Below are 72,089 nucleotides of genomic sequence, written 5' to 3'. Positions count from 1 at the left end.
AAACATAAAAATCAGCCAGGCGTGGTGGTGTGCTCTTGTAGTCCCAGCTACTTAGGAGGCTGAGGCAGGAGACTTGCTTGAGCCCAGGGGGCAGAGGTTGCAGTGAGTCAAGATGGTGCCACTGCACTGCAGCCTGGGCAACAGAGTGAGACTCTGTCTCAAAAAAAAAAGTCAAAAAGATCAGATAATGTTGCAACACTACGGGTGGGAGATAATGGCAACTCTTAGTTTTGCTAGGGTTGCCATAATAAAGTAGCACAGACCAGGTTGTATAAACAATAGACGTTTATGGTCTCACAGTTTTGAGGCTAGAAGTTTCTTCTGGGGCCTTTCTCTTTGGCTCGTAGATGATGCGTTCTTGCTGGCTTCCCACATGGTCTTTCCTCTGCGCCCCAACATCCCTGATATCTCCATGTCCTCATCTCTTCTTATAATGACACCAGTCGTATTTAAACAGGGTCCACCTTCATGGTATCATTTTATCCTAATCGAAGTTTAAATTCAAGGTCCTGTCACTGACTAGAGTCACATTTTGAAGGATGGGGATTAGGGCCTCAACATAGGCATCTGAGGGGAATACAGTTCAGCCCATCACAGTGTCTTAGCCTTCGGTGGTGGTAGTGGCAATCATGAGGGAGAGAATATAGGTTTTCTGATAGATTAGGTATGCAATGTCAAATACATATCTGGTTGTCTTGATCTAACAATGGAAAATATAGTTGCTGGCAACTAGGATACAGAAGAATAAGGTTGGAGTAAGTATGCAAAAATATTATTTTGGGGACGTAAAATTTGAAATAACTTTTAGGTTCCAAATAAAGGTACTAAATAGACAACGAAACATCTAAGAAGACTCACACGAGTCCCTGCCATAGGCTTCGAAATACCATGAAATCAGCTGCGATAGGAGTTCAGACTCAGAGTGAGATTGAGATGTGAGCCAAGAAAAGAGTCAGTCCCACTGGCCAGGCCAATGAATTTGCAGTGATATGGACAGGTTTCTCTTTCTGCAGCCTAATAGAACAATCTATATCTTCATAGCCTTCTTTTTTTAATTTCCTGAAAAGATCTTAAATTGCCCTAATAAATTTAAAAATAATAGTTACACAAGCATCTTATGTTTCTGCCAAATGTTGCCTCATTTCTGCACTGTTTTTACCTTTAAATGGAACTTTTCTTGGTTTATTCAACTCCCCCACCCATGAAATAAGTAATTGATTAGGCACTTTCTACGTGCTAAACACTCTTCTTTACAAACTCTACCTATAGAGTTATAGGATTAGTGATATAAACACTGAAGAGAAGGCTGATTTTTCTGAAATTAAGAGAATGACTGCACTAATAAACCAGGAAAGAACACGAGGCACCTTACTCTCTAGCAAGCCATGCAAAACACAGAAACAAATACATACACATTTAAAAAAAAAAAAACACTGACGATTTTGTTTAAAAATTATTTCAGATGTTTGGAATTGTGACAGTTAAAGAATAAGTTGTTTTAAAAGCTTTGGAAAAGTAGCATTTTAAATTGTGCTTGAATAATAAAAAATATTTTAAAAGGTAGAAAGGGCTCGTGCTGTAAAAGGTAAACAAAAGGTATAAGGTACTGGGTTAAAAATTATCTTTGTGAATACTTTTTCTTCCTGTGGTCATTTTTTTGAATTATAATTTCAATTAAATATTTTTCAACCCAAGGCTTCAATCAGTTTTTTTTTCCCAAGTAATTTGCGAAGAGATCTAGAAAGAAAACTTATTGTTTAGAGAGGCTAATTGTTCACAAAGGTTCCTAAGCAATTAATCTTACAATGTCAATTCTTTAAAATAAATTGAATGCTTTAAAAGCTTCTTTTCACTTACTGTATAATTTCAAATTAAATTGAGACAACTACACTGAATAAAGCATGATAAAACCCTGAAGATCATTCAGCTGGTAAATTTGAATGTTTTTGAATTTGTGTCATAGAATAAATCTGCCCTAAATCTTTCATGTGGCTTAAGTGAATAAGAAGTGTAGCAAACGTCAACCTCAATTAAATATTACACTGTAGGTAGTTTCAGAATATCAAAAATACCCAAGTAATTCAAATGCTGATAATCATTTTATTACTGAATTCTGTTTTTTGTTTTTTTTTGTTTTTTGTTTTTTTTTTTGTAATAGAGAGGAGATACAAAATACATTTTGAAAAATACATGTTAGGAGCAAGATGGCAGAATAGGAACAGCTCCAGCCTCCAACTCCCAGCGCGAGTGACACAGAAGACCGGTGATTTCTGCATTTTCAACTGAGGTACTGGGTTCATCTCACTAGGGAGTGCCGGACAATCGGTGCTGGTCAGCTGCTGCAGCCTGACCAGCGAGAGCTGAAGCAGGGGGAGGCATCGCCTCACCTCGGAAGCGCAAGGGGGAAGGGAATCCTGTTCCTAGCCAGGGGAACTGAGACACACAACACCTGGAAAATCGGGTAACTCCCACCCCAATACTGCGCTTTAAGCAAACGGGCACAACAGGAGAGTATATCCCACACCTGGCCAGGAGGGTCCCACACCCACGGAGCCTCCCTCATTGCTAGCACAGCAGTCTGTGATCTAACCACAAGGTAGCAGCGAGGCTGGGGGAGGGGCGCCCGCCATTGCTGAGGCTTAAGTAGGAAAACAAAGCTGCTGGGAAGCTCGAACTGGGTGGAGCTCACAGCAGCTCAAGGAAACCTGCCTGTCTCTGTAGACTCCACCTCTGGGGACAGGGCACAGATAACAACAAAACCAGCAGAAACCTCTGCAGACGCAAACGACTCGGTCTGACAGCTTTGAAGAGAGCAGTGGATCTCCCAACACGGAGGTTGAGATCTGAGAAGGGACAGACTGCCTGCTCAAGTGGGTCCCTGACCCCTGAGTAGCCTATCTGGGAGACATCCCACACTAGGGGCCGTCTGACACCCCACACCTCACAGGGTGGAGTACACCCCTGAGAGGAAGCTTCCAAAGCAAGAATCAGACAGGTACACTCGCTGTTCAGCAATATTCTATCTTCTGCAGGCTCTGCTGCTGATACCCAGGCAAACAGGGTCTGGAGTGGACCTCAAGCAATCTCCAACAGACCTACATGTGAGGGTCCTGACTATTAGAAGGAAAACTATCAAACAGGAAGGACACCTACACCAAAACCCCATCAGTACGTCACCATCATCAAAGACCAGAGGCAGATAAAACCACAAAGATGGGGAAAAAGCAGGGCAGAAAAGCTGGAAATTCAAAAAATAAGAGCGCATCTCCCCCTGCAAAGGAGCACAGCTCATCGCCAGCAATGGATCAAAGCTGGACGGAGAATGACTTTGACAAAATGAGAGAAGAAGGCTTCAGTCCATCAAACTTCTCAGAGCTAAAGGAGGAATTACGTAACCAGCGCAAGGAAACTTAAATCTTGAAAAAAAAGTGGAAGAATTGATAGCTAGAGTAATTAATGCAGAGAAGGTCATAAACGAAATGAAAGAGATGAAAACCATGACACGAGAAATAGGTGACAAATGCACAAGCTTCAGTAACCGACTCGATCAACTGGAAGAAAGAGTATCAGCGATTGAGGATCAAATGAATGAAATGAAGTGAGAAGAGAGACCAAAAGAAAAAAGAAGAAAAAGAAATGAACAAAGACTGCAAGAAGTATGGGATTATGTAAAAAGACCAAATCTACGTCTGATTGGGGTGCCTGAAAGTGAGGGGGAAAATGGAACCAAGTTGGAAAACACTCTTCAGGATATCATCCAGGAGAACTTCCCCAACCTAGTAGGGCAGGCCAACATTCAAATCCAGGAAATACAGAGAACGCCACAAAGATACTCCTCGAGAAGAGCAACTCCAAGACACATAATTGCCAGATTCACCAAAGTTGAAATGAAGGAAAAAATGTTAAGGGCAGCCAGAGAGAAAGGTCAGGTTACCCACAAAGGGAAGCCCATCAGACTAACAGCGGATCTCTCGGCAGAAACTCTCCAAGCCAGAAGAGAGTGGGGGCCAATATTCAACATTCTTAAAGAAAAGAATTTTCAACCCAGAATTTCATATCCAGCCAAACTAAGTTTCATAAGTGAAGGAGAAATAAAATCCTTTACAGAGAAGCAAATGCTTAGAGATTTTGTCACCACTAGGCCTGCCTTACAAGAGACCCTGAAGGAAGCACTAAACATGGAAAGGAACAATCGGTACCAGCCATTGCAAAAATATGCCAAAATGTAAAGACCATCGAGGCTAGGAGGAAACTGCATCAACTAACGAGCAAAATAACCAGTTAATATCATAATGGCAGGATCAAGTTCACACATAACAATATTAACCTTAAAGTAAATGGACTATGCTCCAATTAAAAGACACAGACTGGCAAACTGGATAAAGAGTCAAGACCCATCAGTCTGCTGTATTCAGGAGACCCATCTCACATGCAGAGACATATATAGGCTCAAAATAAAGGGATGCAGGAAGATTTACCAAGCAAATGGAGAACAAAAAAAAGCAGGGGTTGCAATACTAGTCTCTGATAAAACAGACTTTGAACCATCAAAGATCAAAAGAGACAAAGAAGGCCATTACATAATGGTAAAGGGATCAATTCAACAGGAGGAGCTAACTATCCTAAATATATATGCACCCAATACAGGAGCACCCAGATTCATAAAGCAAGTCCTTAGAGACTTACAAAGAGACTTAGACTCCCATACAATAATAATGGGAGACTTCAACACTCCACCGTCAACATTAGACAGATCAACGAGACAGAAAGTTAACAAGCATATCCAGGAATTGAACTCATCTCTGCAGCAAGCAGACCTAATAGACATCTATAGAACTCTCCACCCCAAATCAACAGAATATACATTCTTCTCAGCACCACATCGTACTTACTCCAAAATTGACCACATAATTGGAAGTAAAGGACTCCTCAGCAAATGTATAAGAACAGAAATTATAACAAACTGTCTCTCAGACCACAGTGCAATCAAACTAGAACTCAGGACTAAGAAACTCAATCAAAACTACTCAACTACATGGAAACTGAACAACCTGCTCCTGAATGACTACTGGGTAACTAACGAAATGAAGGCAGAAATAAAGATGTTCTTTGAAACCAATGAGAACAAAGATACAACATACCAGAATCTCTGGGACACATTTAAAGCAGTGTGTAGAGGGAAATTTATAGCACTAAATGCTCACAAGAGAAAGCAGGAAAGGTCTAGAATTGACACTCTAACATCACAATTAAAAGAACTAGAGAAGCAAGAACAAACACATTCAAAAGCTAGCAGAAGGCAAGAAATAACTAAGATCAGAGCAGAACTGAAGGAGATAGAGACACAAAAAACCCTCCAAAAAATCAATGAATCCAGGAGCTGCTTTTTTGAAAAGATCAACAAAATTGACAGACTACTAGCAAAACTAATAAAGAAGAAAAGAGAAAAAAATCAAGTAGATACAATAAAAAATGATAAAGGGGATATCACCACCGACCCCACAGAAATACAAACTACCATCAGAGAATACTATAAACACCTCTACGCAAATAAACTAGAAAATCTAGAAGAAATGGATAATTTCCTGGTCACTTACACTCTTCCAAGACTAAACCAGGAAGAATTTGAATCCCTGAATAGACCAATAGCAGGCTCTGAAACTGAGGCAATAACTAATAGCCTACCAACCAAAAAAAGTCCAGGACCAGATGGATTCACAGCTGAATTCTACCAGAGGTACAAGGAGTAGCTGGTACCATTCCTTCTGAAACTATTCCAATCAATAGAAAAAGAGGGAATCCTCCCTAACTCATTTTATGAGGCCAACATCATCCTGATACAAAAGCCTGGCAGAGACACAAGAAAAAAAGAGAATTTTAGACCAATATCCCTGATGAACATCGATGCAAAAATCCTCAATAAAATACTGGCAAACCGGATTCAGCAGCACATCAAAAAGCTTATCCACCATGATCAAGTGGGCTTCATCCCTGGGATACAAGGCTGGTTCAACATATGCAAATCAATAAACATAATCCAGCATATAAACAGAACCAAAGACAAGAACCACATGATTATCTCAATAGATGCAGAAAAGGCTTTTGACAAAATTGAACAGCCCTTCATGCTAAAAACTCTCAATAAATTCGGTATTGATGGAACATACTCAAAATCATAAGAGCTATTTATGACAGATCCACAGCCAATATCATACTGAATGGGCAAAAACTGGAAAAATTCTCATTGAAAACTGGCACAAGACAGGGATGCCCTCTCTCACCACTCCTATTCAGCATAGTGTTGGAAGTTCTGGCTAGGGCAATCAGGCAAGAGAAAGAAATCAAGGGTATTCAGTTAGGAAAAGAAGAAGTCAAATTGTCCCTCTTTGCAGATGACATGATTGTATATTTAGAGAACCCCATTGTCTCAGCCCAAAATCTCCTTAAGCTGATAAGCAATCAGCAAAGTCTCAGGATACAAAATTAATGTGCAAAAATCACAGGCATTCTTATACACCAGTAACAGACAAACAGAGAGCCAAATCATGAATGAACTTCCATTCACAATTGCTTCAAAGAGAATAAAATACCTAGGAATCCAACTTACAAGGGATGTAAAGGACCTCTTCAAGGAGAACTACAAACCACTGCTGAGTGAAATAAAAGAGGACACAAACAAATGGAAGAACATACCATCCTCATAGATAGGAAGAATCAATATCGTGAAAATGGCCATACTGCTCAAGGTAATTTATAGATTCAATGCCATCCCCATCAAGCTACCAATGAGTTTCTTCACAGAATTGGAAAAAACTGCTTTAAGGTTCATATGGAACCAAAAAAGAGCCCGCATCTCCAAGACAATCCTAAGTCAAAAGAACAAAGCTGGAGGCATCACACTACCTGACTTCAAACTATACCACAAGGCTACAGTAACCAAAACAGCATAGTACTGGTACCAAAACAGAGATATAGACCAATGGAACAGAACAGAGTCCTCGGAAATAATACCAAACATCTACAGCCATCTGATCTTTGACAAACCTGACAAAAACAAGAAATGGGGAAAAGATTCCCTATTTAATAAATGGTGCTGGGAAAATTCGCTAGCTATAAATAGAAAGCTGAAACCGGATCCTTTCCTTACTCCTTATACGAAAATTAATTCAAGATGGATTAGAGACTTAAATGTTAGACCTAATACCATAAAAACCCTAGAGGAAAACCTAGGTAGTACCAATCAGGACATAGGCATGGGCAAAGACTTCATGTCTAAAACACCAAAAGCAACGGCAGCAAAAGCCAAAATTGACAAATGGGATCTCATTAAACTAAAGAGCTTCTGCACAGCAAAAGAAACTACCATCAGAGTGAACAGGCAACCTACAGAATGGGAGAAAATTTTTGCAATCTACTCATCTGACAAAGGGCTAATATCCAGAACCTACAAAGAACTCAAACAAATTTACAAGAAAAAAACAAACAACCCCATCAAAAAGTGGGCAAAGGATATGAACAGACATTTCTCAAAAGAAGACATGCATACAGCCAACAGACACATGAAAAAGTGCTCGTCATCACTGGCCATCAGAGAAATGCAAATCAAAACCTCAATGGGATACCATCTCCCACCAGTTAGAATGGCGATCATTAAAAAGTCAGGAAACAACAGGTGCTGGAGAGGCTGTGGAGGAATAGGAACACTTTTACACTGTTGGTGGGATTGTAAACTAGTTCAACCATTATGGAAAACAGTATGGCGATTCCTCAAGGATCTAGAACTAGATGTACCATATGACCCCGCCATCCCATTACTGGGTATATACCCAAAGGATTATAAATCATGCTGCTATAAAGACACATGCACACGTATGTTTATTGCGGCACTATTCACAATAGCAAAGACTTGGAATCAACCCAAATGTCCATCAGTGACAGACTGGATTAAGAAAAGGTGGCACATATACACCATGGAATACTATGCCGCCATAAAAAAGGATGAGTTTGTGTCCTTTGTAGGGACATGGATGCAGCTGGAAACCATCATTCTTAGCAAACTATCACAAGAACAGAAAACCAAACACCACATGTTCTCACTCATAGGTGGGAACTGAACAGTGAGCTCACTTGGACTCGGGAAGGGGAACATCACACACCGGGGCCTATTATGGGGAGGGGGGAGGGGGGAGGGATTGCATTGGGAGTTATACCTGATGTAAATGACGAGTTGATGGGTGCTGACGAGTTGATGGGTGCAGCACAGCAACATGGCAGAGGTATACATATGTAACAAACCTGCACGTTATGCACATGTACCCTAGAACTTAAAGTATAATAATAATAATAATAATAATAAATAAATTTAAAAAAAGAAAAATACATGTTAAACTGATTATTGTGACATTTTCTTATGATATTTCTTAATAATGCCAAACCTTAAAATAGTGTTTACCTCAGCAACGATTTCTCTACTGCGGTCAATCAGAACAGAGTAGAGAAAACAATCAGACAACAATAAAGAAAAATCAATCAATGCTATAATATAGGAAGCACTGGTGCTAGTTAGAGAAAAAAAAAGGTTTCATCTCTAATGTCTAAATATTAATTTTATTTTTTCAGGTCTTCTATATGCAGAAAAATAACTTCAGCATGATACTACATATGGGTATGCTAAAATACCCATATGAATGGGTGGTGGGAGAGGAGAAAGAAAAGAAAAGGAAAGAGGATATTTAATATTAATGCTAAAAGAGTCTCTAAATGCTAATTTTCAAAATAAATTAGTAGTATAAACATGGAAAGCTAGTAATGCCAATGAAAAAAATACTGTAACAATGGATTCTGTGAATTAGAGTGTTTAGTCTAAGAAAAATTAGCTAAGAATGGTTTATCTACATATAAATGGCTGGAAAACAGAAATTTGTTTTCTCTCTTATATAAGTGAAAGTAACTTTATACACACACACTCACAATGTATATGTATAAACACATAGATTATATACAGGTAAAAAGTATATATACACATATATACATATATACCCATACATACATGTGTGTATATATGTATGTGCATATATATAAACATGTATATATGTATATGTGTATGTATACACATATATATGTATTTTAAATACGTATATATACATCTCTTTCATAAATTTTTATGTAATGGATACCACTTTTATTCATTTATATTTTCTGTCTCTAGGAAATTTAATGCCTTTGAAATGCAATTTTATGTTGTATGTCATTAAGCAGCAATTATCTTTTACCTCGTTCACCCAGTAGAAACTACTCACATAATAACTTCAGTTTTGCCTCTTGGTTTACAAAGTCTGAGGTGTTTACTCTCTGGTCCCTTACAGAAAAAGTTGCCACTGGTCTACACTTTTCAATATTTCTGTAAAACATGTACAATGTTATTCTGTTTTCTCTAAACATAATGTATTCACCATCCTCCTAGCCAAAAAAAGCATTTGAACTGTCTAGATATGCCAGTATTTGGTGATTTGGGAGTAAAACACCATTATATTAGCATACAGTTTTTCAACAGCAAAATATATACATATATATATATCAGTTAGTTTTACTTTAAGATCAAAATATAAACTGACTTGATGAATAGATTTTTCAAATAGAATCTAACATTTCCTGAATATTGACTTATGAGGTGGTGGGATTAAATCATTTAATTAGCTGAGTTACAGCTGTCACACGTTGCTGGATCTCTTCTTATTAAAGTTTGAAAGAAAAATCAAGCATGTCCTAGAACTGTCAACATAGAAAGTTTCCCCCCTACAGAGTTCTTTGATTTTTATTTTGTTCCATGTTGGAAAGTGGATACTTTGACTTTGTCTTTTAAGGCAAGGAATCGATGAATTGAAAATTGTTCTGAACACTGGTAGATTAGGTGATATCACTGTGACTCCTGGAGGTCCTTCAAACCGGTCACTGTTGTAAGGTGTGGCATAGTGGGGTTTTATTACTGTATAGGACATTCTTCACACACACACACACACACACACACACACAAACACACACTTCCTTATGTACCTGTGTTCTATTTATCTCAGTGTTCTATTTGTCTAAATAATAAAACAGCTATAGCATTTAGCAAATACAAACTATATACACTAAATTTTCTTAAGCACTCCCTATAGGGAGCCAATCCGCAAGCAATTGTGTTTTTCCTTAAAAAAAAATTAAAATATGCTTTTAGGTTTTGGTTCAAACACTTGCTTTTCCTTAAAAATAAAGTGTCCTTTTAACATTAATTTTAAATGGCCATCTTTTTAAATTTTAAAAGTGCATTTCAAAGTGAGCACATCATGTACCTCGAAGCAATTGTATGTAGAGCACTACTAATATGCCAAAGGCTGGCAAAGATTGTACCCATTCTGATTTATGTTACACTGAATAAGGCATGTAACTGAATAAGGCACTCAGTACATTTGTGGGTCTCGGTGGCAACTATTTCAAGGAAGGATGAACACTAAACCTGTGTTTCCTATATAGTAATATGTACAGATTGAGCACTTCTAATCTAAAAATTCGAAAGCCAAAGTGCTTCAAAATACAAAACGTTTTGAGTATAACTATGACAAAAGGGGAAAATTCCACACCTGAGCTCATGCAACAGGTTGCAGTCAAAATGCAAGTGCGCAACACACAGTTGATTCAGCACTCCCAAAGGAAAAATAAAAGTACCTTCGGGCTATGTGTATAAGCTGTGTGTGAAATATAAGCACATTTTCTTATTAGACTTGGGTTCCATTCCCAAAATACCTCATTATTTATAATGCAAGCTTTCTAAAATTGAAATATTCTGAAATCTGTAACACTTACGGTTCCAAGCATTTCAACCCGTATGTACACTTATATCCATTTATATTTTCTGTGTTTAGTATATTAAATACTTGTAATATCCACTTGTATGCCATTGTATGCCATCAAGCAGCCTTTATATTTTACCTAGTTCACCAATTAAAATCACATTTCTATTGATAATAGATCATAGTAGATTAAAGTTAAGACAGTTATGAATTGTGTATTATTACTGGAGAAATAGGAGAGAAAAACTGAAGTTTTCAGATAAATTTCATATATTTTATGAGGTTGTCATTTTTCCTATTGTAAAAGTCAAATATATACTAAAATGTTGGATGTCTCTGGTGCCAAATAAATATGGTGCATTGCTGCACTCATAATAAGAGAACTAAACCCACCCACACACAAACACACATGTGCATGCACACACATACGAATCTGAATTCTGTATATGTTTAAGTTTTGAAAACATTTTTTATTATTTGGGGTATTACAGAACTTATGATTATAACAAAAAGCATTCAAATTCATCAGATCTCATCTACAGCTTTATTTATTTTCCTACTGCAGCAGACCAAAGTCAAGTTTAGAATACACAATATGAATGAAGCCATATCTAATTTCTCTTTTGTTTATACTTAATAACCATATGATATAATAGGCCAGTGGTCCCCAACCCTTTTGGCACCAGGGAGCAGTTTAATAAAAGACAATTTTTCCGTGAACTGGGAAGGGTAGATGGTTTCAGGATGATTTCAAGTGCGTTACATCTATTGTGCACTTTACTTCTATTATTATTACATTGTAATAGGTAGTGAAATAATACAACTCACCACAATGTAGAATCAGTGGGAGCCCTGAGCTTGTTTTCCTGCAACTAGACAGTCCCATCTAGGGGTGATGGGAGACAGTAAGAGATTATCAGGCATTTGATTCCCATAAGGAGCATGCAACCTAGATCCCTCCATGTGCAGTTCACAATAAGGTTCGCACTGCTGTGAGAATCTAATGCCGCCACTGATCTGACAGGAGATGGAGCGCAAACAGTAATGAGTCATGGGGAGCAGTTGTACATACAGTTGAAGCTCCTTGCCCACTGTTCACTTCCTGCTGTGTGACCCAGTTCTTAGCAGACAGTGAGCCGGTACTGGTACTGGTCTGTGACCTGGGGATTGGGGAACCCTGTCATAGGCTACCTAGTCATAAGACCTTATTTAGATGATGCTATAACATTTGCTAAGTTGATTTACTGATTTTTGAAATACTGAGGTCTGGGAAACTGAATAATATTCTATATTTCCTAAACTTACTTGACTAGAAGGACATATGAAACTATGAATTTAAATGATAGTATCAAACAGCAAACAGACTCCCAAGGCAACATTTTAACTCATGTTATATGTATTTTAGCTCTTGCTATTTATGGTAACTCTGTGAAATTTCACACAACTGTTAAAGCTATTCGTATAAACCTTTATCATTTCCTTTATTTGGCTATCATTATTGTTTTTAGGTATGTGGATTGTCCTAAAATAGACATAATAAAGAAAACCAATATGTTTCAAAGTAGATGGTATTTTTGTTTTGGAAGATAGACATGCATTCTGCGTAAATGGGGTATTTTAAATTCCATCATAAAGGGATGGTCAATGCAAATGAGTACTCAATGGTTCTGGGAAACCTAAAAGCTTCGAACACTCACACGGGCAGGGAATTATTCAACCTATTGCTTGAGAAACTATTATATAGAGTGAAGGCTTTGGACACTTTTATCTAAACCAAAACCTGGGCTGAATGTTTCTGAAGGCATGTAACCTTAGTTTGACAAAAAGAAATGTCTATGACACATACCTCCTTAAATATCAGTGCAAAATTGTTAATTTGGATTTTAAATTTTATTTTTATAATGCAAACTAAGGATACTCAGTTTAAGAAATATTGATGCATAGAAGTGTACCTCACGTTATAAAATAGATGAGGTGAAATATAAAATCACTACTTACCAGAATGTTCAGTCTCATTTATAATTTGCCAATTACCTGTTTTTCTATATATGTCCTGTATCTTTATGAATCTCAAGAAATATGTGTCCTTTTAGAATGATAGCTTCAAATGGGGCTACTAGAGCTACTTAAAATTTTGGAATTTTATGAGGATGTTTTTGATTATACTAGGTGGAGGAGGAGATTGCTAAAAATCATGGTAGTCTACCTTAAGAAAGAACTCTCACATTTCGTATGTGGCCAATCATGTGTATGACAATCTTGCTTAATAAGACTCGCATATAACAATAATACATACAAAAACGTTAAGTATTTGCATAATTTTAATAGTTATTTTCCAATAAAACAGCTATCATCAAGTGTAGCTTATACTTGTTTTTTGTTCATATTGTCCTTTGAGTTCACTATTTTATAAAGTTATGCCATTAACAGCACCATGGTGGTGACACTGGAATCATCAGAACAGCACTTTGCCTGCATTGATAGCTGTAGAATTAGATGTAAGCATTTTAGTACTTCATAATGTTTTCTGTTATGGTTTGCTTGAACATTTGCGTGTTGGAATATATATTGTTATATTTTCAATGACCTTCCTTCTATATTTCCTTATGTGTTATATTGACGTAGATTTTCTTGAAATGACATCTACAGGTTGATTATGGAATCTGTTTTCTTTCCAGCACTGGAAAGGGATTCGAAAATATTTGTTACACAAAGTGGATGAAAATCTTACAGGGTTGAACACACTACTCGTAGACAGATCAAAGATTCTTACCTCTATCCAGGTACACAGGTATCACAGACTGATAGAGGAGTCAAAGGAATCACCTCTTGCCTCTATCCCTACCCACCTGCAACCCACTTACAAAGGACTCTTAAATCCCAGAGTGTGTAATTCCCTCCTGTGATGATCTAGTAAATTAGGACTGTGATAGTAATAGATCCTCTTGAATTTAGTAGTGTAATGATACTTAAAAATAATCCTCTTAAATTTCTAATGAATTTAGACAGAAATATAAGTCATGCAGATGAGAAACTTGTTCTATGATGAGGAACTGGGGCCCAGAGATACTAGCCTACGTGGAGTTATGCATAATTTACATCCCTGCCCCAGGTTCTACAGTCAGATCTTTCTCTCCAGCAGGCCTTTATGCATTTGTGTATTTTTTTCTGCTTGATATTATGTAGTGGTAATGCCAAAAATACCCTTGATTACTATGGTAAGTCAAAGGCATAATAATTGTTATTATGGTTATTAGCTTTAAAGACTTGGATTCACATTCACAAGTACATAATAAACTCCACCAGTCACACATAAAACAAGTTGGAAATGATTTTCAAACGCGTGATCAAGTTAAACACACATTTCTGCGTTCTGATCAAAGAACTAAAGTCTCAAATAAATAGCAAACAAAAGTGGAAATCATGTGTTCATACATAAAGGGTAATTCACTTCTCCATATATTATCATTTCATTTGGATTTGATTGCTAAAACTTCAGTTTATCTTTCCATGTTGTTATAGTTATTATGAATTGAACCAAATTAGACACACCTGCATATATATTCACATATATGTATATATATTTATGTAAATAAATAAATATATATATATATTCCTGAATTAAATAAATGGTAACAGTTTCGTTAAAGGGGAAGTGTTTTTCTTATTTCTTATCTTAAAGGGTGAAAGTCTTTACACTTTGAATAGTAGCAGTAGAAAGTAGGGAGATTTATGTGATCTCAAGCAGACCGAAACTATGAAAAAAAAATGGCTCAGTTCCATAACAGATTTCCAAATTTTTACTTGATCAGTTGTGAGATAATTCTAAGTGGAAGAAATGAGTGCTTCACTTTCTCAAATACAACAGAATATGCTGATGATATCTTTTATTCTCTTAACAATATCCATGCAAACAAGAAAAAGAAGTGTTTTATTTTCATATGAGTTACATAGAGCTAATAAAAGTTTAAAAAATATTTTATGAAGTTATATGAATCGGGTATAAAATGCTTTTGAAAATTCTTAGGTTTTGTCTTCATTTTGAAATAATACTAAAGACTTTAGAATATTTTAAATATGCATACAATCATGATATTGAGCCTTTCATTTCAAAATAAATGAATTATGAAATTATTATTATTATTATTTTTATTATACTTTAAGTTCTAGGGTACATGTGCACAATATGTGCAGGTTTGTTACATATGTATACTTGTGCCATGTTGGTGTGCTGCACCCATCAACTCATCAGCACCCATCAACTCGTCATTTACATCAGGTATAACTCCCAATGCCATCCCTCTCCCCGCCCCCCTCCCCATAATAGGCCCTGGTGTGTGATGTTCCCCTTCCTGAGTCCAGGTGATCTCATCGTTCAGTTCCCACCTATGAATGAGAACATGTGGTGTTTGGTTTTCTGTTCTTGTGATAGTTTGCTGAGAATGATGGTTTCCAGCTGCATCCATGTCCCTACAAAGGACACAAACTCATCCTTTTTTATGGCGGCATAGTATTCCATGGTGTATATGTGCCACATTTTCTTAATCCAGTCTGTCACTGATGGACACTTGGGTTGATTCCAAGTGTTTGCTATTGTGAATAGTGCTGCAATAAACATCTGTGTGCATGTGTCTTTATAGCAGCATGATTTATAATCCTTTGGGTACATACCCAGTAATGGGATGGCTGGGTCGTACGGTATTTCTAGTTCTAGATCCTTGAGGAATTGCCACACTGTTTTTCACAATGGTTGAACTAGTTTACAATCCCACCAACAGTGTAAAAGTGTTCCTATTTCTCCACATCCTCTCCAGCACCTGTTGTTTCCTGACTTTTTAATGATCGCCATTCTAACTGGTGGGAGATGGTATCCCATTGAGGTTTTGATTTGCATTTCTCTGATGGCCAGTGATGACGAGCATTTTTTCATGTGTCTGTTGGCTGTATGCATGTCTTCTTTTGAGAAATGTCTGTTCATATCGTTTTCCTACTTTTTGATGGGGTTGTTTGTTTTTTTCTTGTAAATTTGTTTGAGTTCTTTGTAGGTTCTGGATATTAGCCCTTTGTCAGATGAGTAGATTGCAAAAATTTTCTCCCATTCTGTAGGTTGCCTGTTCACTCTGATGGTAGTTTCTTTTGCTGTGCAGAAGCTCTTTAGTTTAATGAGATCCCATTTGTCAATTTTGGCTTTTGATGCCATTGCTTTTGGTGTTTTAGACATGAAGTCCTTGCCCATGCCTATGTCCTGAATGGTATTACCTAGGTTTTCTTCTAGGGTTTTTATGGTTTTCGGTCTAACATTTAAGTCTCTAATCCATCTTGAATTAGTTTTCATATAAGGAGTAAGGAAACGATCCAGTTTCAGCTTTCTACTTATGGCTAGCCAAATTTCCGAGCACCATTTATTAAATAGGAAATCCTTTCCCCATTTCTTGTTTTTGTCAGGTTTGTCAAAGATCAGATGGCTGTAGATGTGTGGTATTATTTCTGAGGACTCTGTTCTGTTCCATTAGTCTATATCTCTGTTTTGGTACCAGTACTATGCTATTTTGGTTACTGTAGCCTTGTAGTATAGTTTGAAGTCAGGTAGCATGATGCCTCCTGCTTTGTTCTTTTGACTTAGGATTGTCTTGGCAATGCTGGGTCTATTTTGGTTCCATGTGAACTTTAAAGCAGTTTTTTCCAATTCTGTGAAGAAAGTCATTGGTAGCTTGATGGGGATGGCATTGAATCTATAAATTACCTTGAGCAGTATGGCCATTTTCATGATATTGATTCTTTGTATCCATGAGCATGGTATGTTCTTCCATTTGTTTGTGTCCTCTTTTATTTCACTCAGCAGTGGTTTGTAGTTCTCCTTGAAGAGGTCCTTTACATCCCTTGTAAGTTGGAATCCTAGGTATTTTATTCTCTTTGAAGCAATTGTGAATGGAAGTTCATTCATGATTTGGCTCTGTGTTTGTCTTTTACTGCTGTATAAGAATGCTTGTGATTTTTGCACATTAATTTTGTATCCTGAGACTTTGCTGAAGTTTCTTATCAGCTTAAGGGATTTTAGGCTGAGACAATGGGGTTTTCTAAATATACAATCATGTCATCTGCAAACAGGGACAGTTTGACTTCTTCTTTTCCTAACTGAATACCCTTGATTTCTTTCTCTTGCCTGATTGCCCTAGCCAGAACTTCCAACACTACGTTGAATTAGAGTGGTGAGAGAGGGCATCCCTGTCTTGTGCCAGTTTTCAAAAGGAATGCTTCCAGTTTTTGCCCATTCAGTATGATATTGGCTGTGGGTTTGTCATAAATAGCTCTTATGATTTTGATATACGTTCCATCAATACCGAATTTATTGAGAGTTTGTAGCATGAAGGGCTGTTGAATTTTGTCAAAGGCCTTTTCTACATCTATTGAGATAATCATGTGGTTCTTGTCTTTGATTCTGTTTATATGCTGGATTATGTTTATTGATTTGCATATGTTGAACCAGCCTTGCATCCCAGGGATGAAGCCCACTTGATCATGGTGGATAAGCTTTTTGACGTGTTGCTGGATTTGGTTTTTCATTACTTGATTGAGGATTTTTGCATTGATGTTCATTGGGGATATTGGTCTAAAATTCTCTTTTTTTGTTTTGTCTCTGCCAGGCTTTGGTATCAGGATGATGTTGGCCTCATAAAATGAGTTAGGGAGGATTCCCTCTTTTTCTATTGATTGGAATAGTTTCAGAAGGAATGGTACCAGCTCCTCCTTGTACCTCTGGTAGAATTCAGTTGTGAATCTGTCTGGTCCTGGACTTTTTTTTGATTGGTAGGCTATTAATTATTGCCTCAATTTCAGAGCCTGCTATTGGTCTATTCAGGGATTCAACTTCTTCCTGGTTTAGTCTTGGGAGAGTGTAAGTGTTCAGGAAATTATCCATTTCTTCTCGGCTTTCTAGTTTATTTGTGTAGAGGTGTTTATAGTATTCTCTGATGGTAGTTTGTATTTCTGTGGGGTCAGTGGTGATATCCCCTTTATCATTTTTTGTTGTATCTATTTGATTTTTTTCTCTTTTCTTCTTTATTAGTTTTGCTAGTGGTCTATCAATTTTGTTGATCTTTTCAAAAAAGCAGCTCCTGGATTCATTGATTTTTTGGAGGGTTTTTTGTGTCTCTATCTCCTTCAGTTCTGCTCTGATCTTAGTTATTTCTTGCCTTCTGCTAGCTTTTGAATGTGTTTGTTCTTGCTTCTCTAGTTCTTTTAATTGTGATGTTAGAGTGTTAATTTTCGATCTTTCCTGCTTTCGCTTGTGGGCATTTAGTGCTAGAAATTTCCCTCTACACACTGCTTTAAATGTGTCCCAGAGATTCTGTTATGTTGTATCTTTGTTCTCATTGGTTTCAAAGAACATCTTTATTTCTGCCTTCATTTTGTTATGTACCCAGTAATCATTCAGGAGCAGGTTGTTCAGTTTCCATGTAGTTGAGCGGTTTTGATTGAGTTTCTTAGTCCTGAATTCTAGTTTGATAGCACTGTGGTCTGAGAGACAGTTTGTTATAATTTCTGTTCTTTTGCATTTGCTGAGGAGTTCTTTGCTTCCAATTATGTGGTCAATTTTGTAATAAGTGTGATGTGGTGCTGATAAGAATTTATATTCTGTTTATTTGGTGTGGAGAGTTCTGTAGATGTCTATTTGGTCCACTTGGTGCAGAGTTGAGTTCAATTCCTGGATATCCTTGTCTGTCTCATTGTTTTGTCTAATGTTGACAGTGGGGTACTGAAATCTCCCATTATTATTGTATGGGAGTCTAAGTCTCTTTGTAAGTCTCTAAGGACTTGCTTTATGAATCTGGGTGCTCCTGTATTGGGTGCATATATATTTAGGATAGTTAGCTCTTCCTGTTGAATTGATCCCTTTACCATTATGTAATGGCCTTCTTTGTCTCTTTTGATCTTTGATGGTTTAAAGTCTGTTTTATCAGAGACTAGGATTGCAACCCCTGCTTTTTTATGCTCTCCATTTGCTTGGAAGATCTTCCTCCATTCCTTTATTTTGAGCCTATGTCTCTGCATGTGATATGGGTCTCCTGAATACAGCAGACTGATGGGTCTTGACTCTTTATCCAATTTGCCAGTCTGTGTCTTTTAATTGGACCATTTAGTTCATTTTCATTTAAGGTTACTATTGTTCTGTGTGAACTTGATCCTGTCATTCTGATATTAGCTGGTTATTTTGCTCATTAGTTGATGCAGTTTCTTCCTAGCATTGATGGTCTTTACATTTTGGCATATTTTTGCAATGGCTGGTACCAGTTGTTCCTTTCCATGTTTAGTGCTTCCTTCAGGGTCTCTTGTAGGGCAAGCCTGGTGGTGACAAAATCTCTAAGCATTTGCTTATCTGTAAAGGATTTTATTTCTCCTTCACTTATGAAACTTAGTGTGGCTGGATATGAAATTCTGGGTTGAAAATTCTTTTCTTTAAGAATGTTGAATATTGGCCCCCACTGTCTTCTGGCTTGGAGAGTTTCCGCCGAGAGATCCGCTGTTAGTCTGATGGGCTTCCCTTTGTGGGTAACCCGACCTTTCTCTCTGGCTGCCCTTAACATTTTTTCCTTCATTTCAACTTTGGTGAATCTGACAATTATGTGTCTTGGAGTTGCTCTTCTCGAGGAGTATCTTTGTGGCGTTCTCTGTATTTCCTGAATTTGAATGTTGGCCTGCCCTACTAGGTTGGGGAAGTTCTCCTGGATGATATCCTGAAGAGTGTTTTCCAACTTGGTTCCATTTTCCCCCTCACTTTCAGGCACCCCAATTAGATGTAGATTTGGTCTTTTCACATAATCTCATACTTCTTGAAGGCTTTGTTCATTTATTTTTCCTCTTTTTTCTTTAGACTTCTCTTCTCGCTTCATTTCATTCATTTGATCCTCAATCGCTGATACTCTTTCTTCCAGTTGATCAAGTCGGTTACTGAAGCTTGTGCATTTTTCATGTATTTCTCGTGTCATGGTTTTTATCTCTGTCAGTTAGTTTATGACCTTCTCTGCATTGATTATTCTAGTTATCCATTCTTCCATTCCTTTTTCAATATTTTTAGTTTCTTTGCACTGGGTACACAATTCCTCCTTTAGTTCTGAGAAGTTTGATGGACTGAAGCCTTCTTCTCTCAACTTATCAAAATCGTTCTCCATCCAGCTTTGATCCATTGCTGGCGATGAGCTATGTTCCTTTGGAGGGGGAGATGTACTCTTGGTTTTTGAATTTCCAGCTTTTCTGCCCTGCTTTTTCCCCATCTTTGTGACTTTATCTGTCTTTGGTCTTTGATGATGGTGACATACTGATGGGGTTTTTGTGTGGGTGTCCTTTCTGTTTGTTAGTTTTCCTTCTAACTGTCAGGACCCTCAACTGTAGGTCTGGTGGACATTACTTGAAGCCCTGTTTGCCTGGGAATCAGCAGTGGAGGCTACAGAAGATAGAATATTGCTGAACAGCGAGTGTTGCTGTCTGATTTGCTCTGGAAGCTTCATCTCAGGGGTGTACCCTGCTGTGTGAGGTGTGGGGTGTCGGTCTGCACCTAGTGAGGGATGTCTCCCAGTTAGACTACTCAGGGGTCAGGAACCCACTTGAGCAGGCAGTCTGTCCGTTCTCAGATCTCAACCTCTGTGTTGGGGATCCACTGCTCTCTTCAAAGCTGTCAGACAGGGTCATTTGCATCTGCAGAGGTTTCTGCTGCTTTTGATTTAGCTCTGCCCCGTCCCCACAGGTGGAGTCTACAGAGACAGGCAGGCCTCCTTGAGTTGCTGTGGGCTCCACCCAGTTCGTGCTTCCAGGCGGCTTTGTTTACCTACTTAAGCCTCAGCAATGACAGGTGCCCCTCGCCCAGCCTCCCTGCTGCCTTGCAGTTAGATCACAGACTGCTATGCTAGCAATGAGGGAGGCTCCCTGGGTGTGGGACCCTCCCTGCCAGGTGTGAGATATGATCTCCTGATGTGCCATTTGCTAAGACCCTTGGTAAAGCGCAGTATTGGGGTGGGAGTTACCCGATTTTCCAGGTGTTGGGTGTCTCAGTTCCCCTGGCTAGGAAAAGGGATTCCCTTCCCCCTTGCACTTCCCAGGTGAGGCAATGACTCACCCTGCTTCAGCTCTGGCTGGTCGGCCTGCACCAGCTGACCAGCACCGATTGTCCGGCACTTCCCCAGTTAGATGAACCTGGTACCTCAGTTGAAAATGCAGAAATCACCTGTCTTCTGTGTCGCTTGCGCTGGAAGCTGGAGACTGGAGCTGTTCCCATTTGGCCATCTTGCTCTGGGTCCCCTCGAAATTATTATACTTAAGTATAATTACACTCCTTTAGTAGTTGTAACTGTTACCAAAAAGTATCATTGTTTACCCCACTTTTAGGAAAATAGACATATTTTTGTCTATTTGGTCATTAAAATAATAAAAATAAATTGCTTGCTAGTATAAAAACCTTGGATATTATATAAAATATAGACTTAAGACAACTCTGAATGGTGGAAGAAAGAAGGAACAACAACGTGTAACCTCTGGGCATAAAGACTAACATGTTTTTGAGTTCTCTGGTTTTTCTTTTTGCCTCACTTAACCCGGAACGGGTGCTGTCAGTAACCTGAAAAAGCCAACAGGCACAGATAAAATAGCCCCAACAAAAGCCTGCTCTCTATAGCCAATGGATTAGTAAAGCAGAACTTAACCAAACAGAAAACTTTTAGAAATTAACTACTATATTGCAGTCAGACACACACACACAGACACACACAGACACATACTCTCACACACACAAAGTCACCAATAGCTCAGTGGCGAGAATAGATTACTACCCTTGCTAGATAATAAAGAGGTACTCCCTCACCTCCCAGCCCACTGGAGCACTGTCAGAGAAGACTGAGGAGGAGCCTGAACTTGCACTCTCACCTAGCACAGGTCTGTCTCTCACTGGAGCCAGAGGAAGTCTCATGAAGAGCATGAGACTCCTCGCCAGGGAGGTATCAGTGGAGGGCTACAGGGAAACTGAAACTGTCACTCCTTCCCAGCCATGATGAGTAGTTCCCCCTTCTCAAGCTGGGGGCCAAATAGGAAACTTGGGCTTCAACCCCAATCTGGCAGTAATTAAATATATTTCCTTCCTCTGCCTGAGTGGGGTCAGAGCCATGTTCCTAAAATAGAGGTTTTAAATAATATCCAGAATCACATGACATAATACCTACTTGTTCAGTTTTCAATAGAAGATTACTCAGTATACCAAGAACCAGAAAGACCTCAAATTGAATGCAAAAACAAAAGACAATAGTTGCTAACAAAATGAAACATTTGTTAGAATTATCTGACAATGATTTTTTATTTTTAATTTTTATTTTATTTAAAAATGAATTTGATTGTGTATATTTAAGGTGTACAACATGATGTTATGGGATACATATATAATAAAATGTTTACTCTAGTGAAACAAAGTAACATATCCATTATCTCATAGTTACCGTGTTCCCCCCACCAAGCCCCATGGGAAACGTAACTATTTTCTAATCATCTGGGTGCAATTCTGAATACAATGCACTATTATTCATTATAGTCCTCATGTTGCACATTACATGTTTAGAGTTGTTCATCCTACAGATCTGCTACTTTGTATCTTTTGACCTAAGTTTCCCCATTTCCTCTCCCACCCCACACATTCTGGTAACAACTGTTTGATTCTCTATCTCTGTATATTTGATGTTGTTGTTGTTGTTGAAGATCCCACGTATATATGAGATCATGCAATGCTTTTCTTTCTGTGTCCGACTTATTTCATTTAGCATAATGTCCTCTAGGTCTGTTCTTGTTGTGACAAATGACAGTATCTCCCCCTTCTTAAAGGTTTAATAACATTCCATGTGTGGGTGTGTGTATGTATGTGTATATATACACATATACATACATACACCCCTGTTTCTTTGTCCATTTGTTTATTGTAAGACACCTATGTTGTCTCCATACCTTAGTTATTATGAATAATGCTACAATAAACATGTACAAATATCTTTAGGAGGTGGTGATTTGACTTCCTTGAGTATACTCAGAAGAGGGATTGCTAGGTCAGAAGATAACTGAATTTTTTATTTCTTTAGGAACTCCTTACTGTTTTCCATAATCCTATACCAATATGCATTCCCTCCAAGAGTATAGGAAAGTTCCCCTTTCTCCACACCCTCATCAGCACATATCTCTTTTCTTTCTGATAACAGCTACTCTAATGGGTGTGAGTGATATCTTACAGTGATTTGATTTGCATTTCCCTTATAATTAGTGATATTAAGCACCTTTTTAAATATACTTCTTGGCTTTTTATGTCTTCTTTGAAATATCTATTTAGGTCTTTAGGCCATTTTTAAGTTGGATTATATGTTTCTTTCCCATTGATGTGTACAAATTATTTAAAAGTTTTGAATATTAACTCCTTATAAGATATGAGGTAGACTTTTTTTTCTAGTGAGTAGGTTGCATTTTAATTTTATTGATTATTTACTTTGCTATGCAGAAGCTTTGTAGTGTGATATGTTCCCATTTATTTATTTTTGCTTTTGTAGTCTGAGTTATAAAATATTTCTTGATATTCAGAATGTCATTGCAAAAGCCACTGTCAAGGAGCCTTCCCTTTATGTTTTCACTTAGAAGTTTTATAGTTTCAGGTCTCTCATCCATTTTGAGTTTTGTGTATGATGTAAGGTAGGGGTTCATTTGCATATGGAAATTCAGTTTTCTCACCACCATACATTAAAGAGATTATCATTTTCTCGTTGTGTCTTATTGGTGTCCTTGTTGAAAATTAGCTGATTATATATGTTTCAATTTATTTCTGGTCTCTATTCTGCTCTACTTGTATATATATTTTTAATGCCAGTACTATACTATCTTATTGTACTGGTTACTATAGTTTTATAATATAATTTTAAATCGTTATAACCTTGTTTTGCTTTCTCAGTATTGCTTTAGCTATTTAGGATCTTCTGTGGTTCCAAATAAATTTTAGGATTTTGTTTCTGTTTCTGTAGGGAATGCTCTTGGGAATTTGATGGAGATTGCATTAAATTTGCACATATTTTAGGTAAAACATACATTATAACATTATTGATTCTTTTGATGTATTAGGATGGAATATCCTTTCACTTATTTATGACCTGTTCAATTACTTACATTAATGTTTCACAATTTTCAATGTACAGGTATTTTATCTCTTTGGTTAAAATTATTCCCAAGTATTTTTTGTTGTTAGTTCTATCAGTTTTTCTTTTTTTGGTGGAGTATTTGGAGTTTTGTACATATAGGTTTATATTACCTGCAAATAAAGGTAATTTAACTTCTTCCTTTCTGATTAGATACTTTTCTTTTTCTTCTAACCTGATTACTTTTGCTAGTACTTCTATGTTAAATAGACATGGTAAGAGTTTGCATTCTTGCCTGAACACTGAAATATGACTTTTTTTAATCTCTTGCTCAAATTCCTATCTGGAGAGTCACGTCCTACAAACCACAAAATCTCATCAGATGAGTTTTATTTAGCCCTATATAATGTGGCTTACTTTCCAACCTGACTCTGGCATAAGACAACAAATAAAGAAGGAAATCAATTTTTTCACTCCAAAATATGTTCCTTTGCTGTATTTTGAAATGGCTCTGCAAAGATATCTTTTGTGGGGGAAATTTCGAATCTGTGAAGAATCTCTGTTAACATAACTAGATCTTTCTCCTTCCAGGCAATGTTATAAAAAAATTATAGAAATTGAGATGGTTTCCAGGGTGAACAAGGAGATAGAATCTGGAGAAAAGTAAGTGAAGTTATACAAAAGTAATATGAAGAATCCTTGTCATAATGAAAATATTCCTGTATCTTGACTATATCAATATGTTTTAATACTTTACCATATTTTTGCAAGATGTGAACACTGAAGAAACTGGATAATAGTTCAGCAAATCTCTCTGTATTTTTTTCTTACAACTACATGCAAATATGCAATAATCTCAAAGAAAAACATGAAGTTAAAGTTATAATACTTTGTTAATTTTTTTAAGTAACTGATGAAAGAGATCCTATCCCGGAAAATTTTAGCATCAGTTTAAAAATCTGATTTCCATAAATTTCAGCTTTCTCATACTTTTAACTATTTTTCTTTGTGGTGGTTGTTAAAGATTTTATTTCTACCAGTCTGCTTTTTTCAATCTCTTTTTGTCAAGAGCTGAGCTGCACTGAAGAGAACTAAGCTGTCTATTGTATGATTAACTAATTGAAACAACAAACCAAAATGAAAGTAATAAGCAAGTCTTTATCTCTTACTCTGATTCCATAAGCAAGAGGCTAAATCTAAGAAAGTGCTGACGTCCCCACTGTTCCATTTTACCCTGTGAAGCAGGGTCTGGTGGATCAGCACAGATGTGGAGCTCTCTCGTGGCCATGGAGAAGCAGAGAGGAGAGGGCTGGGACTAGAAAAGTACGGAGCAGTGAGTCAGAGTAGAGTGTCTTATGGGTCTCTATTCCACCCCTCTCCCCCATAACAAAGATTCTGCAGAGGTCTCCAGAGAACGAATGCAGAATTCAGACAGGCATAAGAGCATGGGCCTCCAGGGGCCCCAGAGTCCTTGATTGCAACTCCCTTCAGACACTGCATTGCAAAAGCTATGAATGAAATATGGCGTGGGGACGGCAGTTTTGCTCTATGTGAGATTTGCCAGTAAGTCTATCACAATTTCCTATGATTGAGCCTGAAAATCACATGTAGCAATTTGGCCAGGAACCCAAGCCCCTCACTTATTTGCCTGAGTTGCCTCTATTGTTTTTAAAATATAATGTTAAATCACTTTTAGTAATTGGATTAAATAATTTCTGTGGGACCACATAAAGACACTTACTAACTGGGGACTACTCCAGGACACTCAGAAATGGAAGAAAGAGAGGACAAGGGACAAAGCTTTCACAGAGAGGAAAGGCAGACAGTGCAGGCTGGTGAAAACGAAAATGAGCTAATTTCAAATAGAAATTGTTCAATCAAAATATCTAGGTTTAGAAGCTCTAAGTTAAAATGTACATTTGTCCTATATATACCAAAGACTAAAAGATATAAAGTGTTCTAACTGATGAAGAATTTTATTTCAAACGTCTAAAGCAACGTATTCAAACTTGGTATAATGTACTGTTAAACATCAGACAATTGTGGACTTAGGAAAAATATTCTATCAGTCAACTTGGTTTCTGACTCATATACAGGGTGTTAATAGTAATCTTCATTAATAGAACTTCTCATACTAGCATTGGTTACAAATGTACATAATGTGAATCAGATGATTATTTTTCCCCAAGGGAATGTGAACGCTACAGAAATACATTTTCTTACAGCTGACAATCTTTCACATAATTCTGATATTTTGCTGAGTGTTTAGAACACTTTATGAGAGGACAAAAAAGTAGAAATGCCACATATATGGTATCTCAACATAAGTTTCAGATTGCATATCTGAAAATGTAAAATACATGTCAATTAAATAATTTTATTTTATATCTGTTGCTTAGTTTTTGGGTCCTAGTAGATGATGGTCTAACAATATTGATTCAGTCATTACACAGAAGTCTTCAGACTGATATATTTTATATTCTTCAATAAATACCAGTCAACACATATATTGTGTCATGGATCAAAAAGTCCAGTGTAGAATTGACAAAGTTACATAAACCAGTTTATTTTTCCTTATGTATTATTTTAAAATTATCCATTCATTCTATCTTTAATATAAACCTTAATTGCTTGTGTGTAAATTTTGCCTTGTATTCAAGAAAATTATTCTTTAAGTTTTATTATTGTTATTAAAACATGTCAAAGAGGTATTGACTTTTAATAAGGACCCAACACGAAAAACAAAATAAAATATCTGTATAAATATCAAGCAACCATTGTTATACTCACACTTTTGAAGAAATTAAAAATAAATTGTCAAAGTTAAATTTAAAAACATATCCACAAACACATTCTCTTAAAATTATCCATTCATTCTATTTTTAATATAAACCTTACTTGCTTGTGTGTAAATTCCTTACATATTCTCTTAAAATTATCCATTCATTCTATCTTTAATATAAACCTTAATTGCTTGTGTGTAAATTTTGCCTTGTATTCAAGAAAATTATTCTTTAAGTTTTATTATTGTTATTAAAACATGTCAAAGAGGTATTGACTTTTAATAAGGACCCAAAGCTAAAAATAAAATAAAATATCTGTATAAATATCAAGCAACCATTATTTTACTCACACTTTTGAAGAAATTAAAAATAAATTGTCAAAGTTAAATTTAAAAACATATCCACAAACACAAATATTTTGTTGATATTTCACATTATAAAATTTTTTCTCTTTTTCCAAATATTCCTGACATACTACACTCCCATTGTATAATTTTTGATGAGAAATATTAGGATTTTGGTGGCTTAAATAAAATGGCATTGAGTATGTTATAAAAAAGTTAAAATATTGCAATAATAAATAAGTCAGGATATAAACATATTTGGAATTATGAAAATGAAATTTTAGTTGAGGATGGCAGTAAGTCTTAACAGAAATGAACATGATATATAGGAAGAAATAAATAAAATTATTATATTCTATTTAAGCATCATTAAAGATGTTAATTATCAACACAGAGATGCCCAACACCCCTTTAAAAAGTTATTTTTGTTTAGCCTACTATGGAAAAAACACACAAAAGATTAACTAAATTAACAGAGTGTTCAATGTATATATATAACCTAGGGAATAACTTGGAAAGCATGCAAAATGAAAATAGTTATCCTTTATTATGGCATGACAGAAGCTGAATACCCGGCAATGTGTTTGTATGTGTATATCATAATTTTATTTTTATGTTAATTTCCATAAAATTAACTGCTGTAGTAGGAAGGTGTGTGTGACCGTGTTTGTGTGCCTCTTTGTTGTATTTACGTAAATCACTGTTTTGTTTTTTCTTTTGGAAACTTTTTAAAATTTGTAAATTACACTTTTTGACAATGTATCTATACATTTCATACCATTTTTTATAGCCTAATAATAAAAAAAGACAGCATCTTTATTGTTTTTGTTTAGAATATATGAATTCTTTATACAATTTAATTTCATTGTTCATGGTATTATCTTGGATATAATATTTTAAAACTATGACCTATGAATAAATTAATAAATTATAAGGATGTAAGTATTTGCTGCACTGCTACTGCTGCCAGCATGAATGTGCATACTAAGGGTACCAGCCCTGCACCTGCCAGTGCCCTGCCCCTCTGCCAACACTGCTGCTGTCATACATGTGCACACAGACTTGGGAAGCCCTGCATTGCCTGCACCACACCACCACTGCCACTCCTGTAAATGCCTGCTTTTTGGAGGCTGGCAGCCCTGTGTCTGATAGCATGCTGACTCAGTCAATGCGTGTACACCCTGCCACACTGCCACCTCGGCTGGCATGTGCTAATGAGTATGGATCCTGCTGTCACCAGCTGATGAAGTACTTTGACTGGCACTACCTATCGAAGTATTGTGACCAGTGGTCTGCGAACAGCTCGGCCCCTGCGGTAAAGCAGGTTTCTATCCTAAAGTGGTCAGTGGTTTTTAACAAAGGCAAGGTCTTGGTACCAAGCTCCAGAATTAAAGCATGTAGCCCAAGAATCCTAAGCTGAGCCTTTGCCCTCTAAAATCTTCCAGAAATGAAGACATCAAAAGGATGTATTTTTGACATGGATAAAATGACTGATACTAGCCACCACAAAAACAAAACAAAATATAATGAAAAACAAAAACACACACACTTGTGTAATAGACCAGTGACACTATAAAGTAATAACACAGTTATGTCAGCAAAATAACCAGCTAACAACATGATGGCAGGATCCAATCTGCACATATCTATATTAATCTTGAATGTAAGGTGCTTCAGTCAAGCACCTTAAAGATTGAAGGAGCATCAGGACATGAAGATGGGAAAGTTCCAGAGAAAGAAAACTGTCAGCTCAGGAAGCCACAGTGTCTCCTCACCTTCAAAAGACCACACTAGTTTCACACAATGGTCTTTAATCAGGCTGAAATGTTTCAAATGACAGAAATAAAACTCGGAATATGCATAGGAATAAAAATTATCAAAATTCAGGAGAAAAGCAAAAGCCAAGTCAAGGATTTTAAGAAATCCAATTGAATAATACAGGAGACAAAAGATGAAATAGTAATTTTTTTAAAAAGAACAATTCTGTCCTGGTAGAACTGAGAACTTACCTCAATAATTTTTGAATACAATCACAGGCAGTATCAGTAGAATTGGCCAAGCAGAAGACAGAATCTCAGAGTTCAAAGACTGCCTCTCTGAAATAACTTAGTCAAACAAAAATAAATTTTAAAAACCCATAAAGTAGTGAACAAAACTTTTGAGAAAGATGGCATTATGTAAAGAGACCAAATCTATGACTCACTGACATCCCTGAAAGAATGGGGGAGAAAGCAGGCAACTTGGAAAGCATATTTCAGGATATTGGCCATGATATTTCCTCAATCTCACTAGAAAGGCCAACGTTCAAATTCAGGAATTGCAGCCAACCTCTGCAAAATGCTTCACAAGAAGACCACCCTCCAGACAAATAATTGTCAGATTCTCCAATGTCAAGATGAAAGAAAAAGAAGTAAAAGAAAAAAATAAAAATAAAAACTAGAGAGAAGCAGCAGATCACCAACAAAGGGAACCCCATTTGGCTAACAGCAAACTTTTCAGCAGAAACCCTGTAGGCCAGAAGGGACTGAGGGCATATATTCAGCATTTTTAAAGAAAATAATTTCCAAACAAGAATTTCATATCCAGCCAAACTAAATTTCAGAACTGAAAGAGAAATAAGATCCTTTTCAGACCAACAAATGCAAAGGGAACTCATTACCACCAGGTCTGCCTTATGGAAGGTCCTGAAGGGAGTACTAAACATGGAAATAAAAAACTGTTACCAGCCACCACAAAAACCACACTAAGTACATAGACCAGTGACACTGTAAACAACCACACAATTATGTGTAATACCAACTAACAACATGACGACAGGATCAAATCTGCACACATGAATACTAACCATGAATGTAAGTGGGCTAAATCTCCAATTAAAAGGCACAGAGTGGCCAGTTGAATAAAGAAGCAAAATCTGTGCGCTGCATGCCGTCTTCAAGAAATCCATCTCAAATGCAATGACACTGATAGGCTCAAAGTAAAGGGATGGAGAAAAATCTACCAAGCAAATGGTAAACCGAAAAAAAGTAGGGGTTGATATTCTAATTCAGAAAAATAAATATGGACTTTAAACAATGATAAAAAACACAAAGAAGGTCATTACTTAACAGTAAAGGGCTCAATTCAACAAGACTTAACTATCATAAATATAGAAGCATCCAACAGAGGATCAACCAGATTAATAAAGCAGGTTCCTGGATTAATAAAGCAAGTCTAAGAGACTTAGATAACCATACAATAATTCAGGGAGACTTCAGTACCCCACTAAAAGTGTTAGATAGATTATCAAGGCAGAAAACTAAAGGAGATATTTGGGACCCGAACTCAACCCTAGACAAAATGGATCTAATAGACATCTGCAGAACTCTCCACCCAAAACAAGAGAATATACACTCTTCTTCACAAGGCACATACTCCAAAATCAATCACACAGTCAGACATCAAACATTCCTCATCAAATTCAAAGAAACTGAAATCATACCAACCACACCCTCAGACCACAGTGCAATACAAAAAGAAATCAAAGCAACAAATATCTCTTAAAACCACACAATTACATGGAAACTAAACAACCTGTTTCTGAATGTCTTCTAGGTAAATAATGAGATTAAGGCAGAAATCAAGAAATTCTTTGATACTAATGAGAGCAAAGATATAATATATCAGAATCTCTGAGCACAGATAAAGCAATGTTAGAAGAAAAGTTTATAATGCAAAACAACCACATCAAAAAGTTAGAGAGATAATTAACAACTCAACATAACAACTAGAGGAACTAGAGAAACAAGAGCAACCCAATCCCAAAGTCAGCAAAAGACAAGAAATAACCAAAATTAGAGCTGAATTAAAGAAAATTGTCATGAGAAAAACCATACAAAATGTTTCCAGGAGTTGGTTTTTTGAAAGAATGAATAAGATTGATACACCACTTCACTAAACTAATAAAAAAGAGAGAAAATCCAAAAGAAACAATAAAAAATGATGAATAGTATACCTGATTCAGCAGAAATTTAAAAAAAAAAAAACTCTTAGAGACTATTATGAAGACCTCTATGCAAACAAACTAGAAAACATAGCAGGAATTGATAAATTATTGGAAACATATAACCTCCTAAGATTGAACCAGGAAGAACAGAAACCTTGAACAGACTATTAATGCATTCTGAAATCGAATCAGTAATAAAAAGCCTATCAACCTGAAAAGTCCAGGACCAGGCGGATTCACAGGCAAATTCTACCAAACATATAAAGAAGAGCTGATATCATTTCTACTGAAACTCCTCCTAATTTTGAGAAGGAAGTACTGCTCCCTAACTCATTCCATGAGGCCAGCATCATCCTGACACCAAAACAATGTAGACACACACAAGAAAAGAATATATCAGGCCAATGTTCTTGATGGATATAGATGCAAAGATCCTCATTAAAATGCTGGCAAGCCAACTCCAGCAGCACATCAAAAAGCTTATCCACCATGACTGGTAGGCTTTATTCCTGGGAAGCAAGGTTGCTTCATTAACATAGGCAAGTTAATCAATGTGATTCACCACATAAACAGGTCTAATAGCAAAAACCACATGATAGTCTCAATAGATGCAGAAAAGGCTTTCAATAAAACGTAACATACCTTTATGTAAATACCCTCAACAAATGAGGCATTGGAGGAACATACCTCAAAATAATAAGCCATATGTGAAAACTCATAGTAAATATCATATAGAATAGGCAACAATTGGCCGCATTCTTGAAAACTGGAACAAGACAGTGATACCCTGCCTCACCACTCCTATTCAACATAGTACTGAAAGTCCCAGCCAGAGCAATCAGGAAACATAGAAATAAAAGACATCCAAATAGGAAGAAATGAAGTCCAACTATCCCTACTTGCAGACAATATGATTCTATACCTAGAACACCTCATGGTGTCTATTTAAAAGCTAGTTGATGTGATAAAATACTCTGGCAAAGTTTCAGGATACAAAATCAATGTACAAAATCAGTAGCATTTCTATGCACCAACAATATATCCAAGCTGAGAGTCAAATCAAGAACACAATCCCATTACAAATAGCCATCAAAAATAAAAGAATAAAATACCTGGGAATACATCTAACCAGGCAGGTTAATGACACTCTTCACAGAATTAGAAAAACTATTTTAAAATTCATATGTAACTAAAAAAGAACCCAAATAGCAAAGGCAGTTCTAAGCAAAAAGAACAAAGCTGAGGCATCACATTACCCAACTTCAAAATATACTGCAAGGCTACAATAACCAAAACAGCATGTTGCTGATACAAAAACAGACACAATAACCAAAACAGCATGTTACTGATACAAAAACAGACACAATGGAACAGAGCAGAGAGATTGAAAATAAGGCCACACACCTGCAACCATCTGATCTTTGATAAAATCGACCAAAACAAGCAATAGGGAAAGGATGCTACTTGTTAAATTGGCTAGCCATTCCCCTAAAATTGAAATTGGATCTCTTCTTTATACCACATATGAGTATCTACTAAAGATGAATTAAAGACTTAAATGTAAAACCTAAAAGTGTAAAAACTCTAAAAGATAACCTATGAAATACCATTCTGAACATAAGAGCTGGTGAAGATCTCATGATGAAGATGACAAAAGCAATTGCAAGAAAAACAACAATAACAAAAACACAAATAGGATCTAATTGAATTGCAGAACTTCTTCACAGAAAAATAAACTATCAACAGAGTAAAGAGACAATCCACAGAATGGGAGAAAATATTTGCAAGCTGTACACCCAACAAAGGTCTAATAATCAAAGTCTATAAGAAACTTAAACAAATTTATAAGCAAAAAACAAATATCCCCATTAAAAAGTGTTCAAAGTACATGAACAGACACTTTTCAAAAGAAGGCATCCAAGGAGCCAACAAACATAAGAAAAAAAAATGCAACAAAACTTACCATTAGAGAGATGAAAAATCAAAACCACACTGAGATACCATTTCACACTAGTTAGATGGCTATTATTAAATAGTCAAAAAAATAACAGAAGCTGGTGAGGTTGGGAAGAAAAGGGAATGCTTAAACATGACTGGAGAGAATGTAAATTAGTTCAGCCACTGTGGAAAGCAGTTTGTAAATTTCTCAAGGAACATAGCAGAATTACCATTCCACCCACTAATTCCACTATTGTGTATATAGCTAGAGGAATATAAACTGTTCTACCACAAAGACTCATGCACACGTATGTTCATTGCTGCACTATTCCCCATAGCAAAGACATAGAATCAACCTAGATGCACATCAGTGGTGGACTGGATAAACAAAATGTGTACATATACACCAAAGAATACTATGCAGCCATAAAAAAGAATGAGATGATGTCATTTGCAGCAACATGGATGGAGCTGGAGGACATTATCTGAATCAAACTAAAACAGGAACAGAAAATGAAATACATGTTCTCACTTATAAGTGGAAGTTAAACATAACATACATATGGAATCAAAGAAGAGAACAACAGACACCAAGGCCTACTTGAGGATAGTCAGTGGAGGAAAGACGCTGAGGACCAAAAAAGTACCTATTGGGTACTATGCTGCTTACCCAGGTGATAAATTAATCTGTACACCAAACTCCTGCAACACAAAATTTACATATATAACAAATCTGCATATATATCCTAAAATAAAAGTAAGAAAAAGAATAAATTAATATGTTTTAAATTTTAAAAATGTGCATATTTAATGACTCTTACTGTTCTGTTACTAGGTGAATCTTATAAGAATTGAACATACTCTCCTGAAACTAGAAATCATTATGTTGGCTTGTTAGTGTTTTGTAATAGATACTGTTGCAACCATATTTTCATGCCATTTATTAAATTAAGAGGTAGACCTTAAAATAATAGGGTAATAATTTATTCAGGATTGTATTTAAACAATAGAAATTATACAGTTGTTACAAAAGATAGTTATAGATTTCTTAGAAAATATCTTAAGCCACTATAATAAATATTCATTTTCTCTTTTAGAACATGCAAAAGGAAAATATTAACAAAATTTGTGGTTCAACATGTATTAATTTAATATGTTGATAATACTTTAAAGCAATCTTAAACCATAGTAAGGATAATTGATATTAATATACATACTAGTTATTTTGTGTAAATTATACAAATTGAATAAATAAATTTGTTGGGGAAAGTCAAACAGCAATGTATATTAACCTTTCTGGGCACAATTGATTGATTTATTAAATAGCAGTAAATAACAGCTTAATTGAGGTATAACTAACATTCAATAATATACACTATGTATACATTGTATAAGTTGATATTTTTTTACTTATGAAATGAAATCTTTACTACAATCAAGATAGTGAACTTATCCATCACCCCTAGAAACTTTTGCATGACCATTTGTAATCATTCACCTTCTTTTTGTTTCTATCTCCTCTTTTTTTTTTTTAAATTATTAAACTTTAAGTTCTAGGGTACATGTGCACAACCTGCAGTTTTGTTACATATGTATAGATGTGCCATGTTAGTGTGCTGCACCCATTAACTCATCATTTGCATTAGGTATATCTCCTAAGGCTATCCCTACCCCCTACCCCCTCCCCATAATAGGCCTGGGGGTGTGTGATGTTCCCCTTCCTGTGTCCAAGTGATCTCATTGTTCAATTCCCACCTATGAGTGAGAACATGCGGTGTTTGGTTTTCTGTTCTTGCAATAGTTTGCTGAGAATGATGGTTTCCAGCTGCATCCATGTCCCTACAAAGGACACGAACTCATCCTTTTTTATGGCAGCATAGTATTCCATGGTGTGTATGTCACATAGTATTCCATTGTGTATATGTGCCACATTTTTGTTAAAAACTGAGACACAAACCAACAAATAAGCCTAGGCCTACGCAGGATCAGGATCATCAATATCACTGTCTTCTACTTCCACTTCTAATATCACTAGAAAGTCTAAAGGGCCAATAACAAGTATGAAGCTGTTATCTCCTATGATAACAATGCCTCCTTCTAGAATATCTGCTAAAGTGCCTGCCTGAAGTTATTTTACAGTTATTTTCCTTTCATAAGTAGGAGTGCAGTCTATAATAATGATAAAAAATACAGTATAGTAAATACATAAACCAGTTACATAGTTTTATTGCCATTATCAAGTATTACGCACTGTACATAATTGTATGTGCTAGATTTTTAAACAACTGGTAGTCCAGTAGGTTAGTTTACACTAGCATTAACACAAACGTGAAGTATGTGTTGCACAGTGATGTTATGATGGCTACAGTCACTAGGTTGTGGAAACTTTTCAGCTCCATTACAGTCTTATGAGACCACCATTGTATATGTAATCTGTTGTTGACCAAAATGTCTTTATGTGGCACGACTCTGTGTTTTGCAAGTTTATTTTTCTTTGTGTATGGATACTCAATTGTTCTTGCAACATTTCTTGAAAATACTATTCTCCACTGAATTGCCTTGTAGGTTTGTAAAAAAATAATTTATCTAAGTCTGTTGAAACTGAACAAGGTCTATATTCTAGTTAACAGTATGATATCAAAGCCAATTTTGTATTTATGATATTGTATTACAGATATAGGAGATGTCACAATTTGGGAGAGCTATGAGAAAGATTCAAAGTACTTTATGTAGTGTCTTTACAATTTTCTAGAAGTTATAATTATTTCAGAATAAAAATTTAAAAAACAGTTATTTATATATGTTTAGGGATACAACTGTATTCTCTATTGTGTTCCATTGAACATTTTTTTCTGTCTTTATGCCCATAACACACAATCATGATTATCATAGCTTTACAAGAGACCTTACAATTATATACAATTACGCTTCCAAACTTTTAATTATTTTTCAAGATTTTGTTATATTCTTTGTTCTTTGCATTTCTCTCGTATTTTCTTTTATCTTATTTTCTTTCATTGCTTTCCTTCCTTCCTCCCTTCCTTTTTTCCCCTTCCTTCCTTCCTTCCTTCCTTCCTTCCTTCCTTCCTTCCTTCCTTCCTTCCTTCCTTCCTTCTTTCTTTCTTTCTTTCTTTCTTTCTCTTTCTTTCTTTCTTTCTTTCTTTCTTTCTTTCTTTCTTTCTTTCTTTCTTTCTTTCTTTCTTTCTTTCTTTCTTTCTTTCTTTTTTCCTTTCCTTCCTTTCTTTCCTTTCCTTCTTCTCTTTCCTTTCTTTTCTCTCTTTTTCTTTCTTTCTTTCTTTCTTTCTTGCTTGCTTGCTTGCTTGCTTGCTTTCTCTCTGTCTCTTCCTTCCTTCCTTCCTTCCTTCCTTCCTTCCTTCCTTCCTTCCTTCCTTCCTTCCTTCCTCTCTCTCTCTCTGCAGCCTCAAACTTCTAAGCTCAAGAGATCCTTTTGCCTCAGCCTACAAAGTAGCTAGAACTACAGTATGCAGCACTATGCCCAGCTAATTTTTAAATTTTTCGTTTGTAAAAACAGAGTCTTGCTGTGTTGCCCAGGCTGGTCTCAAGTCTCAAGCAATCCTCCTGCTCGGCCTCCCAAAGTATTGAGATTACAGATGTGAATCACTGTACCCAGCCTGCATTTCTATATAAATTTTGTGATCAGCGTTTAAATTTCCATAAGATCGTCTACTAATATTTTGATTGGGATTACAATTAATTTATAAATCAATTTAGGAAAAATTGAAATCCCAACAACTTTGAGTTTTCTGACCAGTAAAGCAGTTACGTCTTTCCTTTAGCTAAAACTTCTCTTACCAGGAAATTGTAGTTTTCATTATAATTTTCTTTTTTTTAATTTTTAATTATTATTATTATTATACTTTAAGTTCTAGGGTAGCTGTGCATAACATGCAGGTTTGTTACATATGTATACTTGTGCCATGTTGGTGTGCTGCACCCATCAACTCATCAGCACCCATCAACTCATCAGCACCCATCAACTCATCCTTTACATCAGGTATAACTCCCAATGCAATCCCTCCGCCCCCCTCCCCATAATAGGCCCCGGTGTGTGATGTTCCCCTTCCCGAGTCCAAGTGATCTCATTGTTCAGTTCCCACCTATGAGTGAGAACATGCGGTGTTTGGTTTTCTGTTCTTGTGATAGTTTGCTGAGAATGATGGTTTCCAGCTGCATCCATGTCCCTACAAAGGACACAAACTCATCGTTTTTGATGGCTGCATAGTATTCCATGGTGTGTATGTGCCACATTTTCTTAATCCAGTCTGTCACTGATGGACATTTGGGTTGATTCCAAGTCTTTGCTATTGTGAATAGTGCCGCAATGAACATACGTGTGCATGTGTCTTTATAGCAGCATGATTTATAATCCTTTGGGTATATACCCAGTAATGGGATGGCTGGGTCATATGGTACATCTAGTTCTAGATCCTTGAGGAATCGCCATACTGTTTTCCGTAATGGTTGAACTAGTTTACAATCCCACCAACAGTGTAAAAGTGTTCCTATTTCTCCACATCCTCTCCAGCACCTGTTGTTTCCTGACTTTTTAATGATCGCCATTCTAACTGGTGTGAGATGGTATCTCATTGTGGTTTTGATTTGCATTTCTCTGATGGCCAGTGATGACGAGCATTTTTTCATGTCTGTTGGCTGTATGCATGTCTTCTTTTGAGAAATGTCTGTTCATATCCCTTGCCCACTTTTTGATGGCGTTATTTGTTTTTTTCTTGTAAATTTGTTTGAGTTCTTTGCAGGTTCTGGATATTAGCCCTTTGTCAGATGAGTAGATTGCAAAAATTTTCTCCCATTCTGTAGGTTGCTTGTTCACTCTGATGGTAGTTTCTTTTCCTGTGCAGAAGCTCTTTAGTTTAATTAGATCCCATTTGTCAATTTTGGCTTTTGTTGCTGTTGCTTTTGGTGTTTTAGACACGAAGTCCTTGACCATGCTTATGTCCTGAATGGTATTACCTAGGTTTTCTTCTAGGGTTCTTATGATATTAGGTCTAACATTTAAGTCTCTAATCCATCTTGAATTAATTTTCGTATAAGGAGTAAGGAAAGGATCCAGTTTCAGCTTTCTATTTATGGCTAGCCAATTTTCCCAGCACCATTTATTAAATAGGGAATCTTTTTCCCATTTCTTGTTTTTGTCAGGTTTGTCAAAGATCAGATGGCTGTAGATGTGTGGTATTATTTCTGAGGACTCTGTTCTGTTCCATTGGTCTATATCTCTGTTTTGGTACCAGTACTATGCTGTTTTGGTTACTGTAGCCTTGTAGTATAGTTTGAAGTCAGGTAGTGTGGTACCTCCAGCTTTGTTCTTTTGACTTAGGATTGTCTTGGCAATGCAGACTCTTTTTTGATTCCATATGAACTCTAAGGCAGTTTTTTCCAACTCTGTGAAGAAAGTCATTGGTAACATGATGGGGATGGCATTGAATCTATAAATTACTTTGGGCAGTATGGCCATTTTCACGATATTGATTCTTCCTATCCATGAGCATGATATGTTCTTCCATTTGTTGGTGTCCTCTTTTATTTCACTGAGCAGTGGTTTGTAGTTCTCCTTGAAGAGGTCCTTTATATCCCTTGTAAGTTGGATTCCTAGATATTTTATTCTCTTTGAAGCAATTGTGAATGGAAGTTCATTCATGATTTAGCTCTCTGTTTTTTTGTTACTGGTATATAAGAAGCCTTGTGATTTTTGCACATTGATTTTGTACCCTGAGACTTTGCTAAAGTTGCTTATCAGCTTAAGGAGATTTTGGGCTGAGATGATGGGGTTTTCTAAATATGCAATCATGTCATCTGCAAACAGGGATAATTTGACTTCTTCTTTTCCTAACTGAATACCCTTGATTTCTTTCTCTTGCTTGATTGCCCTAGTCAGAACTTCCAACACTATGTTGAATAGGAGTGGTGAGAGAGGGCATCCCTGTCTTGTGCATTGTAATAATCTTAAAAAGCTTAAGTCCAGTTTTCCTAGGGGAAGTTTCTTAAAGTATTTACCTAAAATAATTTGGATACAATTATATATTGTATTTTAATAAAATTTTAATCGTTAGTTGCTATTAGCATATAAAAGTGCATATAATTGTTTTACATGAATCTTATGTTCTGCATAGTATTTGCATATAATTTATGCAAATTTTCCATGTACTTTAAATTATCTATGGATTACTTAAAATATCTAACACAATGTAAATGCTATGTAAATAGCTGTTATACTGTATTATTTTTATTGATGTATTATTTTTTATTGTTTCTTCTGAAAACTTTTGATCCTCAACTCGGTGAATCTACAGATACAGAATCTGGGAATACAGGTAACCAACTGTATGATATTTTGGTTCTTTTGTTACTCTGTTGTTTATCTGTTCATTTTGTTTTGTTTTGCTTATTTTGGGCTTAAGTTACACATCTCTTTTAGTGCCTTAAGTTAGAAGCTGATGTTATTCATTTCAGATCTTTATTTTTTTCTAAAACAGATGTTTAATGATATACTTTTTCTCATAACTACTGATTCAGCAGCATCACACAAATTTTAATATGCTGATTTTTAAAAAATTTCCATTTGGTTTAAAATTTGATTTAAATTACTACATACTTAATAATTTATCATTTTGACCATAAGATATTTAGAATTTAATTAATTTAATATTTAATTACCAAATATTTGAGGATTAAAACAATAATAGATTTCTATTTTAATTTCATTTTGATCAGAGAGCATAAATTGACTTTATAATTATATTACATAAACTTGTTTTATGGCCCAAATATTGGTTATCCTGATAAATATTGTATATGGATTTGAAAAGAATATCTATTCTTGTGCTATTGGTTAGATAGTTGGTTGATAACATTGTTTAAATCTATATCCTTACTGATTTTTTGTCTACTTGTTCTATCAATCTTTGAAAGAGAGATATTGAAATCTTCCATAATAATTTTAGATTTGTCAATTTGGTTTTGTAGTTCTATCAGGTTTTGTTTTATGCATTTTGTAGCTCTATTTTTAACTACATGATCGTTTATCATTGTTGTGGTTTCTTGATTAATTGAACCCTCTATCATTATGAAATGGCCTTCTTTATTGATGGGAATATTCATCGCTCTGAAACCTATATTTCAGGTGTTCTTTCTTTTACAAAATAGTGTTTTCTTGGCATATTTTTAAAATTCTCTTACTTTTAAACAAATGTATTATCTTATTTTAAGTGGTTTTTACAGGTGGTGTATAGTTGGTTTTTGCTTCTCTATACTATCTGATCATCTGTGCCTTGTAATTTCCATATTTATACCATTTATATTTAGTATTATCAAGGATATGTTTAATTTTAAATCTATCATTTCAGCATTTGTTTTGTATTTCTCCAACATGTACTTTGTTTCCTTTTTCTCCTTCTCTTGTACTTTCTTTTCCATTTGGTATTTTTATGGTTTCATTTTTAATTATTAGTACTTTATTAGCTGTTAGGTATAATTCTACATTTTAATAATTGCTTTAGTATTTCTAAAAGTGACTTTTGATCAGAGGTAATTTTGTACCACCACAGGATATATGGCTGTCTGGAGACATGGTTGTCACATATGATAGGACATGCTAATAGTGTTAAGTTGGTAGAATTCAGGGATTCTACTAAGTGTCATGCAATACACAAGCTAGCTCCTCACAATGAAGACTCATTCAGTCCAGTAATGCTAAGGCTGAGAAACTCTAGTTTATTGTATGTGTCTTTAATTTATCATAGTTTTCCTTAGAGTATTATCTTACAACTTTAAGAACACTTAAATAGCGTAATTCCATTTCTCCACTCCATGTCTCTATGGTATTGTTCTCATATATTTTAGTCCTATATGTGTTATTAACTCTAACTAAACTTTTATTATTTTGCTTTAATGGGTTATATTTAAAGATATATAAATAATAACAAAAGATTATATATTTTTCATTACAGTTGCCATTTATGGTGCTCTTCATTGCTCGTTTATGTCTACATATCTATCCAATATACTATACGTTTCACACTGAAGGACTTCTTTAGCATTTCTTGTAGTGTGGTTTTGTTATTAATATATTTTTTTAGATTTTTATGCCTTATAAAGTCCTCACTTACCCTTCACTTTGAAAGATAGTTTCTCTGGGTAGGCAATCTTAGATTCATAGTTATTTTCATTTACTTTCTGGACCTTAAATACACTTCCCCCCTTTGTTGCCACATTGTTTCTGATGAAATATATCTGCTGTAGTCCTTATCTTCATTTCTTTTTGTGTTCTTAGCCTTTTTTTCTCAGAATACTTTTAGGATTTTCCCTTCCTCACTGCTTTTAAGCAATTTGGTTATGTGATAGTTGGATGTCATTTTCTGCAGAGTTTTTTTTCTTTGAAATTGTTTAGCTTCTTAAAACTTGGTATTGTTTTTAATCAAATCTAGAGATATTCACTCACTTTTTCTTCTGATCTCACTCTTTGAAGGCTCAAATTTCATGTGTCTAAGTCACTCGATGCCATCTCACAGCTTATTTAGGTTCATTCTATTGCTATTTCTTTAAGTTCATTTAAGAAAATATTTTCTTCTGTAATGTCCTATTTTGTGTTAATGCCGTCCATAGATTGCCATCTTAGAAACTGTAGTTTTCATTTTAAGAAGTTCAATTTATCCTTGATTTTTTTTTCATGTCTTGACTTGATTTTTGAACATATAGATACAGATTAAATAACTTTGTTATTGATTGTTAATGCTAACATATTTGTCAGTTCTGGGCTAATTTTGAATGATTATTCTCTGAACTGTGGGCTTATATTTTTATTTTTATTTTTTGTCTTTTTGGTAATATTTCACTGCATGGTAGCCATTTTAAATTTTACCTTTTTGGGTGCTGGATATTTTGCATTTTTACATATATTATTGAGCTTTAATCTGGGATGTAGTTAAATTAATTGAACTTATTAATTATTTTGCTTCTTGCTTTTAATATTTGTTATGCAGGAACAGAGTAAAGCCTAGTCTAAGGTTTATTATTTCCTACTACTGAGGTAAGATCATTCTGAGTACTTTTCCGATGTCCTACGACATACTGCATACTTACGAAGCCTTCCTTTGTCAGTATGAGAAAATGTTCCCTTTAATCCTTGGAGATAGTTCCTTCCATGTTTTCAGATAGCTTCTTCATATGCAGTGTGTTGATCAACATTCTGCTGAATACTTTAGGGGAACATTCTGAAGATCTTTGGAGTTCTTTTCCTGTGTGGCTTTTTAGTGTTTGATACTATTAATATATCCAGCAACTGCATCTACCTTAGTTTGCTATGCTCTTAATTTTCTCTCTTCATGTTATTTAATCCCTGAACTCTGCCTAGGTTCCTTCTTCTGATGCCATTCCTGAAACTCTCCAAAGACAGAAATCAGTATTAGGTTTCACTTCATTTTTTTCTTATATCTAAGCATTCAATGTATTTTGTTGCTTGATGTGCAATGTCCTGAGAATCACTGTATTACATATTTTGTCTGTTTTTTAATTATTTGTTTGTTTTAGGCAGAGATAGAAATCTGACCCCTGCTATTTCATCTTCACTGAAAGCAGAAGCCTCTTTAATAGTATTTTTAATTTTTTGATTATTATGGCAAATAATGAGGAAAAAAGAAGAAAACATTTGCCAAAGCCATATATCTTCTTATAAATTGGTAGATGGAGCATCATATTCCTAAGATAAAAAACATTTGACTGCCATTAAAATTAAGAAAGACAAAGACATCACTTGAACTAATTCAAAGAAAAGCCAACAGTGTTATAAGACTAAATTTCTCAACTTTAAAGATAGTATACTGTGTCAAAGGGTGAAATCCCCAACAGTGCAAAGCACTGGCTTTAGCCACCTAAGCAGCATGGTATCCTGAAGATTGTCTTGTCATGCTGGAAGGTCAGGTTCAACAGGCTCACTGGAGAGGCTTCTCCCCACAGAGAGAGAAGGAAAGAGTAACACAAGTTTTCTGCATACTGAGAAGATGACTTTGTTCTCCGTGTGAGAGCAGGGTGGTCACAGCTCTCAGGCTGAACTTTCTGTAAGCCTATCTGTAATGCTTGTGCAGGGACCAGAAAGGAGAGTTTGTCTGGAACCTTTTCTCTTTTTTAGGACCTGATAGCACGTATCTAGTGCTGACAAAAAAAAAAAAAAATAGAAAAGAAAAGAAAAGGCAAGGGGGTAGTACCGAAAAAAAAAAAAAAAAAAAAAAAAAAAAAAAAAAAAAAAAAAAAACATCTAGCATTGTAGGTAATTTTCACATAAGGAAAAGGAAACCATGACACAAGTCTAAGCAGTCACGAAATGGGAGGGGAAAAGAAAAATGAAATAGAATGAAAGCACAACAGAGTTGTCCAAAAAAGCCATATTTGAAAGCGTTTATGATGCTGAAGCCAATTTCTCTGGATTATTGCCTCTAAACTGTTAAAGGCTAGGTCTGTGACTTTTTTGGTCAATTTTATAGTTCAGACATTGTAACTATAATATATTACCAAGTGATGTTAGTATACCAATCAGTGTTTATACAATTCATGTTTTTGTTGAATGTCATTTATTGGCTTTCATTTAAAAGGATTCCCGGGTATTATCAATTTTTGAAAGAGGTTTTGATCATTAACTTTCCCTCTATTCTAAAGATTACATGTAAATATATAATATGTCTATACACACAAAATATATATACACATAGAAATCTAGTTGAAAAATCTTAACAACTTTCACTTTCTCAAATTCCACTTAACTATTCTGCTTAAAATTGGTGGCATGTTTTATTGTTTAAAAACTTTCTACAAGGCCCGGCGCGGCGGCTCACGCCTGTAATCCCAGCACTTTGGGAGGCCGAGGTGGGCGGATCACGAAGTCAGGAGATCGAGACCATCCTGGCTAACACAGTGAAACCCCGTCTCTACTAAAAATACAAAAAATTAGCCGGGCGTGGTGGCGGCGCCTGTAGTCCCAGCTACTTGGGAGGCTGAGGCAGGAGAATGGCATGAACCCAGGAGGTGGAGCTTTCACTGAGCCGAGACCGTGCCACTGCACTCCAGCCTGGGTGGCAGAGCGAGACTCTGTCTAGGGGAAAAAAAAAAAAAAAAAACTTCTACAATAACCTGGCTAACTTTCTTCCTTTTCCTAAACTTGTTTTATATATTTTAACATCTGACCAATTGTTCAAATTTAAATTCTCTGCTGATAAAAATCACATGTACTTTCAGTGTTATATGGTGACATTTATGTTTTAGCCATCTTAGAACCATATGGAAATACCTGTTTTGGGATCATGTTCTTCGGTTCTTTAATACAACTAACCAAGGCATCTTGAATTTTTTATACTAGTCTTTCATTGTCTCCCTCTTATTGATTAGGATATACTTGTATCCTTGATGCCTGATAATTGTACTCACAGATTTTCCATTTGAAATATATTTACTTTCTCATATAACGTAATTTTTTGATAACATGTTTCAACCAGTGACTTTTATCTAGTCATGAAGTTATATATCCATACATCATGAGACATGATCCACAATTTATATAATGTGATAGTTAATACTGAGTGACAACTGTATTGGACTAAAGATGCAAAGATGAACTGCATTGTATTGACAGATGCAAAGTGTTGTTTTTGGGTGTGTCTTTGAGGGTATTGCCACAGGAGATTAACATTTGAGTCAGTGGACTGGGAGAGACAGGCCCACCCTTAATCTGGTGGGCACGATCTAATTGGCTGCCAGCAGGGCCAGAATAAAGCAGACAGAAGAACCTGGAAAGAGCAGACTTGCTGAGTCTTCTGGCCTTTATATTTCTTCTTTGCTGGATGTTTCCTGCCCTTGAACATCAGACTCCAAGTTCTTCAGCTTCGGACTCTTGGACTTACACAAGTGATTTGATAGGGCTTTCAAGCCCTCAGCCACAGACTAAAGGCTGCAGTGTCACCTTCTCTACTTTTAACGTTTTGGGACTTGAACTGGCTTCCTTGCTTCTCAGCTTGCAGATGGCCTATTGAGGGACTTCACCTTGTGATCGTGTCAGTCAATTTTTCTAATAAACTCCTCTTGATATATACATACATCCTATTAGTTCTGTCTCTTTGAGAACCCTGACTAACATAGATTCTGGTACTGGGAATGGTTCTAGAGGAACATAATTTTAAGAGTCTTACCTCCTGTAGCAAAGGGGTGAAATTATGGAAAATCAGACACAAGCTCTTACCATGCGAGTGGCTGATCTGCAATGAAAGGTGCATGCTCAGTCTCACCAGGTGTCTACTGTTGAAGTGAGGACACAGAATGGAAAAGAATGGGGCACAGCAATTAGGAATGGGGATGTTTAGGAGGACCCTCACGAAGTTGGGGACACTGAGCTTGTAAACTCTGATGAATCTTTTTGCCAGAGAAAACATCCTGCTCACCCACAACATCCCCTCCCCCACCCACACTACAATCAGCCTTTCCATCTTTGTCTTAGGAGGTTAACCATGTGCTGCCGGAGGCAACAGTGATGGCCTCCCCTGAGGCAGTTGCCAGTCAAGACAACGCTGCTTTTCCTCAAGGCCCACCCTCTATACCCCTGTTTTCTTCTAGACCTATAACTAGACTCAAGTCTTGGCAGGACCCTAGAGGGGAGATTCATATTGTGGCCCACAAAGATACACTACACTCCAGAAGAATTGCTTGAGTTTTATACAAGCAGAAATCTGAACAACAGGCATGGGTATGGATATCAAGTTTGTGAGATAATAGTGGAAGGAACGTAATATTGGATCAGGCTGAATTTATTGATACGGGCTCACTAAGCAGGGACTCTGCATTGAGTGCTGCAGCTCAGGAAGTTAAAAAGGTTCTAGTAGTTTGGTTAGCAGAAATGTGAAAAGGTCTAGTAGTTTGGTTAGCTGAAATGTGGATCAAAAGATGGCCCACTGTGAGTGAGCTGAAAATGTCTTATCTCCCTTGGTTTAATGTAGAGGAAGGGATGCAAAGACATAGGGAGATTTGAATACTAGAGTGGATTAGTCACTTTAGACCTACTCATCCCAGCTGGGAGGATCGAAAAACATACCCTTTACCAATACTTTGTGAAACAGATTTGGGATGGGAGCACCTGCACGCTTGAAGAGCTCTGTGATTGGTCTTCTCTGTATTCCAGATCTTACAGTGGGAACTGCAGTTACTCAATGAGAAAATTTAAATGCAATGGGAATAATTGGATCTCAAGGTGGCAGGGACCAAGTGGTGACACTCAAACATCAAAGGCAAGGTGGGCATCGTTACCTTAATGGACAGCAGAGGCAAAGCAGCAATCAGAATTGTCTGACTCATGTAGAGCTCTGGCATTGGCTACTTTATCACGATATTCCTAGAAGTGAAATTGATAGGAAGCTCACTGCATTCCTACTTAATGTGTATAAGCAGAAAACTTCCAGGTCGAGTGAACCAAATTCTACTTTGATTTATAAAAATAATAATAATAAAAAAAAAACAGTCCCATCAATCAATTTCCATACTTGAACCAGTTTATAGACCTAGAACCCCTTGAATGATGGGGAGGCCAGGTCCCCTTGAGGAAGGACCCCACTACATTACCGACAGTTTATACTGTTAATCTTTCTCCCATCCTTCCCCAGGGAGACCTCCGGTCTTTTACCAGGGCAACTGTGCACTGGGGAAAAGGAAAATGATCAGACATTTTGGGGAATACTGGACACTGGCTCTGAGCTGACATTGATTCCAGGGGACCAGAATGTCACTGTAGTCCTCCCATTAAAGTGGGGGCTTATGGAGGTCAGGTAATTAATTAATTGAGTTTCAGCTCAGGCCCGACTTGCAATGGGTCCAGTGGGTCCCCGGACTCATCCTGTGGTCATTTCCCCAGTCCCAAAATGTAAAATTGGCATAGACATATTTAGTAGCTGGCAGAACCCCACACTGGCTCCTTGACTGGTAGGGTGAGAGTTGTTACGGCAGAAAAGGTCAAATGGAAGCCATTAGAGCCGTCTCTACCTTAAAAAAGACAGTAAATCAAAAACAGTATTGCATCCCTGAAGGAACTGTGGAGATTACTACCACCATCAAGGACTTGAAAGACGCAGAGGTGGTGATTCCCACCACATCCCCATTCAACTCTCCCATTTGGCCTAGTCTTACCATGTTCCCCATCATCCTGAAACGGCTGGATTGATAGAACGGTGGAATGGCCTTATGAAGTCATCATTACAATGCCAATCTAGCTGACAATACTTTGCAAGGCTGGGGCCAACTTCTCCTGAAGGCTGTGTATGCTCTGGATCAGTGTCCAATATATGGTACTGTTTCCCCCATAGCCAGGATTGATGGGTCCAGGAATCAAGGGGTTGAAGTGGAACCCCTCACCATTACCTCTAGTGACCCTGTATTAGTCAAGGTTCTCTAGTGGGACAGAACTAATGAAATAGACATATACAAAAAAGGGAGTTTCTTGAGAATTAACTCACATGATCACAAGGTACCACAATAGGCTGTCTGTAGGCTAAGGAGAAAGGAGAGCCAGTCTGAGTTACAAAACTGAAGAACTTGGAATCCAATGTTCAAGGGCAGGAATCATCCAGCACTGGAGAAAGATGTAGGCTGGGAGGCTAGGCCAGTCTCTCTTTTCACATTCTCCTGCCTGCTTTATATTCTAACTTCACTGGCAGCCGATTAGATTGTGTCCATCCAGGTTAAGGGTGGGTCTGCCTTTCCTAGCCCACTGACCCAAATGTTAATTTCCTTTGGCTGTACCCTCACAGACACACTCAGGATCAATATTTTGTATCCTTCAATCCAATCAAGTTGACACTCAGTATTAACTATCACAGACCCACTAGCAAAATTCTTGCCTCCTGTTCCTGTGACATTGTGTTCTGCTGCCCTAGACATCTTCTTTCCACTTCTTCCTGTGTGCTGCCACCACAGGACACAACAATACTTCCATTAAACTGGAAGTTAAAATTGCCACCTGTTCACTTTGGCCTCCTCCTATCTCTAAGTCAACAGGCTAGGAAGGGAGTTGCAGTGTTGGCTGGGGAGATTGACCTGGATTATCAAGGTGAAATCAGTCTACTGCTCCACAATGGAGGTGAGGAAGAGTATGTGTGGAAAACAGGAGATGTCTTAGGGCATCTCATAGTATTACCATGCTCTGTGGCTAAGCTCAATGGGAAACTACAACAGCCCAATCCAGACAGGACTACAAATGGTCCAACTCCTTCAGGAATGAAGGTCGGGGTCACTCCACCAGGTAAAAAACCATGACCTTCTGTGGTGCTTGCTGAAGACAAAAGGAATACAGAATGGGTAGTAGAAGAAAGTAGTCATCAATACCAGCTACAACCATGTGACCGGTTGCAGAAATGGGGACTGTAATTGTCAGGAGTATTTTCTCCTCATTGTGTTAAGAACACTTTTGTGCATGTGTACATTTGTACTAAGAACATATCTTCATTTCATTTTCTTTCTTTTTCCTTTATTATGTGACATAAGATTTACTGACTTCATATCAGCATTTAATTGTTGTTAACTTCATGTAATCACATTTAGGTTAAAGATTAGTGTGCTTCTGGTTGTACGAAGGATAGTAGTTGTGTTCTGTGTAATTATGACCTTCTTATTTGCTTTATTTGAAAATTATATATGATTTCAGGAGATGTTTATGGATTCAAGTTGACAACGAGTGTACTTGTGATGATTAATATTGAGTGTCACATTGATTGGATTGAAGGATGCACAGCATTGTTCCAGGGTGTGTCTGTGAGGGTGTTGCCAAAGGAGATTAACATTTGAGTCAGTGGACTGGGAGAGGCAGACCCACCCTCAATCTGAGTGGACACAACTAATCAGCTGCCAGTGCAGCTAGGATAAAAGCAGGCAGAAAAATAGTGGAAAGAACAGACTTGCTGAGGCTTCCGGCCTTCATCTTTCTCTTGTACTGGATGCCTCCTGCCTTCAAACATCAGACTCCAAGTTCTTCAGCTTTTGGACTCTCGGACTTACATCAGTGATTTACCAGGGGCTCTAGGGCCTTCAGCCACAGACTGAAGGCTGCACTGTCGGCTTCCCTACTTTTAAGGTTTTGGGGCTCAGACCGGCTTCCTTGTTCCTAAGTTACTCGCAGACAGCCTACGTGGAACTTCACCTCGTGATCGTGTGAGTCAATACTCACAATAAACTCCCCTTTATGTGTACATATATCACTTCAGTGTTGTCCCTTTAGAGAACCCTGACAAATACATACAACAGCCAGAAATCTTAGTCTAAATGTGTTTCACTATTGAACTTAAAATAAGAGTATGCTGCATTTAAGAAGATCACAAAAGAAGCTTTCAGAATTAATAATCTCATGTGTAAAGTGCTTTTCTGGTTGTGTCAGAAGTGATTTTAATTATGTGTATATACATAGTAGCTGTTAGGTCAATTAATAGAGATTTTATTTTCCCTCTTTTACATCAAGTAATAGTAATAAAAAAACAAGGATTCATAGAATGATACTAGGAAGAAAACAGTGTGATATAAAGGTGAGAGCCAGCTCTGTCAAATCACCTGGGTTTATTTCCTTCTCTGAAAATTACCTGTGTGACTGCAGATAAGTCCTTTAACATTTCTGAATTTTGACATAATTGTGCTCAAAGTGCCTAGCACAAAATCATAAGGCAATGGAATTTTTATTATTCTTTTATGAAAATTTATAACATAATATAAACGTTTCTCTCTCTCTCTCCATTTGATATGCTGTCTTCCAGATCAAAATAGATTGGAAAGGTTCGGGTTTTCCTTGAGAAATGACATAAATAATTTAGGTTACCAACCCAAACTGAATTCCAGTGATGCCCAAAATATCATGAAAGCCTAATCCAAAGGACTTAAGCACATAGCTAATTTCGACAGGGTTAGATCAATATTAAAATGAACTTCTTGGTCATTTGGTATGTTTAAGCAACTGCATAGGGAAGCCTTTCTTTCTGTCCTGTATTACTAGCCTAGTCCTTGTTAAATCAAATTCTTGATGAGTTTATTCTGATTACTCGACAGACGTAAAATAGTTGGTTAACGAATAGTAGTTTTAATTTCGACCTTGTGAACTTAAAATTTATCTATGACATAAAAAAAGTGTTGCCGTAATAATAACTTATTATATGGTTCTTAGGTTAAACCATATGAAATTGCTGCTACTTGATCATTTGCAGTAATAATAAAAATAATTTCATGTTCATTTAATCAAATATAATAGATTATTGAAAAAAGAATTAAAAAATTTCAAAAGGGGTGTTACTTTCAGAATCATGGAAAACAATCATTTTATTCTAGCTGCATTCGAAAAAATAATATTCTGATACATAAGACATAATATACAATATTTGGCTTTGTTACCTTGCTGCTCAAATTGGCATTATTTAAATATACTTTTTTTTTTAAAAGTACCTTTTCCTGGAAAGATCTTGACACTCAATGGCATAACATCTCCAAGTTTCAGGCTGTCAGACAGTCACTTTGGCACTGTCAAGCAAAAGGCTAATGAGTCTGAGATGGTCCTAAAATAAGGACTAAAACATTTGGAAGGCCTGGCAGATAGCATTAAATAAATGGGAAATAATCAGCTTTAGAACAGTTGATTAGGAAAGAGGGCAAATTTTACTTGCAAATTGGACATAGTTGGCAGGTTAACCTGAGCAGGTCTCAGTGCTATTGAAATCTCATAATGGCACTTTGTGAATCCTTGCTCTTAAGCTTTGACATTTTATAATTAAGTTACTTAGCGTATTGTTTCTTTTGTGGGTGATGGGCTGTTTAATAGAGAAAAATCTTTAAAAACTGCTGAAATGCATTTAGTCTATTAATTTAAATAAGTATCGTTTGCCTAAAATGAAATCAGCAAATTATCTTTTGATTTACTCTTTTCCGGCCAGCACCACTTTTATCAAGTTGCCTTTTATCTTTTTCTTAATTCAACAGTTTGGGAAATGATTCCCATTGGACATCCTATTTAATTCCTCCAAAATATGAGCACTTGAATGGATTTGTAGTGGGTTGCACTAAACTATTTTTGTTATGATGTTTTATTTTGAAATTTTAACTGACAGACAAAATGCTGAATATACTTGTGAAAAAATACATGTATCCAAATTACTAGAAGAAAAGCTCTTATCTTTATGTCTTATATAAAACCAATGCATTAAAACTAGAGGAAAATTATTTAATACATATTTTCATTTATGTAATATTAGTTATCCAACTTATTGCCTATCAGAAAAATTATATAATGATTAAGAAAAAAGATATAATAATTAAGAAAAATTAAAAATGAAAATTTTCTTATAATATTGTATATAATTAAATGGAGATATGACATTATTTTAGGATTTTCTTTGATATGTTAGGAGTAAGGTAACTCAGAAATAACTTGTGTCAGTTCTACACCTGTAATTATGTGGAATTATGTTAATTAGACTAACTAAAATGTGTTAAACATTAACGATTAATGATAAGAAAGAAAATTATAAAAAGTCTAATAAAATTCTAAACTGATCTTGATTGAATATTTTTACACCAAATGAAAGGAGTTATGCCAATAAATGGAACAATTACATGCTAATAAAAATGACAATAATGTTACATATAAAGATCAAAATTTAGATTTTACTAAAAATTTCAAGCCATTGATATCTCCACATCAGAGATTATAAAGTAATACTATATAACACATTGTCCTTTAATTAACCAATGCAGTTTTCAAGGTATTTATATTTGTTGTCTTATTTGTTCCTCATAGGAACCCTATGGCAACGTTGACCATGCTGGAAACCAAATCTAAGAGATGGAACATCAAAATTCTGTGTTTTGCAATAATGGAATAGGTTATTCTTCTTAATTATTAAGGAAAACTCTATTAGCACACTTGATACTGTTGTGGTTTGAATACATCCACCAAAAAAACAGGTGTTGGAAACTTAATCTCTTATTCCACAATGTTGAGAGGCGGAGCCTAATGAGGTGATCAGGCCATGAGGATGAAATGAACAGGATTAATACTGTTATAATAGGAGTGGATTTCTTATAAAATGACAAGTTTGACTCTCTCTTGCTCTTTTGCTCTTTCTCACCCTCCCCTTCCATCTTCTGTCATGGTTCATGAAGAACCTCGACAGATGCTGTTCCCTTGTTCTTGCACTATTTTCCCCCAGTCTCAGGTATTCTGTTATAATAGCACAAAATGGACAAACACAAATATCAATATCATATTTATAAACTAATGATGTCAACAAGGAAGTATTCTAGATTTGATTATAGAGTAAGATCTAAGCCAGATAATTATTGACTCTCTCCCCTCTAAAAGGTCAAATTCTTTTCTGTACGAAAATCTGGTCATTCTAGGCTGCAGTTTCTTCTCTCTGAGACTCTCCATTGCTTTCAAGAGCCATTCACTTTGCCAGCCCTCCTCTCAGTCACTTCACTTGCTTAAATGCCACAAGTTGATTATTTTATAAATGTGCCTAAGATGGGATGGGAAAATTAGACTTTCCACTAGCTACCAGATTGTTTGAAAATTCAAATGCAGTCTTACAAATCTTAAAAACTTAGGAAAATTTTCGGAGTAAAAAAATAATGCTTAGCTTTCTTGCCCAGATGAAAATACTTGCTTTTACAAAAAAGTTATTTTGTGTATCTCAACCTTTATTATCATTTATTTGTGCCAGTTGATAATTTATTGTATGATTTTTATGTTCTCCAAACAAGAGAACTAAATGATTGAAAATGTTTGTTCATATAAAACAACTACTTGAAATCGTAAGGACATATAATCTCTGCAATCTTGAGTCAAGAGGGAAAAATCTCAAACACATCAAATTCATATATTCTGTTGTTTATCAGCTACTCTTATTGTAAGTTCCTTTGTCATCTCTCATATAAAAATTTTTGAAGCAGTAAATACAAAATTGCTTTCCTTCTGACTTTAAGTACTTTGGTAACACTTTTCAGGTTGGTCATTTTTATTACTGATAGGCCAACAACATTTAATAACTTTACGCTAAAGACAATATAAAACGAGAAAACTTTTATGCTAAAGACAATATAAAATAAGAAAAATTATTGAACGAACTTATTCATAGTTTTATTAATAAGCACATTTTTATATGTCATGCAACAATGAAAATGGTACAGAATTGTTTCAAAAATAATGACTAAATTAAGATTATTTTTGCTAGAATATTATTTAAATATGTAATAGAAAAATACTGTATTTCTACAAAAATTATTATATTAAATTGATATATAAGTGTATAAGTTCATTTATTTCCCGATGAGAAGATAGACCAAATAAGTACACAAAATATAAAAATATATGAGATAATAATGGATATTAAGAGATTTGCCAAATTAAATACAAATCAGCCAATCAACAACGTTGATTTAGCCTCAATTTTATGTAAGTTATTGAGGTCAGGGCTATATTAGGAAATACAAAATTAGAAAAGCCTTGATTATTTTTTCTTACAAAGATAGCAAACCAGTTTTTTTCTACCTATGTGACTCAAAAATACTTGGAAAGAATTACACACAATGCTCTCTGAGTGATATGACTACAGTGGCAAAAAGTAGTGTAATTTCAGAGGGTGCATAGCCTCAATTTCCAATCAGAACATACCAGAAGAATACGGTATTTTATTAAAATGTACAACTTTTAGATTTTTTTGTATTTGAAGTTGATTTTTTCAAAGAAGGGTCTGCCAACCCAGATCATTTAAATTTACATCATAGTTTCATATGAGTAAAATTCTAAGACACTAATGAGATTATTGCTGAAGAATGTACTTCTCATAATCTGATACATAGATCTGAAGGTTACAATAGTTGTATAAATGTACACTGTATCTGGGATATTTTAACCTGATTTAAAAGTTATTTCTAGGCATCTACATGGTTTCTACCATCTATCATCTTTTCAAAATCAATTATACGACATGATGCATTAAAATAAGATCTCTGAAATAAACGTAGAATAAAATCAAACAGCAATTTTTGCTAGAACTCAGTGTTTCTAAGTGGAAACAAGTCAAAGCCTGTTGAAGCACATGGCACCCAAGTATGTGATATCTAAAATACAAACATAAGCTGAATATGAACAAAGTGAACACAGGGAATACTCTACGTAATGCTATGAAATACTCAATGGCTTCTGGAAAGTGAGACTTATTTAGTCTGCAAACATTTTCATTGGAGTAATTTAGAAAAAAATGGACAATGTACTCTGGGAGACTGCCTACATATATAACCATAAGCAACAGAACAGCCACTCATTACCGAGATGGTTAAGGAGGCAGAGGCACATTTTTATCATATTAATGTGCACAAGTTAAATAAATGGCCATTTTTACCATGTGTGAATATTAAAAGCATTTATATTCTATTGGTTATTCTCATTATAAGATTGGATAACATGTAAAATAGGCATTGATTCATGCTACTGTGAAAAATAGTCTTGGGAAAAACCATTTTCCAGAATGACTTTCATTTTCCAAATATGAAATATAAAGATAATCTAATTTCTCAGAAATACTAAATAGTAATATAATTGTAACTGATAAGTTAGTTCAATATTTTAATACTATAAAATCATTTCATTGGAATATCAAAAAAGTTAAAAAATATCAGCTCTTTTACATCAGATAGAAAATTTAAAAAGCATCAAACTTCTGCCTCCAAATATGCTTTTTACAACTTCTTTCAAGGTCTAATTATGACAATTGTGCATAATATGAGGTAAACTTCACTCTGCTCCACATTTCCATATCAAATGGCTTTAATATCTATAAGACATTACATAGATCAATGCCACATAAACATTGTAATATAAAGGCAGCTTTCATTTCAGAGGACCCTCTAACGTACTTCAGGAAAAATAAAACAAAAAGCATATAGTGAATTGCCAAATTTCTCTTTACATCACCATCAGCACAATGCATACCTTTAGAAGATATGAAATAAAACCATTAAAAAATCAGTAGAATCTGACATCCATTAATGTCATCCACAATGTTATCTAGTTGAACACAAGACCTTAGATGTTGCATTTCTATTACCACAAATTTGAACAATAGGTTTTGTACATAATTGGTTAGCCAAAAGCGTTAGGTGATATAACTCTGCAAATGGCAAAAGATCTTGTAATTTTAATCAACTTGAGTACTTTCTTAGAATCTTCTTTGGTTTGTCACACATGTTGAAACACAGAGAAGTAAAGTGCCTTGCCAAAGTTCCAACCATATGTACTGCTTATGTTTTCCCACGTGTTTCATCTTTGAGTCACAAGCAAATCAATTTACGTAAAGGCTGTAGGGTAAACAGCAATTTGTCCAAGATGCTAGAGACATATATGTTTGTTATTCTTTTCTAACTTTTTAACTCTTTCATTCATTACATATTTATTGCATACTTTTTTTTTGAGTGCTAATGTCTTAATTAGGATAACAGAGAGAATATAACTTATATGTGCTCTCTGTGAATAAAGTGGCAATTACAGTGCAATATAAATTGTATGGTAATAGAAGTGCTCTGAAAGCTCTAAGGAATTCTCCCTGATCCACACTAAACGGTGAAATGAAGGAAAATGTTTTATGACATGGATCTGTGTGTGTTTTCCCCAAGATGTTTATTTTTTATAGTTCACATCTCCAATCGTAACACGTGGTAGCTCTGTTTGTTAGGAGATAGATACAATGGGATGGGAACTACTCATTCCTCTTACCATTAAGTCACTGACTTCTCTGCTTCTGCACCCACTTGGTTTGCGTCTCCTACTATAATAGTAGTAGTTCTCTGTCTTTCACTGAAAGTATACCCACCACCTAATCTCTGGATTTCACCCTAACTCAGCTACTCAAGGATTTCCCTTCTTCGAATATCATCCAAACATCTCCAATCATATACTGCACCTTCTATTACTAATAAAAAATTATCATTAACATGGACATGTGTTAATCCTACTCAGCCTGGAAACAAAACAATAAAAAATATTTTATTGATCCTACTATCCCCTATATTCCACTCAAACCCAATTTTCCTGCTCTCTGTTCAAGAATCAGGGTACTATTCCACAAAACAGTTCATATACTGCATTTTTCTCTAACTCCTCCTCCTTCCCTCCTAAATCTACTTTAGTTGGGGTTCTCACTTAAATACCAGCAGCATCTTTGTGAAATCCAACAGTCAGTTTTTTGTTTTCACCTTGCTGGAGCCTCCTTCAGCATTTGGCTGTTGACCAGTTTCCTTAGGTTTCTGTGGAATCTCACCCTTGCATTTATCTCTTTTCTCTGGCTTTTCTTGCTACTTTCTCCATCCTTTCCTTGTATTTTCGTAACGCTAAATAGCATATGTATGCAGACATCTGCCACATTTTCATTTCCAACCCTCTTTTCCCTCCTGTGCATTTCTCAACATCTTCATTCGGTCATCTAATCAGTTGCTCAAACTGATCATCAGCATAGAATTATTGGAATCTTCCTTTCCTTAGATACTGAGAATAAGAATGTTAAGAATCTTAAGTTTGCCAGATAAAATTCAGGGAACGCAGGAACATTTGAATTTCACATAACAAACATATATTAGCATATGTGTATCCCATATTTCTAGTATAGATATGTTCCATTGAAAAATTTTATTTCACACTAGAAAAAAATCGTATTTGATGCCCTCTCTTCGTATTTGCTAAATCTGCCCTCCATAGCTGAAGGGATATTTGTCTCTACATCAACCCTAATATCTCTCTTAACTTGGTCTGGAATCTCATATCTTCCCATGAGCTGCACTGTGAAATAATGAAGTACAAACCATCTAAATCTCTGCTTAAAGCCCTGGCCTTCTCTCGGGATTATAACAAATGCAAACAACTGATATTCAAATTGCCAGTGCCCCACCTGATCTGATTTCCGACTGCCTCTCCCATGTCAGCTCTTATCACTCTTTTCCCTGTTCATGAAACTCTAGCCAACATTTCTTGTTTCTGTGCTTTAAACACACAACCCATATCTTTCTCTTAGGACTTTTGAACTTGCAATTCTTTCTGCTAGAAAGATTTGCATTTTTCATCTGACTTTTTAAGTTTCAGTGCTATGCAGAGAGTTTTGTTACCATGCTGAAAATTAGCTCTCATGCTACAGCTCCTAAACTCTCTATCCTATGGACTTATTTTTATATTAATCGTTATTTAAAATGGCCACATTTCCTTATTTTCTTACATATTCTTTTATTCTCTATATTATTGTATTAGAATATTAGCTCGATGTGGCCAGTGCTTTATTTACCTCATTTACCTCTGTATTTCCAGAGTCTGGATGGTCACTGGTAAATATAGGGCATGTGATCAGCATTGGTTAAAGAAATAGATGGTTTCTAAAAGGAAATCGTTAAGTTACATTTATTTAGTGTCAGATATAACTAACAACAAAATATATTTAGACATCGATAACAGAATCTTAAACAAGGAATACTAGGGTTATAATTAAAATGTCTTTTGTTAGAATTTATCAAATAATAATTTTGTTAACATTATATAGATTATTCAATTGATAATGTATGTGTTCTCTCTAGACACAGTGATATACAAACAATAACTTTTAAGAAAACAGAAGTAACTATTCTTGCATAGTAAATCTATTTAATTGGCAATAAATCTTAGAAATACTGCATGTGTTCTCTTTAATATTAACAAGAAAAGAGTTGTTTTTTCTTTTCACACTCTATTGTATTGTAACAGAAAAGTACATATTAAAATTGTATTATAATTTAACACAGTAAAGAATATGTAAAAATAAAATAAACTGCATTTCACATTAATGAACCGCTTAAAATGTTTATAAAGCTTTAAAGTTTTATTTTAATCAAGTAGTATTTTACCTGATAACCACACTGATATAGTTAATTTAATACATTTTTATAAAATTAAAAAGATTTGATAGTTCCATGTGAAAGATTTTTCAGGATTTGAATAGTAGTATACAAATTTTAACTGACAGCTCTAGTCCAAAGACTTGAAATATTGGGTGGAAAGGTTGAATGTTCTTTCATAATCATCCCTTTCTCTGTCTTTCACATCACCCTATAACAAGAGGCCATATTTAAAACTTTGAAAGAAAAAAAAAGTACAAAATTGTCTCCTCACATTGTTTTATTCCTTAATTAGAAAGTTGACTGACAGTATCAATCTTTTGTCAAACTTTTATACATACACATATTCCCTGACTAGTGGATTATAAAATTTTTCTGGCTTTCTTCAAGTTTTGGGTTGGTCCAAGGCAAATTCTATTTCAGTTTGAGCAAATGAACCAGTGTAAAGGTTGAAACTGGTAGGAAAACATTACTTCAGTAAAAATTTACATAGGAGTCATTTGTGGAAGAACTATAATTGGGAAATCTTTATACATATGTTTAGCAGGTTGGTTAGGTCATTTTTATTTTTGCATAGTATACTTTAAGAAAAGTTATCAGCATTGTTGAAAAATAACATTTCATCATGGGAAAAAGTTTTCAATATAAAAATCTATGATTTTATGGGTAGCCTGTTGCCAGAACAACCAGTTAGATAGGAACACAATATTTGCAACATATTCCTTTAAAAGCTTAATGCTTCCAAAGTTCTGTATGTAGAGATTTGAGACCAATAGCAGAAAATATGAATACATATGTGAAGCCTCACTATGTATGAAATCTAGATGCAAAATTTCTGAAAGCAATCTAAAAAATCAACTTTCTTCAAATGTCTCTAAAACCTTAGGCTTTGATTGAAGATACTTTATGATTTAATATCTTGTTGGTACCTATGATTCAATTCTTTTTGCCAAAAACTAAGTTATGAATACTTTTACTGTGTATAGAACATAAATATTGCTGAGAAAACCTTATAATTTAAAATTCCCAGGGAGTATTTGTAAAAATATATTTAATTAAAAAGATTTTAAAATGGTATGATTTGGTGAAAATGCATAGAACCACATATACAGTAGTTGAATAATAATTGAAAAAGTGAAACCTTACATTGTTATTACCTCTAGAATAGTGAAATAGCTTGTTTGAATTAAGATCTTGTTCACAAAGTTTAATTTGTTTTATAATATAAATACTATGGTTTTAATGTCCCCCTCCAAAATTCATGCTGTAATTTAATTGCCATTGTGACAGTATTAAGAGATGGAACTTTTAAAAGGTGAATAGGTCAAGAGGGATCTACTTCATAAATGGATTAATGCTGTTATTGTGGAGTGTCTTAGTTATCACAGAAAAGGTCTCCTGATAAAGGGATAAATTTTGCTCACATTTCTTCTCTGTTTCAAGTGCTCTTATCTTCCCTGTCCCTCTTGCCATGTGAAACTGTCAGCCATTCTGATGACTGAGCAAAAAGGCCCTCACCAGATGCTGAGCAGATGGTGGTGCCATGCACTTGCACTTCCCAGACTCTAGAACTATATGCTACATAGATTTATTTTCTTTGCAAATTACCAAGTATGTGGTATTCTGTTATAGAAACAAAAAAACTCAGACATTAAGAATGGCACAATTTAAAATATTTTGCTTACAAATATATATATTTTGGGCCGGGCACAATGGCTCAAGCCTGTAATCCCAGCACTTTGGGAGGCCGAGACGAGGGGATCACGAGGTCAAGAGATCAAGACCATCCTGGCTAACACGGTGAAACCCTGTCTCTACTAAAAAAATACAAAAAACTAGCCGGGCGAGGTAGCGGGTGCCTGTAGTCCCAGCTACTCGGGAGGCTGAGGCAGGAGAATGGTGTAAACCCGGGAGGCGGAGCTTGCAGTGAGCTGAGATCCAGCCACTGCGCTCCAGCCTCAGCGACAGAGCGAGACTCTGTCTCAAAAAAAAAAAAAAAAAAAATATATATATATATATATATAAATTATTGAATAGATTTGATTGTCTAAATAGGCTCTTAGAATGAAGAGATTTTAAAAGTATAAAGAATATTTGTATTCTCTTGTATGCCTATTTTACTTATCTTGATATGCAAAAATACGATTTAACACACTTAAAATTACCAACAGGTATGGGATAATAATCTAACTCTCATTATTTAAACCACAAAACAAAAAACAAATATTTTATTTTAAGTGAACTGACTGTCCTTCAAGTATACTGTCACATAATTATTGAGATATAAATGTTTACTTTATATTATTTTTTATTATTTAACATTTATCACAGTACATGTGTAAAATTAAATATAGGTAAAATTTTTAATATTCTGTGTTTACAATTAGGGAATGTTTCAGTACATTATAATACACCTGTAACATTTAACAATATGTACCTATTAAGATAATTTTTCTTTTAGGAGAGAGAGACTTTGAGCAGTTCACCTGGTTTTGTGCACTTTGCATGGGATGAGCAACAGCTACTACTGTCCCTCTAGAGAACCCTGATTAATACAGAGTCTCGCTCTGTCACCCAGGCTGGAGTGCAGTGGTATGATCTCAGCTCACTGCAACCTCTTCGTTCCTGGGTTCAAGTGATTCTCCTTCCTCAGCCTCCCGAAGTAGCTGGGATTACAAGTGTGCACCACCACACCGGGCTAATTTTTACATTTTTAGTAGAGATGCGGTTTCACTATATTGGTCAGGATGGTCTCTAACTCCTGGCCACAAATGATCTGCCCATCTTGCCATCCCAAAGTGCTGGGAATATAGGCATAAGCCACCAGGCCCAGCCCCCATTAAGATAATATTAAAATAATAAATCATATAATACCTTATCAAATAAAAAGAATAGGCTAAATTGCAACTACAATAATATATGTGTACAAGTGTATCATTTATAAAATTATATTTAATGTTATTAAACATGATAGAAACATAGACCTATCTGTACACACACACACATGCATACACATAAACACAAGTGCATGTGTATATATGTACATAAAATGTTTAGAAAAAATATTTTAAAATTATATCAGGAGAAAAGAATTGGCTCACTCAGACACTCTTTCAAGGCCTGAGGAGAGTCTACCCTACCTGCTGCCCCGAGTACCAGTATACACTTCCCAGAGGTCCAGGGACTAGCCCACTCAACCTGCCACCACTGGCACTCACTTGCACATGCCACCTAGGAACATGGAAATAGGCCCACATTCACCAATTGCAAAATGCAATTGAAGCATTCCACAATCGACTAAGTCAAGCAGAATAAATAATTTCTGAGGTTGACAACAAATCTTTTGAAATGACCAAGTCAGACAAAAATTAATAAATGAAGAAAGCCTACATAACACATTAGACACCATAAAGTGACCAAATATTCTATTCTAGGAAGTTCCAGAAAGAAAAGGGATGAGCAAATACATAGAAAACGGATTTGCCAAAATAATACCTGAAAAACTGCCAAGTCTTCCAAGACATATAGACATCCAGATAAAGAAAGAAGAAAGAGTCGCAAATAGATTCAGTCCAAATAGGTCTTCTCCAAAGCGGTTTAGAGTTAAGCTGTCAAAAATCAGAGAAGATTCTAGAAAACAAGAGAAGTGCATCAAGTCACTTATAAGAGAATCCTCATTAGAACAACAACAAATTTCTTGGCAGAATCATTCTAGGCCAGAAGAGAAGGGGATGACGTATTCCAAGTACTAAAAGAAAAAAATCTGTGCCAAGCATACTATATCCAGCAAAGCTATTTTTAAAAATAAAGAAGAAACAAAGTATTTCTCAGATAAGAAAAATCTAGTGGAAATCATCACCACTACATTGGCTCCATGAGAGATGATGAAGGAAGTCTTACTTCTGGAAGCAAAAGGACAATATCTACCATCAAGAAAACACACAAAAGTGTAAAACAAGTAGAACAGATACACAAATGAGAAAAAGAATGGTGTCAAATGTTATCACTATAGAAACCACCAAATTGAAAGGTAAACTTTAAAGAGAAAGAAAGCAACAAATGACATATAAAAGAATCAGACATCAATTAACGAAATGACAGAAGTCCTCCCCTCTCAATAACTTTTAATGTAAATGGTTTAATTTCCCTAATTAAAACATATAGATTGGCTGAACTTATAAAGAAACAAGACCTCACTACATGTTCCCTACAAGAAATTTACTTCACTCATAAACGCACAGATAGACTGAAAGTGAAGAGATGAAAAAAGACATTCCACACACAAAAAACCAAAAGCATAGAGGGGTTGCTACACCTGTATCAAGCAGACTCTAAGTCAAAACAAAAAAAGAGAAAGAATGTCATTACATATTGGTAAAAGGATCAATAAATCAAGAGGATATAAAAATTGTAAGTAAATATGCACCCAACAATCCATAAATATATGAAGCACATATTACTAGTTCTAAAAAGAAAGACCACAATACAATAGTTGGGAGACTTTAACAGCTCCCTTTCAGCAATACATGTATCATCTAGGCAGAAAACCAACAAAGAAACAACAGAGTTATCACACTACCTGACTTCAAATATGCTACAAAGCCAGAGTAACTGAAGCAGTATAATGTTAATATTAAAATGGACACACAGGCTAATAAAACAGAATAAAGAACCAAGAAATAAATGCCAGAATATACACTGGGGAAAGTAGTCTCTTCAAAAAATGTTGTTGGGAAAACAGGATTTCCATATGCATAAGAATGAAACTAGAACCCTACCTCTCACCATACACAAAAATAGACTCAAAATAGATCAATGACTTAAACATAAGTTCCCAAATTCTGAAACTACTAGAAGAAAACAGACGAAACAGTTAGGGATATTGATCTAAGCAAATATTTTATGGCTAAGTGTTCAAAATCACAGGCGACCAAAAGAAAAATAGACAAATGAAGTATATTAAGCCAAAGATCTTCTACACAGTAAAGGAAACAATCAACAGACTGAAAAAAAAAGGAAAAAAAAAAAAACCTGCAAAATGTGAGCAAATGTTCACAAACAAATTACCCAACAAACAACTAATATTCAGAATATGAAATTAATGCAAACGGCTCAACAGCAAGAAATTAGTAACAATCTCATTAAAAACTAGGGAAAGGATTTTAATAGATATCTTTCAAATGCAGATATACAAGTGGCCAACATATATATTAAATTAGCTCACCAATACTAATCATCAGGGAAATGTTAATCAAAACCACAATGAGATATTCTCTTACCTCAGTGTGAATGGTTATAATTAAAAAGACAAAAAGTTACATATTCTGGCAAGAATGTAGTGAAAAGTGAACTCTGGTGGGAGTGTAATTAGTATAGCCATTACGAAAAACATTTTGGGAGTTTCTTAAAAAGTAAAAGTAAAACTACTAGAGGATCCTGCAATCCCATTACTGGGTGTTTATCCAAAGGAAAAGAAATTAGTATATCAAAATAACACCTGTACTCTCATGTTTATTGTATCACTATTTGTAATAGCAAGATATAGAGTCAACCTGTGAGTCTATTAATGGATAAATGGGTAAAGAAAATGCAGAATATATACTCAATGGATCACAATTCAGCCATAAAATAATGAAATTCTGGCATTTGCAGCAACATGGATAAAACTGGAGGTCATTATGTTAAGTGAAATACACCAGGCACAAAAAGACAAATATCACATATTCTCACTCATATATGGGAGCTAAATGAGTTTGATATCGTGGAGGTGGAGAGTAGAATGATGGTGACCAGAGTGATGGCGTAGGGATATGAAGAGGAATTAGTTAATTTGTATAAATATAGTCACATAAAAGGAATAATTTCTAGTGTTCAATAGCAGAGTAGGGTGACTTAAGGAGAATTTGCCGCATATTTCAAAATAGCTAAAAGAGAAGGTGTGAAATGTTCCCAACACAAAAAAATTATGAATGTTTGAAGTAATTATATATTCAAATTACCCAGATTTGATCATTACAGATTGTATGTATGTATTAAAATATTATGTGTATCATGATATTTTACAACTATCACATAACAATTCAAAAATCATACCAAAATGTTTTTTAAGAAGAAAAAAATAGTATCCAGTAATGCCATACTTTATTCTTTAAAATATTTTCAACATGTGTATCAAATTATTCGAGAATAAAGGAGTTATCTATGAAAAATTATTGCATTTTTTCCCTAAAACATGTTGCAGCGTTCTCTGTGTTTAAACACTAGATAGTATCTCTGCCTAAGCTTGACATAGAAGTAAAAAATAAAAACGCCAAATGAAATAAATCCTTCCGAAGTAAAAAGTAACTGATGGAATTCAAAAATAAATCTTTTGAACAATTTTGAACAGGGAAGGAGTTTTTTGAACAGGGAAGGAGTCTACTAGTAGAAAATGTCTCCAGGAATTGCCATCTGAATAAAGGAAGTCTATTATTTCCAGCTTTAGTCACCTTAGCTCAAGATCCAAATTCCCAGGATCAAGGGACACTAATTGTTCTTGCCTGTGTCTTGTACCCATCACTTTACCAGAGTGAGATAAGTACCTTGACTGGTAGTCTAGACAGACTGGTAAGGCATAGGGCATAGAGCAGTGCCTCAAGGAAAACTGTGGTGCAGTTAGCAAAAACATAGTAAAGGTATGATAACAGGGCTGTCAAAATGACACCGGTTTTCTACATGTAGAACTAGCATACCCACTCTAAGAAATGAGCTCTGTGATTTCTCAGTTTTACTTTCTAGCTTATCTGCAAACATGGGTTTCTTTGCTCAATAAGTTACACTGCAACCTTAATTCTGGAAGGTGAAATGCTCACATTTCAGGCACAGAGTAGCAATTCAATCTCCTAATGAACTCATTCAGAATATAAACAGACACAAAACTTCAATGGTGATCAATGCTATGTAAAATGGAGGAAGTTTAATATTATGTACATCATGTGACTTTATATTCAGAAAATTTATGATAAGCAAACGATACATGAATATTTTAAATACAATAAATTTAATAATAATTAAACACAAAGTAAAATAATTTTTACATACACTCAATTACCAGTGAGAATATATTATGTTAAACATTGTTTTCAAAATAGCGATAGATACATAATTCAGTGAAAGGAAAAAAACAAAATGTATGTAATATATTTTAACTCAAATTGTATTGGCAGTGTGCAGCTAAATACAATTCACATATATTTAATACTTAAATATTTTAAAATAAAATTACGATAAAACTAAGATTATAATTGAAGGGCGTGAAACTTCTAGAGATAAATATAACAGAAATGTATTAGTCTATTCTCACTCTGCTAATAAAGCCATACCCAAGACTTGGTAATTTTTAAAGAAAACATATTTAATTGACTCAAAGTTCAACATGACTGGGGAGGTCTCAGAAAATTTACCATCATGGCAGAAGGGGAAGCAAACACATCCTTCACATGGTGGCAGCAAGGAGAAGTGCAGAGTGAAGGGGAGGGGAACATAAGCCCCTTATGAAGCAATCATCTCTTGGGAACTAACTTACTGTAGCAGAACAGGATGGGGGAAACTGCTCCCATGATTCAGTTATCTCCACCTGCCTTCCATGACATGTGGGGATTATGGAAACTACAATTCAAACTGAGATTTGGGTGACCACATAAGAAAATATTAGAAAAAAATTACAGTTTTGATTCCACAAAATGGACGAATTTCTGTATATCAAATAATACTAAAAATATTTTTAACATGTAAAAAACAATGCTATGAATTTTTTTTTTTTTTTTTTTTTTGAGACGGAGTCTTGCTCTGTCACCCAGGCTGGAGTGCGCGGCGCCATCTTGGTTCACTGCAAGCTCCGCCTCCCAGGTTCCCGCCATTCTCCTGCCTCAGCCTCCCGAGGAGCTGGGACCACAGGCGCCGCCACCACACCCGGCTAAATTTTTTGTATTTTTTTTTAGTAGAGACGGGATTTCACCGTGTTAGCCAGGATGGTCTTGATCTCCTGACCTCGTGATCTGCCCACCTCGGCCTCTCAAAGTGCTGGGATTACAGGCGTGAGCCGCTGAGCCCGGCCGGAAACATTTTTAAACAGGCATTTTGAAGATATGCAATATCATGGAAAAAAAATTAATACATTTGAGATTTTAAAAAATCCTAAACATATGGAAAAATAGGTAGAGGAAAATGTTGAAAATTCATACTTTTCTTACTACTTTTATGCATTATTTTCATATTTTATAATGAATAAATATTTTGTAATAAAACCGAACAACATCAAATCACATAAAAAATCAGTCAACTCCTTTATAAAGCAATATTTTCTTTCTCTGAGAAGCAATTGATATGCTTTGAAAAATATTTCTCACGTTATTCAGAGAAAAGCTTCATGAGAAGGAACTGTTGTTGAAAGATTAGAAATGTCAGTACTGAAATCAAGGGTGCACAAATATTAAACCAATGCTGATGAAAGGAAATGAGACTCTTTCTATTACACATGTCTACAGAAATGGTCACCAATGACATGGATTTATCCTATGTATTTGTTACAGTAAAACTGTAAATTCCAAGGAACTGGAAATGTATAGGTGTTCTGAGGTGAATTTATATTTTCCTAGTCAGCTTTTCTGAAAAGTTATGATTAATCCGTCATCTTGGTGTATTATGAAGTGGTGGAGTTTTGGATTGGTATTTCTCATGCAAATAAAGTGACTGCTCCAGTATTTTGTAAGTAAAACTCGCATCCGAGTGCATCATGAAGCATTTAGAGCCATGCACAGGAAATCAGTTGTCCAATGAGCACATCTGGTGACTGGCTACAAATATAACAGAAGAATGAGCTGAAACGGTCAGAAAAACTCTTCCAACAGGTGTTGGCTCATAATTTTGTCTCCCAGGTAATAGGGAAATAAATGATTCAATTAAAGGCTAAGATGCAAATGCCTTTACCGCCAGAGAGCTAGAAAAACTGTACTATTAACAGGTTTTCCTTGCCTTCTGTTAGTGTTTTTATATGGGTTCTCTGAAGACTGATTTCAATAACTGAACATACATTTAAAAGATAAGTTCCAAGTGATTATGCTTGTTTGTGTGATTCTTTGTTCTCAGGAATTCTTAAGAGTAGATTAGCTGATGAATAGTTATTGGAGCAGTAATTTTTAACTTTATGTTAAGAATATCAGTAATAAAACAACTATTTAAAGAGTACACATTTTCTTGCTATTGAAAGATTCAATTGAAGTAATAAACGATTTTTTCTTAGATTTCAGTGCAAAGCACCCCTGAAAACTGAAAATATAAAGATACAATTAAAAACTTAGGCTGAGCAGTGGCTGGTATGGATTTTCAAAAAGTGTAGCTCCTGGGCATGTATTCATTTTTTTCTTTACTCAGCAGTTGTTAATTAAGTACTTACTATATGGTAGCAATGTCTGCTCTAGACACTTAAGACTGAATGTAAAGCAAAACATTGGATTCTAACTTTCATGCAAGTTATAGGTAAACAGACTCCATTATGTCACTTTTTAATTCCTACCTCTTATATTTATCAATGTTTTTTCACATATATTTTTTCTTTTGATTTATCTCTACCAAATCCACATTGTGATATGAAGTATTTATTTGAGACTTTGAATAACTTTTGATTCTAGAGTATACGGTCTAGATTTACAAGTGTCAGATAAACATCCTGCAAGAATCAACACCTATATGAAAATTTTCCTAAGTGGAGAACTATTCTCACACACGTAACAAATACAAGTAGCCTCCATCTGTGTGGTAGAAAACCCATTTATTCACTCCAGTTATCATACCGATGTGAGTTACCTGGAAGATATTTAGAAGTAAGTGGAAGAACTTGCAAATGGAGACAGGTTAGCTTTTGAGGACCATTTGCATAAGCTTAGTCATGGAAAGAACAAGTTTAAAGAGGCTGAATTGTAAGACGTAGCATCTGATAGGCATTTATATTATTTATTCCACTTATGTTCAGAACTACTAGGCTGTCCAGGAGTAGAGTACGGTTGCTTTTGGTTTGACATGTACTCAGTGATCATAGCTACACAGTTTATTTCTAACATAGAATGATGAATTCCATGAGCATATTGCTCTGTGTTATTTCTCAAAAATAATAGTTACTCATACTAAATATATATATGTTTTAATATAGAGAAAATACATATTTTCAAGTACCATTTTACAAAAACTTTATCAGATTTTTATGTCTAAACTTGTAGGAAAACAATTAGCCGATAAATTTTAATTGTTTAACAAATGCAGACATTTTAATTGAAGCTCTTTTTCTCATTTAACTGATGGATGAAGGAGAGTTTGACAGTCATTTTAGGTGTGGTCTTTCTTAAGTAAATTATACTACAGGTTTTCTTCCTGATTCTTGTTTGTAAATTGTCTTGTTTGATTATTTTACTTACATTACTCATAAATTATAATCTCTCCATGCATTTCAGGAAAAGACAAATAGAGCATATGCCAATCCACTTCTTTCCATGATACAGGAAGATGATAGACATTTTTTCTGTGTACCTTGAATAACCAGAAATAATAATAAGAAAGGGAGAAGGGATGGCTATTCACCATTATTTGAATTACTGTCACTGCATGTAAAAAATGTTATTTTCAGTAAGCCTTCTAAGGCCATGAAAATAAAAGAGGTGGGAAGACAATATTGATATGACAAATTGCCCTTTATTCAAAGATGCTTTTTAATATGAATATGGCTTTATAATCTGTCAAATAAAGATGGCACACAGAGATAAAAATAAAACGTCAGAACAAAAATGTTCTTTTCTTTCCTGTGAATAAATTTACACGTCAGTCAAGTATCTGTCACTGCATCTGCTGAATGAATGGCATGTCTTAAGTAAGTAAAAGCAAAAAGAGAGTAGCTAACAAGAATAAAAGGAGAGGTGGTGAAATTGACAGCCTTGATGAGGGAGGATTCCTCTTTACCCACAGAATGTATTCAGTTAGAATAATGCCTCCAAGCAAGTAAAGAAATAGTCACAAACTACCAATTATGATGGAGGGAAATGTAAACAGGAACGTAAATTTGGATGTTTGGGTGGTTCTGATGAAGGATTCAAGAATATGTGGTAGGCGCATGTTCTCACTCATAGGTGGGAATTGAACAATGAGAACACTTGAACACAGGAAGTGTTCACACACCGGGGCCTGTTGTGGGGTGGGAGGAAGGGGGAGGGATAGCATTAGGAGATATACCTAATGTAAATGATGAGTTAATGGGTGCAGCACACCAACATGGCACATGTATACATATGTAACAAACCTGCACGTTGTGCACATGTACCCTAGAACATAAAGTATAATAATAATAAAAAAAAGAATATGTGGTAGGATTACCTTTCTACCTATGGGCTAGTGATTCATTAACATTTCATTAATATTCATTAATATTACTATTTTTATGATACTACTTTTCTTTGAGTAGGATGAGAGAGTGCCTTAATTTTACTTGCTAAGAAAGATTTTGTAAAACCATTTTAGAGAAGTTTAACATGATTCTCATGTAAAAAGAAGGGCTATTTGGGAGTAACCATAGATGCAATGGGTTCTCTTTTAAGGGTATATTGAGAGTTCTATAATTTGCAAATTCCCAGAACTTCTGTAGTAACATAATAATTTCACTGTAATTTAAGAGGTTGCACATTTTTGTTACTGTGTTTAAGTTTAAAGTAGTTGTTTTTCTCTATATGTGGTTCAAGGTGACAATTTTTTTCTTTTAAAAGAAATGTTTAATTTGAAATTTACAGATGAAATACAGGTCTACAATATTATATATTTTATTGTTAAATTTAAAAATGATTCCTTATTGCAATTCAGAATGCATTATTATATCACAAAGCTTTATTCTAGTAATATTTGTATTTGAAATATTACTATTTTTAGTTAACTCATTAGTGCTTAGCATGTATCAAGATCTGTCTAGAATGTCGCAGAACGGTCTTATTTAACTTAACTTAAAACACTAGTTAAGAAAACATGAAGTTAATGTTTTTTCCTTTATTGAAATGTTTTATAAAAATTAATGCCTGCTTCATATTTTAATTTCAATTTTTTGTCTTAATTTTTAATTTTTATAAAAATTAATCGATGGTTGGAGAGATGTTTTAATTCATTGCATCCTTGGCAGTCAGCACAGTAATTTGCAGACTACAGTGAGTAGTCAGAAAAGTTCTTTGAATAAATAATGTTATCTACCTCTTTACTTTCCCGTTAAAGCACCTGAAATGGATAATGTGCTTTTGGCCACAGTAACACAAATATGAATCATAAGTAAAACAATGAGACAGTTTAATTTTCTCACATAACAAAAAGTTTGCAATTTCAGAATCGGTTAACTGAGCAGTTTTCCAATGTTATCAAATCCCTCAATTTTCTTTTTTTCCCAAAACTTTGTCTTCTGCTATCCTCAATGTGTAGGTTTCGTATTCCAGCTTGTTCTCTTGTGATCACAAAAATTTTGACAGCCTAAGTAGGGTCAAATCAAACCTCATATCTTCTATATCTTTTCCAGGACCTAGAAAATGTCCCTTTACAATTCTTTTACCAGAAATGTACCACATCCTCATTTTAATGTGGTATTCATAATTTACCTATTTTGGCTTAATCAAAATTTATTCCTGGAGGTCAGGAGTTTTCTTGAAGTCCATAGACACTTGGCATATAAAATGAATTTTTTGCTAGCACAGAAGAAAATAGAATAGAAAGCTGCTTGGAAGGTAACCAACATTGTATGATAAAAAGTATTACCAAATAAGCATTGGTAAAAGCATGCTACATTCTGATATTTTTTTCTTCTGAAGTTAACTCTACTAAGAGATGACATTTTGCTTCAGTGTTAATCTAGAGAAAATACTACTATAATAATTTTATGCCTCATTTTTCAATAAAACATGTAATCAAAACCAAAATGAATTTTACTGTAAATTAAATGCAATGAAATAAAAACATTTAATTACAAAAATTTTCTCCCATTCTCTAGGTTGCCTGTTCACTCTGACGGTAGTTTCTTTTGCAGTGCAGAAGCTCTTTAGTTTAATGAGATCCCATTTGTCAATTTTGGCTTTTGCTGCCGTTGCTTTTGGTGTTTTAGACATGAAGTCTTTGCCCATGCCTATGTCCTGAATGGTACTACCTAGGTTTTCCTCTAGGGGTTTTATGGTATTAGGTCTAACATTTAAGTCTCTAATCCATCTTGAATTAATTTTCGTATAAGGAGTAAGGAAAGGATCCAGTTTCAGCTTTCTACTTATGGCTAGCCAATTTTCCCAGCACCATTTATTAAATAGGGAATCCTATCCCCATTTCTTGTTTCTCTCATTTTTGCAATCTACTCATCTGACAAAGGGCTAATATCCAGAATCTACAAAGAACTCAAACAAATTTACAAGAAAAAAACAAACAACCCCATCAAAAAGTGGGCAAAGGATATGAACAGACATTTCTCAAAAGAAGACATTCATACAGCCAACAGACACATGAAAAAATGCTCATCATCACTGGCCATCAGAGAAATGCAAATCAAAACCACAATGAGATACCATCTCACACCAGTTAGAATGGCAATCATTAAAAAGTCAGGAAACAACAGGTGCTAGAGAGGATGTGGAGAAATAGGAATACTTTTACACTGTTGGTGGGATTGTAAACTAGTTCAACCATTATGGAAAACAGTATGGCGATTCCTCAAGGATCTAGAACTAGATGTACCATATGACCCCGCCATCCCATTACTGGGTATATACCCAAAGGATTATAAATCATGCTGCTATAAAGACATATGCACACGTATGTTTATTGCGGCACTATTCACAATAGCAAAGAGTTGGAATCAACCCAAATGTCCATCAGTGACAGACTGGATTAAGAAAATGTGGCACATACACACCATGGAATACTATGCAGCCATCAAAAAGGATGAGTTTGTGTCCTTTGTAGGGACATGGATGCAGCTGGAAACCATCATTCTTAGCAAACTATCACAAGAACAGAAAACCAAACACCGCATGTTCTCACTCATAGGTGGGAACTGAACAATGAGATCACTTGGACTCGGGAAGGGGAACATCACA

The sequence above is a fragment of the Macaca mulatta genome, chromosome 2 (assembly GCF_049350105.2).
Source record: "Macaca mulatta isolate MMU2019108-1 chromosome 2, T2T-MMU8v2.0, whole genome shotgun sequence".
In the NCBI taxonomy this organism is placed as follows: Eukaryota; Metazoa; Chordata; class Mammalia; order Primates; family Cercopithecidae; genus Macaca; species Macaca mulatta.
The sequence above is the reverse complement of the archived record's forward strand: the minus strand, read 5'-3'. Positions refer to the sequence as shown.